Source organism: Pistacia vera, unplaced genomic scaffold, assembly GCF_008641045.1.
Source record: "Pistacia vera cultivar Batoury unplaced genomic scaffold, PisVer_v2 Contig1189, whole genome shotgun sequence".
In the NCBI taxonomy this organism is placed as follows: Eukaryota; Viridiplantae; Streptophyta; class Magnoliopsida; order Sapindales; family Anacardiaceae; genus Pistacia; species Pistacia vera.
Window position 1 is genome coordinate 1 of NW_022195236.1, and position 53,723 is coordinate 53,723.

Genomic DNA, 53,723 nt, shown 5'->3' on the forward strand with positions numbered 1-53,723 from the left:
TTTTTTTTAATAGAAAAATCCCGTTGCCTCACCTTACAAACATGTTGGCAAGTCCATGTGAGTTGCCTCCATAAGAACAAAGAACATGAAAGTGTTGAAAGAAGAGACAAAGAAGCTCTAAAAAATTATAAAATTTTGAGTTTGGAATTATTCTTTTATATGAAAGATGGACGGACCCCATTTTCTTATATTATCTCCCTAGGGATGTCCTAGATTGCCTTATAATGAACTGCCCGATGAAACTGAAATCAACCATATAATAGTTGACTTATTATGTAGTTTATATTCTTATTCTATTTATATATTCAATATTCAATATGTTGTCCCTTTTTTTCTATACTCTATTGTTTTATTTCATGGCCTTATAGCCTATTTACCCATCCTTTATATAGCATAATTTTATTGTACAACCCCTACTATTATATTAAAAACGAAGTGATAACTTTTATGTTTCATGTATACATACAATGTTTTCTACAGTTTCTTGTGTTTCTAAATCTATACGTTTGGGAAAAGCAGAATTATATATAGTATTTGCAATTTCAACATGAAAAAAAGGTTGAAGATTTCTAAACCATCACCGATTTTATGGTGGGTGAGAGAATTAAGCATTGGATAATGCCAATTGACTAGGCTTAAATCAGGGTGAAAATTTATTTCTCATTCTAATCCTCATATATTTTTCTTTCCTTCCAAAATAAAACTTCTGTTATGATATTATCCAATACATTTTTATGTGATTATGAAGTTTTCTTGTTTATTTTTAGAGTAAACAACTTTTTCCCACACAAATAATAGCTTAATGACACTTACCCACCCACAAACTTTTATAATATCATTTTACTACCCAAATTTATATTCCGTTTTCGATTTCGACATCTTGTGACCTCACACCACCACAACTATTCTCTTCCCCGATCATCATTCACCAAAACCACTCAAACCCTACTCTCATCGACCTCGTCAGTCGTTGGCAATCAAGCAATTAGGGTTTGCGCAACCCTTCCTCTTAAATCAAATTATGACTAATCCCAACCACCAAAATCCAACCTTTCACCATCAAAAGACTCATCGTCTCTCCTCTTCAAAAACCATAACAGTCTGGACCGAGTTTGCTTTCTATTTGCCAACGGTATATAAATTTGGATAGTAAAATGGTATTTTAAAAGTTGTGGGTGGAAAAATATCATTAAACCATTATTTGGGTGTGAAAAGGTCATTAACTCTTATTTTTATTATTTAATTTCAAAATAAAAAATCTAAATTTGAAAAGTATTCCAAAAATTCGTGGAATATGTATATTTTTTTAAAAATTCTTAATATTAAAAACCTCATCAAAAGGACAAAACGATGAATTAATTTAATTTTCCATTTTCACATGGCTGAATAGTGAAGCCCTTATGTCACAACAAATATTCATATATGATAATTGGTTTGAACAGAATCCTATACCTCATCATCATCTCTTTACTTATATAATCCACGTACATTAAATTATTTTATATATCATAAAACCAGAAAACCAACCTGAAAACCTCGTTCTGATAGAGACAATGAACATGGGTGAGGAATTATACTCTACAAAGGCACAAACCTCTTTATTTTATTTCTTTTTCCTTCCTTATCTATCCGACAAGCGGCTTCGGCACTCTTCACAATTTATTATTCCCCATCCTTATATTTTATTTCCATGAAATTAATCTTACATAAATCTTGTCTCATGAACATGCATGTACTACTTTTCAATACTGATCATTAGATCAATTAATTNACTAAGGTTCATGTTATTTGAAGCTCATTTGGCCAATACTAGTTGAAACCCTGCACTTGCCGATAAGCCAGAGTTTTAAACAGAATTTACAGGGGTTCTGATTGAGGTTTTCGTTTTAAATAAATAAATTATATTCATACTCCTGCCAACATTAATCAGAATTGCAGGATATAATGATATTACCAGGCTCTAATTTATTAAAGCACTAAAACCATTCTAGTTTCTGAAGTAATTAAAATCAAACATAATACTGTTGCAAAACGATGCTTATCACTTATCAAGCATCTAATATAAAAAGTGGGCAATATTGCTTTACTGGCACAAGAAAAAAGATACATGTCAAATATATTAGTGTTCTCAATGTACATGGTAGGCAATATCCGTTTCGAATCTTTTTTCTTTCCCCCGGTTGGAACTAAACATCTTTCTTGAGTTACTGTTCTAGGTTTGCCAGATACTAACAATCAATTGGTTCATATAACTGGAGAGCTTTAATCCTCACTGTTTCTTCTTCTTGTGATGTTTACCCAGTTTTGAACCCCGCTGCTTAAACAAATGCAGGTAAAGCTTCAACCAGAGGAATGGGTAACACAAAAGCATAACCTGACCCAAGAAATTAATGTCATTAGCTAGAACATACTAAGGGAAAAGTTAATAGCACTAAAAGCAAAGAAAAAAATTCAGAAAGAAAAGTTTAAGTGTTATTATCATCTAGCAAATTGTATCTGTTGTAAAGTTTAGAAAAAAATGGTAAACATTAGCTCCTTATAATCCTGGTTGGACATAACTATATACTCTTAAATGAGTACTGAAACAGGGCCCCCTATTATAAGTTGGCCCTTGAAAGTCTTATACCTGTTACTGGACATCTAAGCCATCATTTTGGATTCTGGATTTTTCCAAATCTGGGGCTTATGTTGAAAGATAATAAAATTTCCACAGCTAAAAACCGTTACAATTTCAAGCATCAATCAATCATTTGCCTATTTTAGGACAAAATAATTTGTTATAATATCATGCTAGATAATCTAACTCAAAGGTTTGAGCTAATGGTGGGTTCCAATCAAAGCATAAGAAGCCATATTATACCATCAAACTTAACCAAAGCAAGATAATCTATTAAGTACAACCTATCCAGTATACAGGTGAGCATCCAATCCCGGATATTTTAACAATCATTAAAGTAGCCATAAAATTACCATTCATAAGTGGAGTCCCAAATTAAATATTACATCGTTCAAATTGTTCCAAGATGAGTAATATTTCATACCCCCAATTGAGTGCTTTTGATGCCAAAGAATTACTATGCGTCAAAAGAAAAATAAACTTCCTCATCCGTGTAAAATTAAGTTTTCCTCCTAAACACAAATTAAACAACAAACATACCCTGAGAAAATTGTAATAGCTGAAGGGAAGCACATCAAAGAAATCTGCATAGAGATTTTTCTTCTTTACATATGGAAGTGCTTCATACATGAGCCACACTGCAATAAGTGTGACAAACAATTAATAAAACAAATAGACATAAAAATGACAATAAATTAAATAAAGGCAAAAGCTTGATTAATGATATTTGTTGAATAACTATTTCAATCGTTAACTTTGATTAAAAGTGAGAGCAATAGAAATTCATGGACTCACTTTCACCAGGAAAAAGTCCTATAGGGTACAGCACAATGAATGCAGTGTACCTAAGAATCAGGAAAAAGTAACAAAACTATGAGTTACATAAGCTTCTACTTGCTACAGTTTGAGTTGTGTGCAGGTGACTGTGTGGAAGACATAAAACCTGAGGTATGTGATCCATGATGGACAAGTTCCAATGCTGTTTAAAGCATAAAACGGATACCTAATTACCTGCAACAAGAAGTTGATCATGTATACTGACACTAAGGCTCATGAAGCTGTATCAGAAATAGAACGGGAAATATATATCATTAATAAGAGATACATATCAACCACTTGCAAATGTTATGGAATGCATAGAAAAGATCAAGCTATGTAACAGATATCAAAAAATGTATCGTGTTCTGTAGAAAGAGAGTAGAGCAAAACGGCTAACAACTCAAACAAACATGAAAAAGTAAGTAGGAGAGTGATGCAATAGAATTTACTTGTGGAAACTATCTTGATGCATGCCAGAAAGTAGTGATAGAGATGATTTCCACCTAATTTCATGTGAACATATTAAACGAGATAATTTTTCCCACAAAATGAGCTTAAGCACCAAGTATATCATCAGAACATGAAGTAATTTTATAATAATGCTTTCAAATATTAGACTCCAGTTATGAAGTGTCACACTTGCTTCATTATAAAGTCCTCATATAAAATTATCCAAAATTCATCACAATTACAAGCCAACATACCTAGCCTTTAGAAGAGAAAGCATACAATTTGTAGATAACTACTCGATTCACTCACCTCACTGACACTCCAAGCAACAAAAGTTATGAAAACTGAAGGCAACTCCTGTACCTACAAAAATTTAAACGAGGAGAAATCATTATTTCAATAGGGAGATAAATTGCAAATTGAACGAGCATAAAAGAGGAAAGCCATAAAAACCTCATCAATAGTTCGAACAATTGATAGAAAGAAAAGAGTCCTTCCACCCCATTGCAGAAAAGGAAACAACACTCCACTTGGAACAATACCTTAAAATTCACAAAGGGTTAATGTTAAAACAAAATACCAAATCACACTGCCATAACAAACACAAAAATTCTCAAATCTTCCAGAAAGTATTTATTCAGTTACCTATAGCTCCGTGTATAACTTCCAAGAATGAACAAGTTTGTAGCAACCCTTCAGAACAAAAACAAAACTATTAACTTTGTTCCCCCATTTTTTTCATTAAAACAAAAAAGAAAGATAAAATGGACTACAAAAGTTAAACAAAGACTGACAGATTAGTTGTCCAGCAGAATCGTAAGCTACATGAATAGACTTGGTTGATAAAATGTTGGACAAGATACTAAACAGAGAAACTGCCCTGCCACACAAATAGAAAAAGAAAATACATAAATTCACAGAAAAACATAGAAAACAACATAATGACGGAGAAGTGAAAGAAGATTCTGACCAGCCAAGGGCCTGAAGAGAATTGTAAGTGAAGAGATAGAGCCTGGAAAGTAGATACATTGTTGTGGCTGGTATTGAGCAACAGTGTGGACAAAATCAGCATTCAGCGTGCTTTATCTTTGAAGTTGGATCTAGACAATTAACAGAGAAAGCGATGTGGGCTGGGATGGTGGTTGGATGGTTGGTCTCCTGTTTTATTAGGAATGGCCCCAGAAGCCCGAAACTTTTATGACTGAAAAATGTTTGATGAATTTTAAATATGGGGTTTTTTTTATGAGTAAGAGCCAAAATGAGAGAATGAAAATATATGTTGATGTTCATCTTAGGTCAGTTTATTTGTTATAAAGATGCTGTGATTTATCATCTATTTATATATAGGGACATAGGGTTATTTATATGAGTTAGTGTGTTTATTTTATGAAATTAATTAATTTTGCCAAAAATTGGGGATTATAATTACTAACTAACTCTCCGAATCCTATGCCTATATAACCACCAAATGGTAATGATAGGCCTCCCATACATAAGGTTTACAAATTGAAGGGGAAAAAGGGACACTAAGGGCAGAGAGTGAAGAAGAGTTAGTTAGGGGAATCTTATCTACGTGTCTGAATAATAGGAAGGGTGTGAGGAGTGTGTGAGCAAGGGTATTTTGTGAGATACTTAGTATAAATTGAAGGGATTAGTCTTGGGGAGGGTTAAGCAAAATTTTAAGGGAATTAATAGTGGAGGCACCTACCTTCTCGAACTGTTACGATTTTATCTAGTTACAATTGTTGCTTTTTACTTTATTCTTTGGTTCCATTCTTTTACTTAATACAATACTTAGTATATTCATTGAATTGTTTGTTCTCTCTTTATCTTTTGTACTTGCAATTTGTGTTGGAATTGGTTTGTTGTAGCAGGTGGGCATATCAATTAGTATCAGAGCCTGCCTGGATTTTTTTTTTTTTTGGGTATGGTTAAGTAAAAAATGGAAAACATAATGGAAGGGGTGGAGAAGGAAATGGGAAGTGTGAGAGAAGATCTGGATAGTCTCAAGACAGATGTGGGAAACCTCAAGGACTATCTCCTTGAGCTATGAGAATGGATGAGAATAAGGGATGAGAAAGAAGATACTCAGAATCGAGAGAAGAAGAAGATAGACATGACAAAAAACTCTAATAGTGAAGAGAGAGGGGTCTTTAATCGAACGAAGGAAAGAGATGACGGGAGAGAAGACAGGAAGTACAAGAAACTGGAGCTACTAGTTTTCAATGGTGAGGATCCTTTTGGATGGACTTTTTGAGCTGAAAGATATTTCCAAATCAACTGATTTGAAGAGGAGGAGAAGGTGGAAGCAACGGTGGTGTGTATGGAAGGGAGGGCTCTCCACTGGTATCAATAGGTAGAATCGAGATTGCCAATCCTATCCTGGGGGACGTTCAAATCGACGAATCGACGCTGATCAATTGGTTTAGGCCGTCATTCAGGGGATCAACCTACAAAGCTCTTGTTGCCATAAAGTAGGAAGGGACTATGACAGAGTACATGGAGCAATTTGAAACGATGGCAGTGCCTCTGCGGGAGCTAGGAGAAGATCTCCTAATGGGAGTGTTCCTAAATTGGTTGAAGGAGGAGGTGAGTGCTGATTTACGGTTGGTCTAGCCCAATTTGCCTTTTAGGTTAATGGATCAAGCCTACAAGGTGGAAGAGAGACTCTGGGTTTTAGAGAAAAAAAAGCCTAGAGGAAATAAGGTCCAATTCTGAAGAATACACCAATACTATGGGGTCGGCTCAATATTGGAAAACCCATGCCTAAATTGGGGAACAACCAATTCACGCCCCGCAGATTTAGGGCAAAGCTTATCAACACTTAACAAAAGTTTCGATCGCAAAAAGTGATCGGTGGAGACAACAACAACCAATTATCATGGAGACAATTTTTGACGACTATCAGATGCCGAGATTCAATACAAACGCAAACAGGGGTTGTGTTATCGCTGTGATGAGAAGTTTAGACCGAATCATAAATGTAAAAACAAATCCCTACAAGTGTTGCTGATCATGGACGACGAAAAATCAGAATAACCAGAGCCAGAGGCTGTAGCCGACGAAGAGCCCAACAGTGAAGGTACCCCTCTAGCTCTTTCGATGAATTCCATTGTGGGTATATCATCTGAAAAGACTCTAAAACTTAAGGGTCAAATTGGGGATGTGACTGTGCTTGTGTTGGTTGACAGTGAGGCATCCCATAATTTCATCTCCTACGAGATAGTTCAGAAGTTGGGGATGACGATGGATAAGAGGAAAGCCTTCGGGGTAATGGTGGGAAATGGGTGTACAATTCGGGATGAGGGTATTTGCAGAGTAGTTCAATTAGAATTGCAAGGGATTGAAATTCAACAAGATTTCTTCCCTTTTGAGCTAGGTGGGGCAAATATGGTGTTAGGAATAACATGGCTAAGTACCCTAGGAGATGTGTGCTTAAATTGGAGGAGGTTGACCATGTAATTCAATTATGAGGGGACAAGGGTAGTTTTGAAAGGGGACCCATCCTTGGTGAAGGCATCAGTATCTCTAAAGGCAATGCTCAGATCCTTATAAGCTACGGGAACTGGTTATGTATTGGAATTTGGCTCCATAGGGCTTAAGGAGGAACCGGGATTGGAGAAGATAGATCCTAGTGTGACTAGAGTGATAAAAGAATACAACTAACTATTTGACCAAACCACCAAATTACCTCCCCATAAAACCCATGACCATGCCATAGAACTTCAACCAGGATCCAGACCCCCAAACATCATATGTTACAAATACCCATACTTCCAAAAGAATCAGATTGAAAAACTGGTATGTGAGATGTTAGTGGCAGGAATAATACAACCCAATACCATCCCCTATGCTAGTCCTATCCTATTAGTTAAAAAGAAGGATGGTAGTTGGCCTTTTTTTGTGGACTACCATGCCCTAAATAACCTTATTATACCTGGTAAATTCCCATCCCCACAATTGAGAAATTATTAGATGAATTGGCAGGAGGTACGATATTTATTAAACTGGACCTTAAATCGGGGCATGACCAGATTCGAGTGAGGGAAGTAAATGTTCCAAAGACAGCCTTTAGAAGTCGTGAGGGACATTATGAGTTCCTGGTCATGCCATTTGGCCTTACCAATGCACCTTCAACCTTTCAAGCATTAATGAACTCCATTTTTAGACCTATCTTGAGGAAATTCATCTTGGTTTTCTTCGACAATATCCTTATCTATAGCCCAGACCTCCACACTCACCTTTGACACTTGAAACATGCCTTCTAGATTCTGAGAGATAATGAGTTGTTTTTAAATAAAAGAAGTGTTCTTTTGCACAAAGAAAACTGGAGTACTTGGGGCATTTGCTGTCGGAAAAAGGGGTAGGGTAGATCCACGTAAAATCAAGTCCATGACATCTTGGCCAACCCGAAGAATGTAAAGAGCCTAAGGGGATTTCTGAGATTAACAAGTTATTACAAGAGGTTTGTGAAAGGATATGGGGTCATTGCCAAACTCTTAACCCAATTACTTAAGAAGGACTATTTTAGTTGGAATGCAGAAGCTTAGGAAGCCTTCGAGAAGCTCAAAACAACGATGTCCACTATCCCTGTCTTTGTTGTACCAGATTTTTCCCTTCCTTTTGAGATTCAATTTGACACTTCTAGTTTGGCTATTGGGGTTGTCTTGGCACAAAAAGGCAGACCTGTGGTGTTCCTCAGCAAGGTATTTTCTTCTCAATCCAAACTAAAATTAGTGTATGAGAGGGAACTAATGGCTATAGTCTTTGCAGTGCACAAGTGGAAACATTCTCTCATTGACAGAAAATTCATCATCAAGACTAACCAACGCAGTCTACAATTTTTAATAGATCAAAGAGTTAAAACCCCAGAACAACATAAGTGAATCTCCAAACTCATGAGTTTCACTTTTGAGATTCAATACTACCTTGGGGCTACTAATCGGGTGGTAGATGCTCTATCTCAAAGGGAAGAAGGGGGTGTGTTTGTTGCCTTATCAGTAGTTTAGTTTTCAGAATACAAAGACCTTGTATCAAAGGCATAATACGATCCCAAACTTCAGGTAATTATCCAGGACCTCTTTTTTTATTCATCTAGCAAACCTTATCACAAACTTTACAAGGGTTGCCTCATTTACAAAAACAGGCTGGTGCTTCTTAAAGGTTCCAAGTTTATTCCAAGATTGTTGGAGAAGTTCAACTACAGTCCCAACGGGGGACATTCAAGTTTTTTTCAGACATTTAAAAGGGTGTCCAATGTCATGTTCTAAGAAGGAATTAGGAAAGATGTCCAAGAGTCTGTTAAGACATGTACCATATGTCAACTCAACAAACACTCATCCTTGAAGCCAGTTAGCCTTCTTCAGCCATTGCCCATTCCAATCTAGGTCTTCAAGGATATCTCCATGGATTTTGTTGGAGGGTTTACCAAGATAAAAAAGGGTGGATACTATACTTGTGGTGGTTGATCGCCTAACCAAATACAACCACTTCATCAGCCTTGGCCACCCCTATAATGTTAAGGAAGTTGCATTCCTCTTTATCAGGGAAATTGTCAAGCTTCATGGGTTCCCAAGCTCCATTGTTTCCGATAGTGACAAGGTGTTCATGAGTCAATTCTGGCTGGAGATATTCAAGGCAATTGGGACTAATCTGAAATTTAGTTTTGCCTATTACCCACAAGCGGATGGCCAAACCGAAATGGTTAACCGCTGCCTCGAAGCTTACCTTCATTGTTTCTATAGCTCCCAACCCTGGCAGTGGCCACATTGGCTATCCTGGGAAAACATTTGGTACAACACGACCTATCATAGCTCCACTCAAATAACCCTATTCAAAGCCCTCTATGGGAGGGATCCTCCCATCCTCTTGAAGTTTACAGATTATCCCTCCATAGTAAAGGATGTTAACCTCCAACTAACTAAGAGAAAGACANTCAAACAGTCCACATTGGCTACAGAAATGGAGCTTCCATTTTCAATACAGATTTGACTAAGCATATAAAAAGGGTTGGTATTTGGTTTGACTGAGCTCGAGGCTAATATAGAATTAAAGTTAGTCAAAAGTTTGAAGGGAGTACATAATGAGTTTCTTTTTGTTGGAAAAACACTTAACAAAAAAGCATTAAGGCTAATCTACAATAATGGTTTGGTGTTAAGTAGGTGTAAGTGCGGCAAAGAATATAAAGAAATAATGAAGCTTGGTATTGTCTCCTGCTTTTTAAGTTTAACTTATATGTGAAAGAGTTTATGGTATCTCTACATAAAAAAGTAGTCTATAAAAAGCAAATGAAATTGTAAAGGAGACTCAAATGACGGAAGATTTTCTTTTTTGCACAAGTCCAAACTATCATTGCTGTTAATAATGAATTTATCCTTCCTAGGAGTGAAAAACGAGTCGAGTTCGAGTAACTCGAATAAGTATTCGAGTCGAGTTTGATCACGATACAACTTGACTCGAAAAGCTCAATTAAGCTCGAAAAGTTTGAAAAGCTTGATTAAACTCAATTCTATGAATTTGAATTCGAACTCGAATTCTAATTTCAGGTGCCAAGTTCTAGTTCGAACTTAATTCCTTAGGCTCGCTCGATCAAGTTTGAATTCAAACTCGAATTTGATACTGTTGCAATCGAGTCGACCCGACTTCAATGAGAATTTGTGAATGCATTTAGTGATGTAGCAATTTATGGAATTAATATTTTATAGATGTGAAACGGTTAACACAGTGTGAATAACATTGTGGTGGCGTATGAAAACATTAATTAATTATAAGAAGAGATTAGTCATGGGATTGGGAGTTGATTCCGCGCATGACTCCATCTCCGCGTGGTAAACGGAAATTAATTTCCATTTCCAGTGAAGGGCCGGTCACTAGGGGTAAATGCCGGTCACTAGAGGGTAAATCTCATTAAAAGATCAATCGATTAGGATTTATCATTACTGTATTTATTAGTGTACCAAAAGAAGAAACTAAATTGACTACTAATTTCGTCATTCATTCTTCTAGAATTTATGCATTAAATAACATTATATATATATCTTTACAATCCATTAATTTTTTTTTTTTTTTATTATTTGAAGTGTCTAGGCCAATTTACATGCACCTCAACTAGTCTCTTGGGATTGAAACTACCGATCGGATAAGAGCTCCAGTGGTTACCCCTATTAACAACCGAGGAAAAACTCAAACTTATAACCTCTTGAATAATACATCCAATAATCCTTATTGAATCACTTGACCACACAGAAGTAGTTCAACCCATTAAATTCGTTGCGCCAACCTTTTCCATTTCAAACTTGAAACAGTTGAAAGGGTAACCCGACTCGGAGAAGACCCCAGGTCTTGGTCCAACCGGTTAAACCGACTAGGCCGGTCCGGGTTTTAAAACCTTACTTGAATATATTACTCAAAAAGTTTTGAGTTCGATCACACTTGGTTACTAAGATGGATGACTGCTGAAGGATTACGCGGTCATTAACTTCAAGGCTTCGGGGGATTAGTTGAGGTGTGCACAAGCTGACCCAAACAACCCCGGTAAAATAAAAATAAAAATTGAGAGTAGTATTATTTAAGCCCCATCAACGCTTTTAATTTAGCCCCAATTTAAATGATATTACCAAAACCCTCTCATCTTCTTCCTATCTAAACTTTAAAGGAATACTAAATAATATTGGAATTTAAATTTTACTGGATACTTCATTAACAAAATAATGAAATATTATCTAAAAAAGGGAATAAAATCATAATCAATTAATACAATTAAACTTTCTTAAATTTTTAAAATTGCAGAACCTTTAAAATACCTCTCTAATTCTTGTTTTTTGAAGCTGTATCTCAGCTCAATTTGATTAAATGAGTCTAGGAGCCCATTATGTACAAACCCAAAATCGCTGCATGAACATGGGTTCCAAAAAGAAGTTGGGCTGACAGTCTAATATGTGGCCTCAATTTCAAACCCAAAAGGTCTAAAGAAAAAGCATCCGAACGTCGTGCGCTCACGTCTCTGCATGTATTTTAGATAACATTAGGATAACGTAAAGAAAAAACAATAAACTTTGACTAAACATTAATGATAATATTCATGTTACAATACAAGATCCTTTAAAACTTGAAACTTGATTACATGCACGAGAAAAAGATTGTAATCAGAGAAGATTTAAAGAAGCCGAAGGAATAACCACTGTGCTTGATTCTAGGGCGACGAAGAACCTGATGAACCGTAGAATACGTCAAAATTCAATGGACTCGCCATAATTTCAGGTCCAAAGCTGTTATCTGTTGTCAGTTGGTTCAAAGAAGAGAAATTTCACAAAGCAAAATGAAAGCTTCAAGTTTCCCCAAATCTGACTCTTTTTAACTGATTATTTATACTTTAATACTACCTGTTATCTGTTGGTTATGATAATTTTGGTATCTGCAGAAACTTATAATTAATTAAATTATATAAACTAAATCTTGCCAAATTAGGATGAATGAGTTGGATTTAGATCCATTAGAGGCCTATATGTAGTAGCCATATTCTTCTTCCAAAATATAAACAACAAATAGAAGTAAACTTTGGTCGACGGCCATTGAATGTTTCATATAAAGTATTGGAAACCAGATAAGATTAAAAAAAGGTGTGAGAAGCGATGGCGGACAATGAAATTTAAAAAAATGGCACTTGATCAAGCATATTCCAGGACAAGATAAAAACGAATGACTATTAATATTATTATAATTACATCAAGGTCGGTTCGATAGTCACTTGTGCTTATATATTTTCAATCAGAAATGCCAAGTCCACCATCTCCCCACATTACCTACTTCATTTTCAATCACCATTAACAGCTCATTTGAGCTTTTCTTCTGATCTAATCCATTTAATGTAGTTGCTTAATTATGTAATTAGAGAGCATAAAGTGAACATGTTATTGTCAGTTTTATCATATAAAATGCAGCTACACCAATTAAAAATTTGCCTTATGTCATCCATATTATTTGTTTTAATTTTGTTTGTGTTGGGTTTTTATTTTGAGTGAGCTTGCGTTGACATCATTTTGGTTTAGTTGATTAAAGCGTTTATTGATTAGTTCTAATTATAATTTAATTATACTTTTTTAGATGAAATTAGAGATAGAAAACAAGTTTGTTTATATAAGTCCACTAAAGTACTTAGTATCAGGAAAGGAATTTCTTAGATTTGGTAAGTTTTAGCTTTACTGTTTAATAATCCATGAAGTACAATTTTATTGAGCATATATATATATATATATATATATATATATTAAGTGAGATTATTGTGAGTTTTAATTATAAATATCAAATGAAAAATAAAAATGGATTAAACAGTGAATTAATAAGGGTAACTGATGCTGTCAGCTGCTTAAGATGTGAGATAAGCAATGTAAAAGGCCGAAAATGTAGAAAATTAGAATCCTAGGACATGACATAATATGATCAATTATTAGGTGATGAAGACATTACAGTCGGAAAATTTTAATATCAATATTGTTTTATTTATGTATACACATCTATACAACTTTAAAAAAAAAAAAAAAAAAAAAAAATTTGACTAATAATATTTACTAAACTCTACTGATGACGAAAATCAGAGTTATAAACTATCTTTGGGTGATCGAGTAATTCGATAGAAACTCTTAGATGTATTATTCAAAATATTTTGAGTTTGAGTCCCTCATCGATTGCTAATAGAGATAGTCACTGAAACTTTTATTCGATCTGTAGTTCTAGGATCTCAAGAGATTAATTAAGGTATGTTTAAACTAACTCGAACACCTTCGGTCATCAAAAGAAAAAAAAAAGTTACAATTGTGTGTTTTGGATATGCAGTATGTATTATTGCTTGCACTTTAAGACATAATTAACTGTTAGTTGTTCCAATATACTTATAATTAGATCTTGTTATAATCTGATCCCCTCTTCTCTCATTATACTTAATACCAACTCTTTCTTATTATGTACACTTAATCAAGCATTTAAATTAGCTTACTCTAACATGACGTGGAGCATCATGCCTTCCAAAGCAGTGACTTTTTATTCACTTCATGGGCCCTCCTCCGAATCAGACGGCTAAATTTGCTACATCATCATCCCATCTGTGAGTCTGATGCCATCAACTATTTACGGTCGCCCACTAAACAAAAACTAATTCCAATCAAGTTTAATTTAATAAACTTGATTACTGCATGATAATGAAGCCAGCATAACTAACCACTGATGGTCCACGTCACCTCTCAATAAACAATCACATGGTCGGTCAGCAATCATTGTAGGACCCATGCACACCTCCATTTGGTCGGTGTTCAACGCTTCTCCATTCTCCATTGGCCGGTCTTAGTCACATCAGCCATACACGTGGCATGATGGGAACGAAAGGGAGGCCCACCTAATATTTTTCATGGACAATTACAGATGGCTGCCAGTGAATGCTGCCCTTATTCTTTCTCGTTTAATAAAATATATACGCTCTGTTACCGGATAGTAACCGGTTCCGACTCCACTATATATAAACTACCCACTATACTGAACTCAGAACACCAACAACAGCAATCACAATTTTTGGCTTTTTAAGCGCTACACCTCAAAGCTTAAACCAAATTTTCCCTTCCCAAAAATGCCCGGACTTGCAGTTGGAACGCCTGCCGAATTCGGCCAACCCGATGCTCTCAGGGCGGGTCTCGCTGAGTTCATCTCAATGCTTATTTTCGTTTTTGCCGGTGAAGGATCCGGCATGGCCTTCAGTAAGCCTCCTCCTTTAATTTCACTTTTGTTTGTTTAAGATGTTAGTTATGTTATATATACAATTTGACGTTGTCAACTAATTAAATGAGAAATATTTTGACAGACAAGCTGACTGACGATGCCTCAACAACACCTGCTGGTCTAGTAGCAGCTGCAGTTGCTCATGCCTTTGCACTGTTCGTGGCAGTTGCAGTTGGTGCTAACATTTCCGGTGGACATGTGAACCCCGCTGTTACATTCGGTGCCTTCGTTGGTGGCCACATTACCCTTGTCAGGAGTGTTGTGTACTGGGTTGCCCAGTGCCTCGGATCCGTCGTTGCTTGCTTGCTTCTCAAGTTCGCAACCGGTGGACTGGTTAGTACTTAATTTAACAATGAATATTTTTTATTGAAAAGTTTATATTATTCACATTTGCTAACGCATGCATGAACTCAAAATGTTTAAAACTTGATATATCCTGCAGACAACGTCTGCTTTCTCTCTTTCATCCGGTGTTAGTGCATGGAACGCACTTGTTTTTGAGATTGTGATGACCTTCGGTTTGGTGTACACCGTGTACGCCACAGCCGTCGACCCAAAGAAGGGAAACATTGGAATCATTGCACCCATTGCAATTGGTTTCATTGTTGGCGCAAACATCTTGGCCGGTGGTGCTTTTGATGGTGCATCAATGAACCCTGCCGTTTCCTTCGGCCCAGCAGTTGTTAGCTGGACATGGGACAACCACTGGGTGTACTGGCTCGGCCCATTCATCGGTTCCGCCATTGCTGCCGTCGTCTACTCCATCTTCTTCATTGCTCCAAGCACACATGAGCCTCTCCCAAGCACAGACTTTTAAGAAATGAGTCTGTTTCATGCCAAAAAATTGAGTTGAAAGTTGGGGTGGATCTATTTGGTTTCGATTTGTTGGTGGTTTGCTGTTTGTTTGTATGTGAGGCTTTGTTAATTTGTCCAATTAATCCTGTGAACTAGTCTTGTTTTTGTTCAATATTTTTCTTCCTTAAATTTGTAATGTTTTAGGTAGACATGACGGTTTTACTTTAAATAATTAGCGTCAGCAGCTGCCACACATTACATTCAATATTGAAGGCCAACACTATTAAATCCATTTCCTCCAGACCCACAGATTAGCTGGTGTTTAAAGGAATAAGGACCACAATTAGTGTGAAATGTTGGTGCGTAATCACTCCATTTAAAAATTAAAAGTGCAAAAAATAATATGATAAATATAAAGATTAGAAAGGAGGTTGTTCAGAATCTAGTGCTACAAATCAGCATCTAATAGACCCAATGTCCAGCCCAAAGGACACTCCAACCAACCTTTAGCTACAAATCAGAGATCCGGAACTTCCTCAAACAATCGGTGTTTAAAACCAATGTTTTAATAACCAACCTGAGTTGAACCTGGCAAAGTTATCGGATCCTGGGTTTCAAACCCGGTGACAAAACTTTTAAAATTCAACAAATACACTCCTAAAAATTATAATAAATCCCTATGAATTTGAAATTTAGCAAACACACCCCAAACATAAATAGGTCGGCGACTGGTTGGTGGCAGCGACACTTTAAATGCAATCTCAATCATCTCTTGAGCCCATTCTCTAGAAAATCTACTCAAGATCTGGCAGAAATGGAAGATCTCTCAGATGTCGGCGTCATCATTCGAAGCCAAATCTCATCAACGTCGGCGTCATCATTCCAGTTCAGATCTCACTGATGTCAGCGTCAAAAACCCTCCCCATCACCCTGAAGATACTCCCCTCTTTCTCCTGACCAAAACGCACCTCACCCCACCCCTGTTAGCCTTGCCAATCGCCGGTTGTTGCCGCCGTTGTTGGTTTTTTGATTTTCGATCAATTTACTCACCAGAAATCAACTTCGTCACCATTATTGCACTCACCGACACTTTTTCTTCAAAAACCCAACATCTCTACCTTCAATTGTTTGTCGATCATCATCTCAAATTTAAGGTTTTGACTGAATAGGGAAAATGTTAACCCGACCCAGTGAAGCTCTCAGGTCCCAATTAAACCTGTTAAACCGGCCAGGCCGGGTCGGGTTTTAAAATAGTATTTAAAACATGGAGTTAGCTGAGAATCCAATTTTGTAAGGGAAAAATTAATTAATGCTAAATTATTTATATTAAATTATTAATTATACACCTTTGATGTCTTTAATTTAGTTATAATGGTCTTTGACGAGTTTTCATATTTTTTTTTTTTTTTTTTTAATGATTGGTGGTGTCTAGACCAGTTTACATGCACTTCAACTAATCTCATAAGACTCCTAAAACTACTCAACCGAATAAAAAGCTCCAAGGACTATCCCTAGTAGCAATCGGGGAGACTTAAACTAAGAACCTCTGAATAATACACCAAGAATCCATTGAACCTTGTTTTCATATTTTTAAAGAACTATATGGTAATTTTGTTATTAAATGTTAAAGAAATCAGTTTTAGATGTTGTAAATTCGGATGAAATTTAGACTCAAACTTCTTCCATTTTTTATTATTTTTTGAAATGGAAAACCTTTGAAAAAGTTTTGGAAAGTTTAAGGAAATATATTACTTATACTTACATTTTGAGAGAAGGTAATTAGTGATGAAATGTGTGATGTTTAGGGGAACTTACATGTGAATGTTATATGTATTAATTTAAAAGTTCAAAGATAATTGAATGAATAATAATTGCTTGAATCTCGATACTGCTTTTGGCTAAAAATTACATCATGTTTAATTAAAATTTATATTGACAAACAGAAAAAGAAAAAGAAGTTAAAAGTGATATTGAGATTTGTTAATTTTAAAATTTTGAAAAGATAATAGGCAATATTGGGTATTATTTGTATAAGAATTTTTGTAAAGTCAAGGAGGACCAAGTCTTCCTCTATGATTGAAAAAATGAGAATGACAAAAACGTCCATCTAAACACAAATTTAATTGCATAATATATATATAGAATATATATACAAAGTTCATAATATACATGTATCTAGTAACTTATATAATTAATTTAAATTTAAAACTGGACTTACAGATAAAGTTTGAAACAGGTCAGGCAGGCAAAAAACCCAGGTAGGGTTTAATTATTTCAGTTTTGTGATGAGGATGTTTGGCTTGCGCATATTTGACTAATCTCAAAAGTCTTAAAGTTTATGACCGAGTAAACCTTTAGTAGTTATCCTATTAACATTAGTTGACTTGAAATCAAAAACCTTTGAGTAATACACCAAAAAGTTTTATCCAACCACTAAGTACTGATGGTTAACCAAGGTTCATGTATTTGAAGCTATTCGCCAATCCTAGTTGAAAACCTGCACTTGCCGATAGCCAGAGTTTAAACAGAATTTACAGGGGTTTGATGAGGTTTCGTTTTAAATAAATAAATTATATTCATACTCCTGCCAACATTAATCAGAATTGCAGGATAAGATATACAGGCTCTAATTATTAAAGCACTAAAACCATTCTAGTTTCTGAAGTAATTAAAATCAAACATAATATGTTGCAAAACGATGTTATAACTTATCAAGGATCTAATATAAATAGTGGGCATAATATGCTTTTACTGGCACAAGAAAAAAGATACATGTCAAATATATTAGTGCTCTCATGTACATGTAGGCAATATCCGTTCGAATCTTTTTTCTTCCCCGGTTGGAACTAAACATCTTTCTGAGTTACTGTTCTAGGTTTGCCAGATATAACAATCAATTGGTTCATTAACTGGAGAGCTTTAACTCAATGTTTCTCTTCTTGTGATGTTTACCCAGTTTTGAACCCGCTGCTTAAACAAATGCAGGTAAAGCTTCAACCGAGGAAATGGGTAACACAAAAGCATAACCTGACCAAGAAATTAATGTCATTAGCTAGAACATACTAAGGAAAAGTTAATAGCACTAAAAGCAAAGAAAAAAATTCAGAAAGAAAATTAAGTGTATTATCATCTAGCAAATTGTATCTGTTGTAAGTTTAGAAAAAAAATGGTAAACATTAGCTCCTTATAATCCTGGTTGGACATACTATTACTCTCAAATGAGTACTGAAACCAAGCTGCTGTTATAAGCTGGCCCTTGAACGCTTATACCTGTTACTGGACATCTAGCCATCATTTGGATTTCGGGATTTTTCTTAATCGGGGCTTATGTTGAAAGAGTAATAAATTTCCACAGCTTAAAAACCGTTACAATTTCAAGCATCAATCAATCATTTGCCTATTTTAGGACAAAATAATTGTATAATATCATGCTAGATAATCTAACTCAAAGGTTTGAGCTAATGGTGGGGTTCCAGTCAAAGCAAAAGAAGCCATATTATACCATCAAACTTAACCAAAGCAAGATAATCTATTAAGTACAACTATCCAGTATACAGGTGAGCATCCCATCCCGGATATTTTAACAATCATTAAATAGCCATAAAATTACCATTCATAAGTGGAGTCCCAAATTAAATATACATAGTTCAAATTGATCAAGATGAGTAATATTTCATACCCCCATTGAGTGCTTTTGATGTCAAAGAAATACTATGCGTCAAAAGAAAAATAAACTTCCTCATCCGTGTAAAATTAAGTTTTCCTCATAAACACAAATTAACAACAACATACCCTGAGAAAATTGTAATAGCTGAAGGGAAGCACATCAAAGAAATATGCATAGAGATTTTTTTCTTTACATATGGAAGTGCTTCTATACAGAGCCACACTGCAATAAGTGTGATAAACAATTATAAAACAAATAGACATAAAAATGACAATAAATTAAATAAAGGCAAAAGTTGATCCTAATGATATTTGAGAATAACTATTTTAATCGTTAACTTTGATTAAAAGTGAGAGCAATAGAAATTCATGGACTCACTTCACCAGAAAAAAGTCCATAGGGTACAGCACAATGAATGCAGTGTACCTAAGAATCAGGAAAAAGTAACAAAACTATGAGTTACATCAGCTTCTACTTGCTACAGTTTGTGTTGTGTGCAGGTGACTGTGTGGAAGACATAAAAAACTGAGGTATGTGACCAATGTGGACAAGTTCCAATGCTGTTTAAAGCATAAAATGGATACCTAATTACCTGCAACAAGAATTTGATCATGTATATGACACTAAGGCTCATGAAGCTGTATCAGAAATAGAACGGGGGAATATATATCATTAATAAGAGATACATATCAACCACTTGAAATGTTATGGAATGCATAGAAAAGATCAAGCTATGTAACAGATATCAAAAAATGTATCGTGTTCTGTAGAAAGAGAGTAGAGCAAAACGGCTAACAACTCAAACAAACATGAAAAAGTAAGTAGGAGAGTGTGATGCAATAGAATTACTTGTGGAAACTATCTTGATGCATGCCAGAAAGTAGTGATAGAGATGATTTCCACCTAATTTCATGTGAACATATTAAACGAGATATTTTTCCACAAAATGTGCTTAAGCCCAAGTATATCTCAGAACATGAAAGTAATTTTATAATAATGCTTTCAAAATATAGACTCCAGTTATGAAGTGCACACTTGCCTCATTATAAAGTCCTCATATAAAATTATCCCAAATTCATCACGATTACAAGCCAACATACCTAGCCTTTAGAAGAGAAAGCATACAATTTGTAGATAACTACTCGATTCACTCACCTCACGACACTCCAAGCAACAAAAGTTATGAAAACTGAAGGCAACTTGTACCTACAAAAATTTTAAACGAGGAGAAATCATTTTTCAATAGGGAGATAAATTGCAAATTGAACGAGCATATAAACGAGGAAAGCCATAAAAAAACTCATCAATAGTTCGAACAATTGATAGAAAGAAAAGAGTCCTTCCACCCATTGCAGAAAAGGAAACAAACACTCCACTTGGAACAATACCTTAAAATTCACACAAGGGTTAATGTTAAAACAAAATACCAAATCACACTGCCATAACAAACACAAAAATTCTCAAATCTTCCAGAAGTATTTATTCATTACTATAGCTCCATGTAAACTTCCAAGAATGAAACAAGTTTGTTAGCAACCCTTCAGAACAAAAACAAAAACTATAACTTTGTTCCCCATTTTTTTCATTAAAACAAAAAGAAGATAGAATGGACTACAAAAGTTAAACAAGACTGACAGATTAGTTGTCCAGCAGAATCGTAAGCTACATGAATAGACTTGGTTGATAAAATGTTGGACAAGATACTAAAAGAGAAACGCCCTGCCACACAAATAGAAAAAGAAAATACATAAATTCACAGAAAAACATAGAAAACAACATAATGACGGAGAAGTGAAAGAAGATTCTGCCAGCCAAGGGCCTGAGAGAATTGTAGTGAAGAGATAGAGCCTGGAAAGTAGATAATTGTTGTGGCTGGTATTGAGACAGTACGGACAAAAACAGCATTCAGGTGCTTTATCTTTGAAGTTGGATCTAGACAATTAACAGAGAAAGCGATGTGGGCTGGGATGTGGTTTGGATGGTTGGCTCCTGTTTTATTAGGAATGGGCCCAGAAGCCCGAAACTTTTAGACTGAAAATGTTTGATGAATTTAAATATGGGGTTTTTTTTATGAGTAAGAGCCCAAATGAGAGAATGAAAAATATATGTTGATGTTCATCTTAGGTCAGTTTATTGTTATAAAGATGCTGTGATTTATCATCTATTTATATATAGGGACATAGGGTTATTTATATGAGTTAGTGTGTTTATTTATGAAATTAATTAATTTTGCAAAAATGGGGATTATAATTACTAATAACTATCCGAATCCTATGCCTATATAACCACCAAATGGTAATGATAGGCTCCCCATACATAAGGTTACAAATTGAAGGGGAAAAAGGGACACTAAGGGCAGAGAGTGAAGAAGAGTTAGTTAGGGGAATCTTATCTACGTGTTGAATAATAGGAAGGGTGTGAGGAGTGTGTGAGCAAGGTATTTTGGAGGATACTTAGTATAAAATTGAAGGGATTAGTCTTGGGGGGGTTAAGCAAATTTTAAGGGAATTATAGTGGAGGCACCTACCTTCTCGAACTGTTCGATTTTATCTAGTTACAATTGGTTGCTTTTTACTTTATTCTTGTCCATTCTTTTACTTATACAATAATTAGTATATTCATGAATTGTTGTTCTCTCTTTATCTTGTACTTGCAATTTGTGTGGAATGGTTTGTTGTAGCAGGTGGGCATATCAATTAGTATACAGAGCCTGCCGGATTTTTTTTTTTTTTTTTTTTTTTTTTTTTTTTTTTTTTTTGGGTATGGTTAAGTAAAAATGGAAAACATAATGGAAGGGGTGGAGAAGGAAATGGGAAGTGTGAGAGGAAGATCTGGATAGTCTCAAGACAGATGTGGGAAACCTCAAGGACTATCTCCTTGAGCTATGAGAATGGATGAGATAAGGGATGAGAAAGAAGATACTCAGAATCGAGAGAAGAAGAAGATAGACATGACAAAAAACTCTAATAGTGAAGAGAGAGGGGTCTTTAATCGAACGAAGGAAAGAGATGACGGGGAGAGAAGACAGGAAGTACAAGAAACTGGAGTACTAGTTTTCAATGGTGAGGATCCTTTGGATGGACTTTTTGAGCTGAAAGATATTTCAACTCAACTGATTTGAAGAGGAGGAGAAGGTGGAAGCAACGGTGGTGTGTATGGAAGGGAGGGCTCTCCACGGTATCAATAGGTAGAATCGAGATTGCCAATCTATCCTGGGGGACGTTCAAATCGACGAATCGACGCTGATCAATTGGTTTAGGCGTCATTCAGGGGATCAACCTACAAAGCTCTTGTTGCCATAAAGTAGGAAGGGACTATGACAGAGTACATGGAGCAATTTGAAACGATGGCAGTGCTCTGCGGGAGCTAGGAGAAGATCTCCTAATGGGAGTGTTCCTAAATTGGTTGAAGGAGGAGGTGAGTGCTGATTTACGGTTGGTCTAGGCCCAATTTGCCTTTTAGGTTAATGGATCAAGCCTACAAGGTGGAAGAGAGACTCTGGGTTTAGAGAAAAAAAGCCTAGAGGAAATAAGGTCCAATTCTGAAGAATACACCAATACTATGGGGTCGGCATCAATATTGGAAAACCCATGCCTAAATTGGGGAACAACAATTCACGCCCCGCAGATTTAGGGCAAAGCTTATCAACACTTAACAAAAGTTTCGATCGCAAAAAGGGATCGGTGGAGACAACAACAACCAATTATCATGGAGACAATTTTTGACGGACTATCAGATGCCGAGATCAATACAAACGCAAACAGGGGTTGTGTTATCGCTGTGATGAAAGTTTAGACCGAATCATAAATGTAAAAACAAATCCTACAAGTGTTGCTGATCATGGACGAAGAAAATCAGAATAACCAGAGCCAGAGGCTGTAGCCGACGAAGAGCCCAACAGTGAAGGTACCCCTAGCTCTTTCGATGAATTCCATTGTGGTATATCATCTGACAAGACTCTAAACTTGAGGGTCAAATTGGGGATGTGACTGGCTTGTGTGGTTGACAGTGAGGCATCCACATAATTTATCTCCTACGAGATAGTTCAGAAGTTGGGGATGACGAAGGATAAGAGGAAAGCCTTCGGGGTAATGGTGGGAAATGGGTGTACAATTCGGGATGAGGGTATTTGCAAGGTAGTTCAATTAGAATTGCAAGGGATTGAAATTCAACAGATTTCTTCCCTTTTGAGCTGGGTGGGGCAAAGTGTGGTTGGGAATAACATGGCTAAGTACCCTAGGAGATGTGTGCTTAAATTGGAGGAGGGAAATGTAATTCAATTATGAGGGGACAAAGGTATTTTGAAAGGGGACCCCTCCTTGGTGAAGGCATCAGTATCTTAAAGGCAATGCTCAGATCCTTAAAGTACGGGAACTGGTTATGTATTGGAATTGGCTCCATAGGGCTTAAGGAGGAACGGGATTGGGAGAGAGATCCTAGGTGACTAGAGTGATAAAGAATACAACAATATTTGACCAAAACACCAAATTACCTCCCATAAAACCATGACCATGCCATAGAACTTCAACCAGGATCCGACCCCCAAACATCATATGTTACAAATACCCATACTTCCAAAAGAATCAGATTGAAAAACTGGTATGTGAGATGTTAGTGGCGGAATAATACAACCCAATACCATCCCTCTGCTAGTCCTATCTATTAGTTAAAAAGAAGGATGGTAGTTGGCCTTTTTTTGTGACTACCATGCCCTAAATAACCTATTATACCTGGTAAATTCCCATCCCCACAATTGAGAAATTATTAGATGAATTGGCAGGAGGACGATATTTATAAACGGACCTTAAATCGGGGCATGACCAGATTCGAGTGAGGGAAGTAAATGTTCCAAAGACAGCCTTTAGAAGTCGTGAGGGACATTATGAGTTCCTGGTCATGCCATTTGGCCTTACCAATGCACCTTCAACCTTTCAAGCATAATGAACTCCATTTTTAGACCTATCTTGAGGAAATTCATCTTGGTTTTCTTCGACAATATCCTTATCTATAGCCCAGACCTCCACACTCACCTGACACTTGAAAATGCCTTCTAGATTCTGAGAGTAATGAGTTGTTTTTAAATAAAAGAAGTGTTCTTTGCACAAGAAAACTGGGTACTTGGGGCATATGCTGTCGGAAAAAGGGGTAGGGTAGATCCAGTAAAATCAAGTCCATGACATCTTGGCCAACCCGAAGAATGAAAGAGATAGGGGATTTCTGAGATAAAAAGTTATTACAAGAGGTTTGTGAAAGGATATGGGGTCATTGCCAACTCTTAACCAATTACTTAAGAAGGACTATTTTAGTTGGATGAGAAGCACTTAGGAAGCCTTCGAGAAGCTCAAAACAACGAGTCCACTATCCCGTCTTTGTTGTACCAGATTTTTCCCTTCCTTTTGAGATTCAATTGACACTTCTAGTTTGGCTATTGGGGTTGTCTTGGCACAAAAAGGCAGACTGTGGTGTTCCTCAGCAAGGTATTTTCTTCTCAATCCAAACTAAAATTAGTGTATGAGAGGGAACTAATGGCTATAGTCTTTGCAGTGCAAAGTGGAAACATTCTCTCATTGACAGAAAATTCATCATCAAGGACTAACCAACGCAGTCACAATTTTAATAGATCAAAGAGTTAAAACCCCAGAACAACAAAGTGAATCTCCAAACTCATGAGTTTACTTTGAGATTCAATACTACTTGGGGTACTAATCGGGTGGTAGATGCTCTATCTCAAAGGGAAGAAGGGGGTGTTGTTTGTTGCCTTATCAGTAGTTTAGTTTTCAGAATACAAAGACCTTGTATCAAAGGCATAATACGATACCCAAACTTCAGGTAATTATCCAGGACCTCTTTTTTTATTCATCTAGCAAACCTTATCACAAACTTACAAGGGTTGCCTCATTACAAAAACAGGCTGGTCTTCTTAAAGGTTCAAGTTTATTCCAAGTTGTTGGAGAAGTTCAACTACAGTCCCACGGGGGACATTCAAGTTTTTTTCAGACATTTAAAAGGGTGTCCAATGTCAGTTTAAGAAGGAATAGGAAAGAGTACAAGAGTCTGTTAAGAAATGTACCATATGTCAACTCAACAAACACTCATCCTTGAAGCCATGTAGCCTTCTTCAGCCATTGCCATTCCAATAGGTCTTCAAGGATATCTCCATGGAGTTTTTGTGGAGGGTTTACAAGATAAAAAAGGGTGGATACTATACTGTGGTGGTTGATCGCCTAACCAAATACAAACCACTTCATCAGCCTTGGCCACCCTATAATGTTAAGGAAGTTGCATTCCTCTTTATCAGGGAAATGTCAAGCTTCATGGGTTCCCAAGCTCCATTGTTTCGATAGTGACAAGTGTTCATGAGTCAAATCTGGCTGGAGATATTCAAGGCAATTGGACTAATCTGAAATTTAGTTGCTATTACCCACAAGCGGATGGGGACCAACGAAATGGTTAACCGTGCCTCGAAGCTTACCTTCATTGTTTCTATAGCTCCCAACCCTGGCAGTGGCCACATTGGCATCCTGGGAAACATTTGGTACAACACGACCTATCATAGCTCCACTCAAATAACCCTATTAAAAGCCCTCTATGGGAGGGATCCTCCCATCTCTTGAAGTTTACAGATTATCCCTCCAAGTAAAGGATGTTAACCTCCAACACTAAGAGAAAGACAACTTGAATGGGCGCTCTAAACATAACTTAGCTGTAGCTTAAGGGCTCATGAAGGAAACTACAGACCTACATCATCGAGATATCAGTTTTTAGCCTAGGGTTATATCTATTTGAAGCTGCAATTGTATAAGTTCAAGACCCTAGCCAAGAAATTGAATGAGAAGATCAGCTCACACTTTTATGGGCCTTTCTCTGTCTTGGAACGCATTGGCCAAGTGGCCTACAAACTTGATCTTCCTCCTAGAGCACAAATACATCTAGTTTGTCATGTGTCTCAGCTCAAACAAAGTCTGCATCACTCTGTTCCAATCAAACCCCTACCTAAATTTCTTTCTGAAAATTTGGAACTACTAGTTCAGCCCGCTAATGTCTTATCCACATGTATCCTCCTTGATAGCTTGAAGGAGGTTCTCATTTAATGGAATGACTTACCTTCCTTTGAAGCTACATGGGAATCATATGATGTTATACACATTCAATTTCCTCAATTTTTTGTTGAGGACAAGGTGGATGGAGGGGGTCCGATTGATAGGCCTCCCATACATAAGGTTTACAAATTCAAAGGGAAAAAAGGGCACTAAGGGCAGAGAGTGAAGAAGAGTTAGTTAGAGGAATCTCATCCACGTGGTTGAATAAGAGGAAGGGTGTGAGGATTGTGTGAGCAAGGGTATTTTATGGAATACTTAGTATAAATTGAATGGATTAGTCTTGGGGAGGGTTAAGCACATTTTTAAGTGAATTAACAGTGGAGGCACCTAGCTCCTCGAACTGCTAGGATTTTATCTAGTTACAATTGTTACTTTTTATTATGTTCTTTGGTTCCATTCTTCTACTTAATACAATACTAAGTATATTCATTGAATTGTTTGTTCTCTCTTTATCTTCTCTACCTACAATTTGTGTTGGAATTGGCCTATTATAGCAGGTAGACGTATCAGGTAATTTTCTAATTTTACCCTTATATAAAAGCTAACCAATAAAGATAGACTAACAAAACCACCACTAGGTGGCCGAGTGGTCAACTATCACTCTTTGAGTGTATTACTCAAAAGTTCTTAAGTTTGATCCACCCGGTTGTTAACTTCAGGACCCTGGAGGAATAGTAGAAGCCCGGTCACCAAAAAAGAAAAGATAGGTTGACAAACCCTTCTCATAAACATAAGGTTTACCAGTTGAGGGGGAAAAGGGGGCACTAAAGGCATTGAGTAAAGAAGAGTTAGTCAGGGGAATCTTATCCACGTGGCTGAATAATATGACAGGTGTGAAGAGTGTGTGAGCAAGGGTATTTTGTGGGATACTTAGTATAAATCGATGGGATTAGTCTTGGGGAGAGTTAAGTGATAAAAGCTTGAATGTTTATATTTTATTAGTGATTTAATTGGTTTATTTATGGAAAAATGTGTTTAAAGTGTGGAATTTGGATTAATTCTTTCATAAATACCATTTATGGGATCACGGGTGCATTTTGAGTGTTTTCAGGCTCAAACAGGTTTTTCAAGGGAAAAGAATGATGTCGATAGGATTCACAATGCGTAGGAACAAACAGCACAAGAATCAGGGTCGAAATGAGGAAGTTGTGGCACGTCGAAAATGTTACGGAAAATCTAGAAATCCTTCATCATGAGTATGCCTCGATGTTTCTGTCATAACTTGAGCTGTAGAAGTCAGAATTTGACGATTCTGGTGGCGTTGGAAAGATTATTCATAGAGCTACAATGTTCATGTTGATGACTTTATCAAATTCTGAAGATTATGGATGTTGGACAAAAAGAACGATCGTCGCAGCGACTATTCTTACCGCCTCGACGATGGGTCACGGGTGTGTGTTAATTCATTACCCTAATATGAATCTGAATGGGCTAAGTTTTCTAATATTTTTCCTAAGCATGGGTCGAAATGAGGAGGTTGTGGCACGTCGAAGATGTTACGAAAAATCTGGAAATCCTTCATCATGCGTATGCCTCGATGTTTCTGTCATAACTTGAGCTGTAGAAGTCGAAATTTGACGATTTTGGTGGCGTTGGAAAACTTGTTCAGAGATCTGCAATGTTTTTGTGATGACTTTATCAAATTATGAAGATTATAGATGCCTTGGACAAAAAGAACGATCGCCGTAGCGACCATTCTTACTGCCGCAGCGATGGGTCACGAGTGTGTTTTAATTCATTACCCTAATCCGAATCTGAATGGGCTAAGTTTTCTAATCTTTTTCCTAAGCACAACCAGAACCGGGAAGATATAAAAGGAGAGTCTTTAAAAAGTTAGGGGGGACTTTTGGAGGGGGAAGAAGACGGCTACCAAGTTGGAGTTTGGGATCCTGGGAGCTCTCGTTTACCGATTAGAGAAGTTTTTATCTTTGTCTTTCTTGAATTGATGTCATTGAATAGAATGATGGATTTTGTTATTTTCATTATGAACTAATTCTCTTTTCTAGGGCTACAGATGTAGCCCAATTTATGAATATGTGTTGACGTTATTATACTGATTCTATATTGAGCATGATTTCTAAGTTTTATTATCGTATGTAATGTTTTCAACTCTCAAGGGCCCGAGAGTTGAATGATATTATGGGTTGGGTTGAGATCGAGAGATGAAACCTGATTTGTCTTAGGTAATAAAACCATAGATTGAGCGAACGCTAGAGATAAGATACCGCGATCTGTGAGGCTCCGCTAAATTCCATAGAACTTAACGATATTTTAGCGCCTAAATCCAACTTAGAGATATCTTGGGTAGTTGCTTAAGGGTTAATTTGCTAATTGCTCAAGAGAGAGTTAGTGGAATATTAGGGGATTTGGCTTTTAGAATATGCTTAATTAGGTTAGCAATAATTGTCAATACATAAGATTAAATTGGTGTGAAATATATGCCCTAAGTTTAGTCATATTGATCTTTACTTCAAAATGTTTACAAATTCTGCATTTATTTAGTTTTTAGTTTGTTTACTTTTTCATTAAAGTCATTCTCACAATTCTGTTTTATCAAATAGCAATAGAATAGACTAGTTTGGTACTTGGTAGGTAGTTCCTTTGGGATTCGACACTCGTTTACTTGAGCTTTATTACTTGCACGATTTCGTATACTTGCGAATAGCCTGTCAAGTTTTTGGCGCCGTTGCCAGGGAACTATTTTGTTCTACCAATATCAATACAAAATATTTAGTTGCTAATTTGATTTGCTTTATTCCTGTTTACTAATTAATTTTTATTTTTGTTTGTTTTGTTTGCGGTTTTCAGCTAGAATCTGGAGTTTACGTTCCGGAGGTCGTGGTCATCTTAATCCACTAGATTTTGAGATCGAGAGAACTGCGAAACAGTTGAGGAAAGAAAAGAGGCAAGCTAACTCTGAAAGATCAATGGCTAACATAGGAATTGTGAATCCCAATATGGGAAATCAAGAGAATAAGACTGAAGATACTTTAGGGGGAAATGCAAATGGTGGAGCAGCAGTGGTTCAAAGAGCATTGAAGGACTATTCTAGTCCTATTATTGATGGGTGTTATTCAAGCATCAGGAGACCACCCGTTCAAGCGAACAATTTTGAGATTAAGCTAGCAATTATCGGAATGATTCAGCAGTCGATCCAATTCGCTGGGTTACCAAATGATGATTTCAACCTGCATATTGCAAATTTTCTGGAGTTGTACGACACATTCAAGCATAATGAGGTATCCGAGGATGCAATCAGACTAAGACTTTTCCCATTCTCTCTACGAGATAAAGCTAAGGCTTGGTTGATTTCATTGCCATCTGGGAGCATCAAGACGTGGAATGAGTTAGCTCAAGCGTTCCTCACTAAGTACTTTCCACCTACCAAGTCGGCCAAACTGAGGAGTGAGATTACCAACTTTTACCAACAAGATTCAGGGTCATTGTATGAAGCATGGGAAAGGTTTAAGGATCTCTTACGGAGGTGCCCACACCATGGTATACCAATCTGGTCACAAGTGCAAACGTTCTACCAAGGGTTGCTATCAACCATTCAAGCCATGATTGATGTTGCAAGTGGGGGAGCCTTGAACAATAAAACGCCAGAGGAAGCATACAATCTGATCAAGGTGATGGCGAACAACAACTATATGAGGACTCTAGAAAGAAATTCAACAAAGAGATCAACGGGAGTGCACAAAGTTGACAATTACACTGCATTGGCTGCTCAACTTACGAACATCCAGAAGCAATTAGGTAATGTGTTGAAAATAAATGTAATTGAATCTTCTTCTTTAACATGTGACCTTTGTGTAGGAAATCATGCGTCAAATGATTGCCAAGAAGGAAACCCGTTTGCTCAGCCTGAACAAGCCAACTACGTCAACAATTTCCAAAGAGGGCAAGGATTCCGTATTCCAATACGTATAATCCAGCATGGAGAAAACACCCAAATTTTTCATGGAGCAACAACAATGAGCAAAAACAAGCACCTGTTTTTGAACATCAAGAGCAAAAATCAAATTTGGAAAATGCATTGACCAAGTTCATTGAGGAGACAAGCAAGAGGTTTGAGAAGACCGACGTCCTGGTTCAAAATCAATCTGCATCTATTAGGAACTTTGAGACTCAAATTGGGCAAATTCACAACATATTAGCGAGAAGAGGTCAAGGGGTTTTATCGAATGATATAGAGAAAAATCCCAAGGAACAGGCACATGCGATCATCTTGAGGAGTGGAAGAAGTTTGGAAAATTCAGAGAGTGAAAAACAGAGGATAGAACAAAACCTGAAGGATGAGCAGAAGGAATATCGTTACGGCAATGAAGATGGTGGCCGTGGCGAGCGTAATGATGCAGAGAATTTCGTCAGAAGGAACGACGATCACCGCGGCGAGGACACTGGTCGCTGCAACGACCGTGATGTTGTTCTGAATTCGTTAGGCTTAGCAGTCGATTGCCGCGACGATGAATCTGGTGGTCGCGGCGAGCGTGCATCTGCGCAGAAGCTCCAGTCAAGCCAGGCAACTCTATCATACCCACAACGGTTGAAGAATTAGAAGCTTGATAAGTAATTCGGTAAGTTTATTGACATGTTTAGAAGTTTACATATTAATATCCCTTTTGTTGATATGCCAGAATAGGTGCCACAGTATGCGAAAATTTTAAAGGAGATCCTCATGCACAAGAGGAAATTAGAGGAACACGAGAAAGTCATGCTGATGGAGGAATGCAGCGCGCTAATTCAAAAGAAACTACCATCTAAACTACGAGATCCAGGGAGTTTTATTATCCCTTGTATTATTGGTAGTTGTTATTTTGATAAAGTGTTCTGCGATTTAGGGGCTAGCATTAACTTAATGTCGTTTTCCATTTACAGGAAGCTTGGATTGGGAGAAGTGAAGCCAACCACCGTGTCTCTCCAATTAGCTGATCGATCGATCACATATCCTAAGGGGATAGTCGAAGACGTCTTGATTAAGGTAGACAAACTGATTTTCCCAGTAGATTTCATAGTGTTAGACATGAGGAAGATAGGGAAATAACTTTAATTTTAGGGCGACCTTTTCTAGCCACGGGTAGAACATTGATAGATGTCCACCAAGGGAAGTTGATCTTAAGGATAGAAGATGGGCAAGTAGAATTTGATGTTTTCAAGTCTATGAAGCATCCATCTGAATTAGATTCATGTTTTAAGATTAATGTTCTTGACACCCTAGTGGAGCAGAATTTTGAAGAGAATTACCTAATTCTGCCTTTAGAGAATTGTTTGATGAATGCTAGAGACTAGGAGGATGAAGCTGATAGTGAAGAGATAAGAGAGTGTCTAAGATACTTAAATGTTTTACCACCCTTGGCCGAAGCTAAATCGATCAGAGAAATTGGAGCCGTGGAGTCTCAGTCAACTTTACCAATCACAAAGGCACCTACACTTGAGCTCAAGCAACTACCATCTCATTTAAGGTATGTATTTTTAGAAGCGGGTAAATATTTTCCAGTCATTATTAATGCTTCTTTGAGTGTTGTAGAGGAAGAAAAGTTGTTGCGCATTTTGAGAAAGTACAAGAAGGCCATTGGATGGACAATTGCGGATATCAAAGGTATCAGTCCTTTAATCTGCACGCATAAGATCTTAATGGAGGAAAGTTACAAGCCTACTGTCCAACCACAGAGAAGATTGAATCCATCAATGCAAGAAGTGGTTAAGAAGGAGGTGTTGAAACTTTTAGATGCAGGAATCATATATCTAATTTTGGATAGTGCATGGGTGAGTCCAGTCTAAGTAGTGCCAAAGAAGGGAGGAATGATAGTGGTCCGTAATGACAACAACGAGTTGATTCCAACACAAACGGTCACGGGATGGAGAGTATGTATCGACTATCGCAAACTGAACTCCGCAACTCGTAAGGACCATTTTCCATTGTCGTTCATCGACCAAATGTTAGAGAGGTTAGTTGGCCATAAGTTCTATTGTTTCTTAGACGAATATTCAGGCTACAATCAAATTGCCATAGCGCCAGAAGATCAAGAGAATACTACTTTCACATGCCCATATGTCACATTCGCCTATCGAAGAATGCCTTTTGGCTTGTGCAACGCTCTTGCAACTTTTGAACATTGCATGATCTCAATTTTTTCCGATATGGTTAAGAAGTCCATTGAAGTTTTTATGGACGATTTTTCTGTTTTTGGAAATTCTTTTGATGATTGTTTAAGTAACTTGTCTAATGTTTTGCAAAGATGTGTTGACACTAACTTGGTGCTAAATTGGGAAAAATACCATTTCATGGTACGAGATGGGATTGTGTTAGGTCATCGGATATCAGTGAATGGAATTGAGGTGGATCGAGCTAAGATTGAAGTCATTGAGAAACTACCACCTCCTAATTCAGTAAAGGTTCTCAGAAGCTTCCTTGGGTATGGGGGCTTTTATAGGAGATTCATACAAGATTTCTCTAAAATCTCTAAACCTCTTTGTGATTTATTAGCTAAGGATGTTCTTTTTAATTTCAGTCAGGAGTGTTTAAATCCATTTAAGTGTTTAAAAACAAAATTAATTTCTGCTCCTATTATTGTTACGCCCGATTGGGAACTACCTTTTGAACTCATGTGTGATGCAAGTGATTATGCTTTAGGGACTGTTTTAGGACAGTGAAAAGGTAAGGTCTTGCATGTGATATATTATGCCAGTAAGACTTTAACGGGACCACAGCTGAATTATGCCACTACTAAGAAAGAATTTTTAGCAGTAGTATTTTCTATTGATAAGTTTCGTTCTTATTTGCTAGGTACCAAGGTCATCGTGCACATAGACCATGCTGCATTGAAGTACCTCCTAGCAAAACGAGACTCCAAGCCAAGATTATTGCGATGGGTATTGTTCCTACAGGAATTCGACTTGGAGATCAAGGACAAAAAAGGAACGAAAAATCAAGTGGCTAACCATTTATCCCAATTGGAGTCCAATGAAGAAGTTCGAGAGGAAGAAAAGTCAATCAATGAATACTTCCCGGATGAGCAATTGTTTGCTATTCAAGAAGGACCACGGTTCGCGGACATTGCTAACTATTTGGCGTGAAAGGTTATGCCCCCTGGACTGAACTCCCAGAGACGAAAGAAAACTTTTGCAGATTTAAAGTACTACTTCTGGGAGGATCCATTTTTGTATAAGCATTGCGCCGATCAGATGATAAGACGATGTGTGCCAGAGAAAGAGATGACAAATATACTTCATCACTGTCATTTAAGGGAAGTTGGTGGTCATTTCGGTTCGACAAAGACAGCCACAAAAGTTCTTCAATCAGGATTTTTCTCGCCTACTCTTTTTAAAGATGCTTTTCGTTTTTTTATGAGTTGTGATGAGTGTCAACGGGTTGGAAATATATCTAGGAGAAATGTCATGCCTTTAAATAATATCATAGAAGTAGAATTGTTTGATGTTTGGGGGATGGATTTTATGGGACCCTTTCCTTCTTCGTTTTCTAACCGTTTTATTTTGGTTGCTGTAGATTATGTGTCGAAGTGGGTGGAACCTACTGCATTGCCAACAAACGATACTCGTGTCGTTATCAAGTTCGTAAAGAAGAATATCTTTTCAAGGTTTGGCACGCCAAGAGCCATTATCAGTGATAATGGTTCTCACTTTTGCAATCATCAATTCGCAGCATTGTTAAGCAAGTATGGGGTTACACATTAAGTTGCAACCCCATATCACCCACAAACCAGTGGCCAAGTCGAAGTATCAAATAGGGAGCTGAAACGAATCCCTGGAAAAGATAGTGAACACCTCTCGAAAGGATTGGACAACTAAACTTGATGATGCACTATGGGCGTATAGCATGGCATTCAAAACACCAATAGGAATGTCGCCCTATAGGATGGTTTACAGAAAAGCTTGTCACTTGCTAGTGGAGTTAGAGCACAGATCGTATTGGGCAGTAAAGTTTCTGAATTTTGATCTACAAGCTGCAGGAGCAAAACGTTTACTGCAACTCAATGAGATGGAAGAGTTTCGTAATAATGCATACGAGAATGCCCAAATCTACAAAGAAAAGACTAAGCAGTGGTATAACAAGCACATTGTGAACAAGGAATTCAAGGAGGGCGGCAAAGTGTTGCTGTTCAACTCAAGACTACGACTTTTTCTGGGTAAATTGTGCTCAAGATGGTCTGGCCCGTTCATCATCCATCGCGTGTTTCTACATGGGGCGATAGAGCTTCACCACCCGACAAATGGAACATTCAAAGTCAATGGGCAAAGATTGAAACCCTATATTGAGAATGGAAATGGCAATGAGAGGGTTTCACTTCTTCTTCAGAATCCTAATTGACGACAAAAAAGGAGTCGAGCTTAAGACTTTAAACAAGCGCTTTTTGGGAGGCAACCCAATATTTCGTTTCCGTTTGGTTGATTTTTATTTTTATTTTTTTTATGAGTAATGATGTTTCTGTTTAGTATTTCTTCTTTTCTTTTGTTATGTGTGTGTATGTTTTTGTGTTAGTGTTAGTTTATTAATTCCGACGTTTTGATTGTCTTTGTCAAGGTATGGGAAACAAACATTCCCGGAAAAGAAATAAACAGTTTAGCATCACGCTTGCTCCGGCGGTGAACTCCATCGCTGCAGCGAGCGTGCATTTCGCGCACGAACAAGGGGCAGATGATTAATCACACTTGCCGCAACAATGAACCCCATCGCTGTAGTGAGCGTGAGTCCAGAGCAGACCGCGACGAAAAATCACGATCGCCGCGGCGACGCATACTATCACCGTAGCAATCGTACCATAAAACGTGAACTCGCATTTAAATGAATCTGCTCCTCTTCCCCTGCACATACTCTTCATTACATTCACCCCACAATTCATAGCACAATCTCTCTTCCCCAAAAATTCTTTTTGTTCCTTTCTTCACACATCATTCACCCAATTTTGCTTTTTGCGCCATTGTTCACTAACGAATCCCATTTCGCAGATTAAGCAAGCAAGAGGATTTCCGCGAAAAAAAAAAAATAAAGGTTAGGGTTTCAAAAGCAAAATTGGGGGTTTTCAAAAATTCATCTAATCAATATCAATTCAAGGCACATTTGGACAGATCAAGGCTCAAGTAAGTATTTCTCACCCAATTTGCAAAGTAATTTTGATTGTTGAATTTGGGAACCCATTGAATTGAATTTTGTGGGAGTGTGAGTTGATTGTTGTTGGTTCTTAACAATTGGGAGAGATTGATGTGATTTTTGGGAGAGCTTGTGGTTACTTTTGTGATTGTGGCGTGATTGAAGAAGAAAAGTTGTTGTTAGTTGGAGTGTGGTGATTGTTCGTGGGTATTGTGAGTAGTTTGACTGAGTGTTTGGGTTAAGGGCAAAATAATGATAATGGCACCCAAAAGGAAACTTGGAAGTGATAGGAGAGAAAAAGGAAAAGGGCAAGCCTCCGATACCCGGTTTGTTAGTCAGGCTGCCCAGGAAAGATATGAAAATTTTGCAAAGAAACTGGGAGGATTTATTGAAGAAAGAGGGCTGGTATTTGCAGAAACTTTTGAGGGAATAACTGATGTGATTCAAGCTCTAGGTTAGGACAAATTTTGTAAAAAACCCCCAGCACCTGTTGTTGCCTCTGTGGTAAAAGGAGTTCTATGCCAACGTTCTTGATAGCATTGACGGGAGGACACTGGTAAGAGGTAAAGAGATAGTATTTAATGCAACTGCTATTAATCAATTTTATGGGCTGCCGCAAGTTGAGCTAGATAATGACGCCTATGCCACATTCAAGCAACAAGTGGATTTTGACGCAGTAATTAGTTCTTTGACAGAAGGGAAAGCTAAATGGTTTATTGCGGCTGGGGAACACATCTGTTTTGACAGTAAGTTCTTGAACTCAACTTTGCACATGTGGCTATATTTTGTATGCGCTCGATTGATACCCTCCAAGCACATAGCACTGTTAGTAAAGCTAGGGCGATTCTGATATATGCAATCCAACAGAAGATGAGAATGAATGTGGGTGAGATTATCTTTCAAGAGATTACCCATTCGGCAAAGCGTACCAAGACCGGTTTTTACTTCCCTCACCTGATTACTGCATTGTGTAAGCAAGCTGAAGTGTCGTTGAATGCTGAAGAGGTTTTTATTCCGCAAGGCTTGTGTCTTACCATGCAATTTCTGCAAAATTTAACCAGTGGGGGCAGAGTAGAGGTATCCAGGACCAAAGCATCTTCATTGATGAAGCTTTCCCAAAAAGATCAATTGTCGAAACTGCACGAAGACATCAAAAAGTTGAAAACGCAATAAAATCGCCAAGAAGCCTGGATGACGTGGATGAGTGGGCAAATGAGGGTGCAACATGAGATGCACAGATTGCAACTTGCTCATGCTGGGATAGCAGCCCCAGGGTGTGAATGGACTGATTTTGTGTACCCAGCGGATGAGGAACAAGGCGATGAGGAGTAGAGTGAAATTTCAGTGTGTTTTAGTTAATGTTGTTAGTGTATTTTGTTGGTTTTTTCTCTGTTTTGATGTACGTGCATTTTGCTACTGTGTGTCTTTGCGTCTTTGTGACTTGTTAGTTTATTTTTGTTGTTGTTAATACTCTCTTATCCATTATTGTATTCTGCATAACTATGATGGCCGACAAGGTCTGTTTTAGTTTTTTTTGTTATTTTGCTAGAACGAATGCGTTTACACATGGACAGCCTTATTACGTTGAGGACTGCGGTAACGTTCTCTTTCTCTTATTCCTACGCTTAATAGTGGGACAATGTTGTTTTATTGGTTGGGGGTAGGAATTTAAGAAACGTAAATTGAGCAGAATTTTTGTATGGATTTAGAGAGCAGTTTTATTTATTCTTTTATTTTAGGTTGTGAGTTTTTATTTTTGTCTCCTGGATGAAGTCATATGTCTATGATAAGAATGTGCTTGCAATAACACAGAACTAATGGAGGACATTAATTTTTACCTTTGCTTACGAATGTGTGTGAATATTAATGACATTGAGTTGAGACCCTAGTGAACTGTGGATTGAAAGTGGTTCAATCACCTACTTAGAGACGTGTTATGTATGAAGTTTACATGAACATTATTGTGATCTCAACAAACTCTAGAACTCATTTGATAAGCACTCAAGACGAAATCCTAGAATTCACATCACTTAGGAAATGATTTAGGCTGTTTTTTGACCGATTGAGCTTCTCAAGCCAACCCTTGTTATTGTCATCGCTAGTTAGCCCTTTGAGCCTTTTAAACACAATTTAGCCTTGTTTTTCGTTCTTTGAACTTAATGTTTACCCTATCCTGATTATGAGCCTAAAATACAATCGTACCATTTTATCCTTAAGAGACTTAATTGTTATTCAAGCTTAATATGAGTATTGGTGAGGAAGTGTAGTTTTGCCACAACCCAAGTTTGTGCGAAGAAATTGGTTGGGGGTTGTGGAGTGCTTGTACAATCAGTGGGGATGTGTGTGTTTTCTACTTTTATATTGACGTTAAAAAAAAAAAAAAAAAAAAACTTTGGCATTGAAAAGCATTGTACTATCAAATAGAAAAAGCTCGATAAAGATTGGGAAGCTATTGAGTGGAAAAGAGAAGTGTGGTGTATGTTAGTAATAAGAATGAATAAAAAATTAAGTCTCTTAATTTTATTTTCGTTAAATTCTCTTTCCATCTTTCATGAACTCATACCCCAGCCTAACATTACAACCTTTACAAAGACCTATTGATCCAAGGTGATGTGAAATTTTACATTAGTGGAGAGTGACGTGAAAAGTGAGCCTATGAAGTTTGATTCCAGGATTCACATATAGTCATAACTCGAATACTGAGATCAAAAATTTTGTTCATGAATGTTGTGCATAACACCATCCGAGTTTGTAGACTAATAGTTTGTGATTGTATGGATGTTCTAGGGTCGATAACGAAAATGAAATTGATGTTTGCATTGTCTGTGAGTTTAGGTGATTTTTAAGTAATCTATTTGTTTTGTGTATATGCAATTTTTGAGACGTCTTTATGAATTGATCCAAGACTTTTTGTTAGTGTGTTCTTTTTATGTTTATGTTTTTGTTACTTTTGGAGTTTAGGATAAGTTTAGTGTGGATGTTTGTGGGTATCATCGCTAGAAACCCTCACGAGACTACAACTCGTCCAACTAGGGCCACCTAGGGGTTTAAAGGCTTGTTGCATACGCTAAATGCAATTGTGTCAATCTACGAAAGTGATTTAGGATAGTTTAGATTTAGGTTTTTAATTAGTTGTTTTCTTTTCAAGCTTAGAGACTTATTTTATTAAGCACGTTTTAAAGGAAATTAACAATAAAGGCACCTAACTCCTCGAACTGCTAGGATTTTATCTGGTTACAATTGTTGCTTTTTACTCTGTTCTCTGGTTCCATTCTTCTACTTAATACAATACTGAGTATATTTATTGAATTGTTTGTTCTCTCTTTATCTTCTCTACTTGCAATTTGTGTTGGAATTGGTCTGTTGTAGTAGGCAAGCGTATCAGGTAATTTTCTAATTTTACCCTTATATAAAAGTTAACCAATAAAGATAGGCTGACAAAACCATCACCGGGTGACCGAGTGGTCAACTATGACTATCGGGTGTATTACTCAAGAGGACTAAGTTCGATCCACCCACTCGTTAACTTCAGCACCTCGAGGGATTAGTTGAGGCCCAGACACCCTCGATCACCAAAACAAAAACAAAAAAATAGGTTGACAAACTCTTCTCACAAACACAATGTGACAACTCACAATTAGTTGGGCAGGATCCATTGTTGGGCAGGCAGTACCTATTGCAAGCTATCACGTCGCGTTTGTGAGAGAAAGTTTGTGAGGGTAGTATTACCCAAAGCTAACATTTCTTCACTTTTCTCTCTTTTTTTCTGAAAAAAATTCTTTGGAGCCTTTTTGGCTTTTGAAAATCCAAACTCTTAATCAACATCAATCATGACTAATTATTGATTTAAGTGACAAGATTTATTGCAATATTACGATTTTTGGCCGATTCTTTGCTGAGGAGAAGCGATCAAACTTCTTAATATAAATTGTTATGATTTAGGATAAATGTTCGGGTTTAAAATTAAGATTTAAAAGTTTTATAACTTTGGTGAATCTCGTTGATATGTATATTGTTGTAAGTGTTGTTGTAATTGATTCCATTTAGAAGTGTTGAGGGTTTGTTTGATTGATTTGGATTAGATTTGTTCCAACAACCCTTAGCATGATTTTCCTAGTTTGCATAATTATTCACGTTAATCGAGAAAAAATCATGCTAACCAAAGAAAAATCACAATAATCAAGAGAAAAATCATGTTAATCGATGGAAAAATCACGCTAAAAGGAAATGTGTTTTTTTTAAGTGTTGGGACATTAGTATAGAATGGTAGTTTGGTATTTAAATAAATGAATTGGTTATAAATGTATAGGGTGGGAAAATTGGTTAATTAATACCGCCTCAAATTTTGGCTAATTTAATTAATTTCCTTTTTATTTTTGTGGTTGAAATACAAAATTTTTGAATGTGAGAGCTAATTTATACATGCAAGAATTAGCACTTACTAAAGACAGTTGAGGTTTATTTTTTTAATGTCAACATAACAAATTGATTATAAAATCATAAATGTTAATTACAAGAGTTTAAATTTTATTTGGTCAATGCTGTATTGCAATAAGAATTAGAAAGAGGTAATTCTTGCATGTATTATTGTAAAATCCTATTATTAATGTAGAGATAGAGTGATGCTCTAAGAATGTGCAAATTATAGACTAATAATAGGAAATATTAACGAGAAATGGACAAAAAAGTGATGAGAAGTAAAAGCATTATTCATTTTGGAGTAAACGACATGTTCCCACCCAACTCCTAATGTTTGGCGAAATGGGAAGTTTACATCCTTAATTTCCTAAATTCTAGATTCCCACCTTACATAAACAGAAAATCGTTTAATTTAACGATTAAAGGGTCAGGTGGTCATTTTCACTACATTAAATCTAAATGACCCACCCTTCTGCTACTGTTGATTGAGGGCCAAATTGGCCAGATTCTAGTGTCGTTGACCCTCCCTATCACCACCAAATTACTCCCCTCGACTCCCTTACCAAAACCCCCTACTATCACACACCATTTTGCCCATCGTTTGCCGGTCAACACCTTTGGTTCGTTTTGGTGTGGCTCAAGCTTTTCTGGTTGATCTCGTCACTGGAAATCATCCCCTTCTCCACCAAACGCATCACCGGTTTCCCATCTCTTAAACCCCCATCCTTCCCAAAACTCGTTGCTCAACAAACGCCGCCAATCAAGCCTCCTCTCCATATGGCTTTTTTCGTTTTGATTGATGATTTGGGTTGATTTGTTGGAAGACGATTGAAGAAGGTTTTTTGAAGTGTTATCGCTTGTGTTGTTGATTTTCTGATTGCCAACACTCCCCAAGGCTCTTGCCTCCCAACTCTTCTAGTGTGCACACTAGCCATTCGACAAAAGGCCACACCCAGTGCATGCCCCCTAAGCGCGCATGCCTACACACCAGTCGTTGTTTGTGTGGGATTTTTGGAGTTAACTGGCTGATTTTCGGAGTGCTTGGGTTTGTCACAGTGTTTTTAAATCCAGCCCGATTCGGCCGGTTGAACCGGTTGAACTAGGACCCCGAGAGCTTCAATGGGTCGAGTTTAACTTTTTCGATTCAATCAAAACCCTAAGATTTGGAAGGATGATCGACGAACAATCGACGACCGGAAGGTTGGGGCTTTTGAAGAGTAAATGCCGCTGAATGTAATAGTGGTGATGGCGTTGATTTCTGGTGAGTAAATCGACCGAAAATCGAACAAATCTGGCAGCAGCAACAATGAGATTTTTCTGGCGATTGGCGAGGCTAACGAGGGTGGGGTGAGGTGGGTTTTGGTCGGGAGGAATAGGGGAGTAATTGCTTGGTGATGGGGAGGGATTTCGACGTCGGCATCGGTGAGATCTGGCCGAAATCAAACCTATTTTAGCCAGATTTTGAGTAGATTTTAATGAAAATGGGCTTAAGAGACAATTGGGGTTGCATCTGGGGTGTTGCCGCAGCCAATCAGTCGCCAGTCGATTTGCATTTAGGGTGTGTTTGAAAGTTTAAACCTATAGGGACTTACATGTAATTTTTAGGGGAGTATTTGCTAAATTTTAAAAGTTTTGGTCAACTGGTTTGACTAGCGGTCAAATCGGTTAAACCGGTCTACCCGGGACCCGAAAACTTTGCCGGGTTTCACCCCAGGTTTGGTTTTAAAACATTGGTTTGTCGTTCAACGGCAATGGCTAGGTGATGGTGGCAGTGGCTGGGTGGTTGGAGATGGGGATGATATGAAGGTTGAAAAATAGAGTGTTATTGAAATAAATTTGAAAGTAAGATGGTTATTTTTCTAATTCTATTGATTTGGGGTTAACAAATAATTTATTAATTTATTTCTCAAGTGGAGTATGATAATAATATCCTTGCACTTGTATCAAAACCTAAAAATGTTAAAAAGTGGAATCTGGAATTTATAAAAAGTGAAAACTTTCTATTTCGGCAAACCTTGGTTGGAAATACATCGTTTACTCTTCATTTTGATAAATTTGACAAGAGTGGCCGAATCTCACATCGGTCAGTCTGTCAGACTGAAGTAGGGAAGACGGAGTAAGCTCTCAGACCTTCCTTTCTTCGGGAATCATTCCTCTCAAAATAATCTTGGGCTACCTTTCTACCGGTGAGAGAAGCAATCCTCCTTTTAGGTCGTCTAAGGCACTAAGATCTCTTTCAAACCACCAGGAAGCCTAGCTACTGTCTTTATGGGTGACTAAAAAGCGCTAGAAACTCTTTTTCACAGCTTCATAGCCTATCTTTTCTCTAGCATGGGGCCGTCCTAAAGCAGTTAACCAGATTTTGGATCTTTCCCAATATCCTCTACGCCTACTTCTCTTCCGAATCCAAGACTTGGTTCAAACTTTCAAGCAGTACTGACCACTATTCCAGTCTGTCAGACTGAAGTAGGGAAGGAATCATCATAAGTTGAAAAAAAAAACTAGACCCAGCTGACACAGCACACGTTGCATTATTGTTGTTATTAATGGAAGATATAATGGAAAATATGGAAGAAGACGATAAATTTATCAAAATCTTTCTGCAGGCATGCATTTTGCGATTTGCCTCCTATTGTTGCCATATTTTCAATTATGCATCTTTCAGAGGTAAGATCTTTTGTTAATGTAGACAATATTAAACTTTTCCATTATATGGAGATCAAGTTCATCACTTATCATGGCCAACAACTTGGGATTTATACCATGAATAAGTAAGGAAATTAATGAGCTAAAATGATATTGTTCTACTGGTTGTCAGACCTCAATCAGCAAAATAGAGGACAATTACAAGTGAGCAGTGAGCACACAGATGAATAAATCCTGATCACGACAATACAAGTCCCAATGTGAGAGGGGGTGTGTATATACATGGGACTATAAGCCTTAATTTAATATAACGCGTTTTGGGACTAAAACCCAAAAACAAAACCATGAGACCTGAATTATAAAGTAGACAATATCATGTTGGATCATCAATAACATAAATATAATAATAGACACATTAACATAGGATTCTTTCCAACTAAGAAAACCCAAAGTAGTATGATAATTGTTTATAGAAAAGATAAAGATAAATTAAATAATTTATTTATTTATTATTTTTTTTGTTTGCGCTCAAGGATTGGATGCTGTCAATGGAGCTGGGTTTAGATTAGTGGGTCGGACCCAGCTGCAATATGATTGAGCAGCTTAGGGAGAATTGCATGTCAACATCATACATAGTTGATGAAATGATAGTGTCCATTCATTTTTTCTTACTTACTTTTCTTTAGTCTTTTTCATTCCTTTCTGGAGCATTTCAACTGTTTGTGTTGCTTTTAGTTTCTTGAGTACATAAATTAATCAACAACCAGTTGAATTAATCAAATAAAAACAATGGACTTGGGTGGGTAAGCACTAAACTAAGTATCCATTTTCAGGAAGCTTAAACCAATTATAACTTGATATAACCACTACCCACAGAAACAGAAGATCTTGAGCAGAGCAGCCTTTAAGCTTAATGTAACTTAATATAACCACAAGTACTTCTTTCTTTCCCTTTAAGAATTGTTTGCAGAAATGAACAGTTGAAAGAGGGGAGAATACTGAAGTATTTCTGAGAGTACTTGTATGAAATCCCTAAGATTGGAGAATAATGAAGGAATCTTTTCTTTTACTTGAGATTCTTATATTCATTACAATCTTTTATTCTTTCCCTACTGGAAGATTCTAGCATTCACTTTCGAAAATTATCTTTGGCAGTGTTATTCATGGAGGAATAAAGCTTAAGACAGAGAATTAATGGTGGTTTAATTATATTCTCTTGTGTACATCTCAGAGCAAAACATATCTAGCTTAAGTATAAAAAGTAATGCTATATGTACAAATAAATTTTACACAGATTTGTGTACAAACTAATGTGGCATAAAATAAATAGAAGAGTGAATACGATAAGTTTAACTTTTTATATTCACTCATCCATTCACTTTATGCCACATCAGTTTATACACAAATCTTTATAAGATTTATTTGTTCATCTAGTATTATTGAAGAATAAATATATATCTACAGTGCAAAAGAAAAGGAGAGAGAGAAAAGAAAAATTCTAATTCTCTGTACAGAAGCAGCCTTATTTGTAGATAAAAACTTAGAAAGTGGTATTTTACATTACATTCATGAAGATACCAAATCTCCAAACATCACAGAAGATTCAATAAGGTGCTCTCTTCTTCTCTGAAAAAGCAAAAGACACACAAAACAAAAGCAGATACACTAGGAGGGTCATGCAAGGAGATGGGATTATTACAGTGGATAACTATCATCAGAAAGCTTGGAGAAAACCCATGGCCATAGCATACAGCTGGTTAGAGCTTCCTTAGGGGAATACTAATATTACATATATGAATAAATATAAATCAATTGAATTTTGATTAGCCAGTTAAATATGCCTTTCCATATTCGTTAGAGGATGAAATGAACTGATCGTTAGGGAGATTATTAATCATCTTACTCTCTTCTTCAAAATCATCAATACTCCATAGCGAGTCGTACCAAGGATAGTCCAACGATAGAGAGGCAATTATTGAAGCACAAGAAAAGTTGCTAGTATTCTCTTCACAAACTGGTCTGATCATTAAAGAGTTATTTTCTTCTGAAAGCTCTATATCTTTCCATATGTCATCCATTGAGTATCCAACAGTTTCATTCTCTTCATGAACTGCGGCCATACCCATCACTTGACCATCACGGCCTCCAGTGTCATAAAAACTGGCTTTTCCAGTTTTGAACTGCATAGAGTCCACAGTAGTAACAGTTGATGCTGGAGAAGAAATATTTGAAAACGATGATGATGGTGGCGAACACACACCTCGCTTCCTCTCTTGAGCCTTCTTCCGCATATGGGTCCTCCAGTAGTTCTTGATTTCATTATCAGTTCGCCCAGGTAACTTGCGAGCAATTCTTGACCATCTGCATGCAGTCATTATCAAATATACAAAGTGAAGAAAAACTAAAAATTCTGAAATCATAACAATTAAACAAAGAAATTCAGATGATGAAGACTATTGTATGTGCGTTTTATTATGTATTCTCAAACCTATTTCCCCATTTGGCATGAAGTTCAAGGACAAGGCGCTCCTCTTGGGGAGTCATTTTGCCCCGTTTGAGACCAGGGTGGAGGTAGTTAACCCACCGTAACCTGCAACTTTTTCCAGTTCTGTTGAGACCTACAACAAAATCATGGGTTAAAAGTTGCTCCTTCCAAAAATCGCCCATCTTCATGAAACCCTACCTATTATGTGTGCCCCGCCACCTTCAAACCTGAAACTTTTGCTATAAAGTCCCATCGTCGATCTCCAAATAAGCCCACAAAGTTCATCAGGAGAATGTCTTCCTGTTCTGTCCATGGGCCCTTTCTGGTTTCCTCTTGCACCATTTTCATTTTCATTTTCATTTTCTCTGTCTCTTTCTCTTTCTCTGTACTTTTTTCTGGAAAAGAAACTCTTTAACTATTACACTTTCTTGTACATGGAAAATCTACCAATACTCAACCCTTATTTATACAACCGAGATTCCATTGCTAAGATGTGAAAATTCTTTTGCGATTATAATAATTTCATCATTCTGCATCTTCACCGTACATGTGTAACTAGTGTGCGCGTGCTTTTGCTGTGACAGCCACCTTGTTATGCATTTCGATGTCACCCATTATAATCAAAATAACCTAACCATGGGATCTCTCTGTTGATTAATTTATCTTTGCTTATCACAATGAATAAACAAAGATTTGATATGTTGACGTAGCTCTCACAAAACTAATCAACAAGACTACAAGAATAGTAATCGCTTCCATTTTCATATGGGTTAATTTTTTAATCATGTTAATGGTGGTTGTTACTATAAGATTGATCCATATCAAAGATAAATTACTAAAATTAATCTGAAAGAAATGATTTGTTCATACAATAAGGGCCACCTATCTATGGGAAAAAAAAAGTATTAACATAAAAGTAAACTCTCTGAAAGATCAACTGGGTAGTTGATTGGATATAGGGGAATAATAAGTTTTGATGGAAGTTGCTAGATCTTCTCCTTTACTTTCCATTGAAATTGATGAAATGATGATAGTGTATAAGTGTCACTTGACTTTAGCAAAGGCCCTGGATGAATACAAAGTGGTGAAAGGAAAAGGATAAAGAACAAGAAGACAAATCGTTAAAAGCAGGGGAATATAGGGGAACGACTTACACATTCCCAAAGTTGCTGTAAAGACAAAGTGATACCCAAAATATTTAGAAATGATAAACACCCACTATTTATCATGTTCTGTTAGGAATTTTCATCTGTTAAAAGATAAAAATGGTGAAAAGACTAGAATACTTACTGATCTCCATTCCCAACGCACGCCAGCAAGAGCCAGTGCCATTTTTATCACCAAACTTCACAAAAAAATGCTAAATCCGGTCAAAAATTCGATCGATGATGTAAGAGGACTGTGCAAATGGGCTTAGAGTGAGAATGAAATTACTATACTGTCTTTTAGCAGACCATTTTATCCTTAAGAGACTTAATTGTTATTCAAGCTTAATATAGTATTGGTGAGGAAGTGTAGTTTTTGCCACAACCAAGTTTTGTGCAAGAATTGGTTGGGGGTTGTGGAGTGCTTGTACAATCAGTGGGGATGTGTGTGTTTTTCTACTTTATATTGACGTTAAAAAAAAAAAAAAAAAAAAAACTTTGGCATTGAAAGCATTGTACTATCAAATAAAAAAGCTCGATAAGATTGGGAAGCTATTGAGTGAAAAGAGAAGGGTGGTGTATGTTAGTAATAAATGAATAAAAAATTAAGTCTCTTAATTTTATTTTCGTTAAATCCTTTCCATCTTTCATGAACTCATACCCCAGCCTAACATTACACCTTTACAAAGACCTTGATCCAAGGTGATGTGAAATTTACATTAGTGGAGAGTGACTGAAAAGTGAGCCTATGAGTTTGATTCCAGGATTCACATATAGTCATAACTCGAATACTGAGATCAAAAATTTTGTTCATGAATGTTGTGCATACCCCATCCGAGTTTGTAGACTAATAGTTGTGATTGTATGGATGTTCTAGGGTCGATAACGAAAATGAAATTGATGTTTGCATTGTCTGTGAGTTTGGTGATTTTTAAGTAATCTATTTGTTTTGTGTATATCAATTTTTGAGACGTCTTTATGAATTGATCCAAGACTTTTTGTTATGTGTTTCTTTTTATGTTTATGTTTTGTTACTTTTGGAGTTTAGGATAAGTTTAGTGTGGATGTTTGGGTATCATCGCTAGAAACCCTCACGAGACTACAACTCGTCCAACTAGGGCCACCTAGGGTTTTAAAGGCTTGTTGCATACGTCTAAATGCAATTGTGTCAATCTACGAAAGTGATTTAGGATAGTTTAGATTTGGTTTTTAATAGTTGTTTTCTTTTCAAGCTTAGAGACTTATTTATTAAGCACGTTTTAAGGAAATTAAATAAAGGCACCTAACTCTCGAACTGCTAGATTTTATCTGGTTACAATTGTTGCTTTTTACTCTGTTCTCTGTTTCACTTCTTCTACTTAAACATACTGAGTTATTTATTGAATTGTTGTTCTCTCTTAATCTTCTCTACTTGCAATTTGTGTGGAATTGGTCTGTTGTAGTAGGCAAGCGTATCAGGTATTTCTAATTTTACCCTTATAAAAGTTAACCATAAAGATAGGCTGACAAAACCATCACCGGTGACCGAGTGGTCAACTATGACTATCGGTGTATTACTCAAGAGGACTATTTCGATCCACCCACTCGTTAACTTCAGCACCTCGAGGGATTATTTGAGGCCCAGACACCCTCGATCACCAAAACAAAAACAAAAAATAGGTTGACAACTCTTCTCACAAACCAATGTGACAACTCCAAATTAGTTGGGAGGATCCATTGTTGGGCAGGCAGTACCTTTGCAAGCTATCACGTCGCGTTTGTGAGAGAAATTTTGTGAGGGTAGTATTACCCAAAGCTAACATTTCTCACTTTTCTCTTTTTTTTCTGAAAAATTCTTTGGAGCCTTTTTGGCTTTGAAATCCAAACTCTTAATCAACATCAATCATGACTAATGATTGATTTAAGTGACGGATTTTTGCAATATTAGGATTTTTGGCCGATTCTTTCTGAGGAGAAGCGATCAAACTTCTTAATAAAATTGTTTGATTTAGGATAAATGTTCGGGTTAAAATTAAGATTTAAATTTTTATAACTTTGGTGAATCTTGTTGATTGTATATTGTTGTAAGTGTTGTTTTAATTGATTCCATTTAGAAGTGTTGAGGGTTTGTTTGATTGATTTATTAGATTTTGTTCCAGCAACCCTAGCATGATTTTCCTAGTTTGCATAATTATTCACGTTATTGAGAAAAAATCATGCTAACCAAAGAAAAATCACATAATCAGAGAAAAATCATGTTAATCGATGGAAAACACCACGCTAAAAGGAAATGTTTTTTTTAAGTGTTGGGACATTAGTTAGAATGTAGTTTTGGTATTTAAATAATAATTGGTTATAAATATATAGGGGTGGGAAAATTGCTAATTAATGCCGCCTCAAATTTTGGCTAATTTAATTAATTTCTTTTTATTTTGTGGTTGAAATACAAATTTTTGAATGTGAGAGCTAATTTATACATGCAAGAATTAGCACTTACAAAGCCAGTTGAGGTTTATTTTTTAATGTCAACATAAACAATTGATTATAAAATCATAAATGTTAATTACAAGAGTTTAAATTTTATTTGGTCAATGCTGTATTGCAATAGAATTAGAAAGAGGTAATTCTTGCATGTATTATTGTAAATCCATTATTAATGTAGAGATAGAGTGATGCTCTAAGAATGTGCAAATTATAGACTAATATTAGGAAATATAACGATAAAGATAAATGGACAAAAAAAGTGATGAGAAGTAAAAGCATGTTTGGCGACATGTTCCCACCCAACTCCCAATGTTTGGCGAAATGGGAAGTTTACATCCTAATTTCCTAAATTCTAGATTCCCACCTTACATACAGAAAATCGTTTAATTTAACGATTAAAGGGTCAAGTGGTCATTTTCACTACATTAATCTAAATGACCCACCTTCTGCTACTATTGACTGAGGGCCAAATTGGCCAGATTCTAGTGTCGTTGACCCCCATCCTATCACCACAAATACTCCCCTCGACTCCCTACCAAAACCCCCTACTATCACCACCATTTTGCCCTTCGTTGCCGGTCAACACCTTTGGTTCGTTTTGGTGTGGCTCAAGCTTTTCTGGTTGATCTCGTCACTGGAAAATCATCCCCTTCCCACCAAACGCATCACCGTTTCCCATCTCTTAACCCCCATCCTTCCCAAAACTCGTTGCTCAACAAACGCCGCCAATCAGCCTCCTCTCCATATGGCTTTTTTCGTTTTGATTGATGATTTGGGTTGATTTGTTGGAAGACGATTGAAGAAGTTTTTTGAAGTGTTATCGCTTGGTTGTTGATTTTCTATGCCAACACTCCCCAAGGCTCTGCCTCCCAACTCTCTAGTGTGCACTAGCCATTCAACAAAAGGCCACACCCAGTGCATGCCCCTAAGCGCATGCCTACCCACCAGTCGTTGTTTGTTGGGATTTTTGGAGTTAACTGGCTGATTTTCGGAGTGCTTGGGTTTGTCACAGTGTTTTTAAATCCAGCCCGATCGGCCGTTGAACCGTTGAACTAGGACCCCGAAGCTTCATGGGTCGAGTTTAACTTTTTCGATTCAATCAAAAACCCTAAGATTTGGAAGGATGAACGAACAATCGACGACCGAAGGTTGGGGCTTTTGAAGAGTAAATGCCGCTGAATGTAATAGTGGTGATGGCGTTATTTCTGAGTAAATCGACCGAATCGAACAATCTGCAGCAGCAACAATGAGATTTTCTGGCGATTGGCGAGGCTAACGGGTGGGGTGAGGTGGGTTTTGGTCGGAGGAATAGGGGAGTAATTGCTTGGTGATGGGGAGGATTTCGACGTCCGGCATCGGTGAGATCTGGCCGAAATCAACCTATTTTAGCCAGATTTTGAGTAGATTTTAATGAAATGGGCTTAAGAGACAATTGGGGTTGCACTGGGTGTTGCCGCAGCCAATCAGTCGCCAGTCGATTTGCTTAGGGTGTGTTTGAAAGTTTAAACCTATAGGGACTTACATGTAATTTTTAGGGGAGTATTTGCTAAATTTTAAAAGTTTGGTCACTGTTTGACTAGCGGTCAATCGGTTAAACGTCTACCCGGGACCCGAAAACTTTGCCGGTTTCACCCAGTTTGGTTTTAAAACATTGGTTGTCTTCAACGCAATGGCTAGGTGATGGTGGCAGTGCTGGGTGGTTGAGATGGGGATGATATGAAGGTTGAAATAAAGTGTTATTGAAATAATTTTGAAAGTAAGATGGGTTTTTTTCTAATTCTATGATTTGGGGTTACAAATAATTTATTATTTTATTTCTCAAGTGGGTATGTAATATATCCTTGCCCTTGTATCAAAACCAAATGTTAAAAAGTGGAATCTGGATTTATAAAAGTAAAACTTTCTTCTATCGGCAAACTTGGTTGGAAATACATCGTTTACTCTTCATTTTGATAATTTTGACAAGAGTGGCCGAATCTCACATCGTCAGTCTGTCAGACTGAAGTAGGAAGACGGAGTAAGCTCTCAGCCTTCCTTTCTTCGGGAATCATTCCCTCAAATAATCTTGGGCTACCTTTCTACCGGTGAGAGAAGCAATCCTCCTTTTAGGTCGTCTAAGGCACTAAATCTCTTTCAAAACCAGGAAGCCTAGCTACTGTCTTATGGGTGACTAAAAAGCGCTAGAAACCTCTTTTCCACAGCTTCAAGCCTCTTTTCTCTAGCATGGGGCCGTCCTAAAGCAGTTAACCAGATTTTGGATCTTTCCCATATCCTCTACGCCTACTTCTCTTCCGAATCCAAGACTTGGTTCAAACTTTCACAGTACTGACCACTATTCCAGTCTGTCAGACTGAAGTAGGGAAGGAATCATCTAAGTTGAAAAAAAAAACTAGACCCAGCTGACACAGCACGTTGCATTATTGTTGTTATTAATGGAAGATATAATGAAATAGGAGAAGACGATAAATTTATCAAATCTTCTGCAGCATGCATTTGCGATTTGCCTCCTATTTTGCCATTTTTTTCAATTATGCTCTTTCAGAGGTAAGATCTTTTGTTAATGTAACAATATTAACTTTTCCATTATATGGAGATCAAGTTCATCACTTATCATGGCCAACAACTTGGGATTTATACCATGAATAAGTAAGGAAATTATGAGCTAAAATGATATTGTTCTACTGGTTGTCAGACCTCAATCACAGCAAATAGAGGACAATTACAAGTGAGCAGTGAGCACACAGATGAATAATCCTGATCACGACATAAAGTCCCAATGTGGAGAGGGGTGTGTTATACATGGACTATAAGCCTTAATTTAATATAACGGCGTTTTGGGACTAAAACCCAAAAACAAAACCATGAGACCTGAAGACAATACATATTGAATCATTTAACATAAATATAATCATAGACACATTAACATAGGATTCTTTCCAACTAAGAAAACCCAAGTAGTATGATAATTGTTTAAGAAAAGATAAGATAAATTAAATAATTTATATTTTTATTATTTTTTTTTGTTTGCGCTCAAGGATGGATGCTGTCAATGGAGCTGGGTTTAGATTAGTGGGTCGGACCCAGCTGCAATATGATTGAGCAGCTTAGGAGAAATTGCATTCAACATCATACATAGTTGATGAAATGATATTGTCCATTCATTTTTTCTTCCTTACTTTTCTTTAGTCTTTTTCTTTCCTTTCTGCACATCAACTGTTTTGTGTTGCTTTTAGTTCTTGACTACATAACTTAATCAACAACCAGTTGAATTAATCAAATAAAAATAATGGACTTGGGTGGGTAACCACTAAAGTAAGTATCCATTTTCAGGAAGCTTAACCAATTATAACTTAATATAACCGTACCCCCAGAACAGAAGATCTTGAGCAGAGCAGCCTTTAAGCTTAATGTAACTAATAAACCACAAGTACTTCTTTCTTTCCCTTTAAGAATTGTTTGCAGAAATGAACAGTTGAAGAGGGGAGAATACTGAAGTATTTCTGAGGTACTTGTATGAAATCCCTAAGATTGAGATAATGAAGGAATCTTTTCTTTTACTTGGATTCTTATATTCATTACAATCTTTTATTCTTTCCCTGCTGGAAGATTCTAGCATTCACTTTCGAAAATTATCTTTGGCAGTGTATTCTGGAGGAATAAAGCTTGACAGAGAATTAATGGTGTTTAATTAATTCTCTTGTGTACATCTCAGAGCAAAACATATCTAGCTTAAGTATAAAAGTATGCTATATGTACAAATAAATTTTACACAGATTTGTGTACAACTAATGTGCATAAAATAAATAGAAGAGTGAATACGATAAGTTAACTTTTTAATTCACTCATCCATTCACTTTATCCCACACAGTTTATACACAAATCTTTATAAGTTTATTTGTTCATCTAGTATATTGAAGAATAATATATAATCTACGTTGCAAAAGAAAGGAGAGAGAGAAAGAAAAATGCTGAAGTTTTCATGAATTTTATTGTGATTTCAACAAACTCTAGAACTCATTTGATAATCACTCAAGGCGAAATCCTAGAATTCACATCACTTAGGAAATGATTTAGGCTGTTTTTGGACCGATTGAGCCTTTCAAGCCAACCCTTGTTTTTGTCATCACTACTTAGCCCGTTGAGCCTTTTTAAACACAATTTTGCCTTGTTTCTTTCGTTCTTTGAACTTAATGTTTACCCTATCCTGATTTTGAGCCTAAAACACAATCCTACCCGAATTTTTACACCCAAATTCAATCCTAAAGCTTCTTCCTTTCTTAAAACTATAACTGACTTTAACAAATGAGAAGGAAAACCCAACGCCTCTTCGAATCGTAGAGTCCGGCCGCGCAAGCAGTTCAATGACTGCTCCGGTGGATCCTCCGATCAGTGAAGGTGTTGCAGCAGCAGAGACGATGGCGGCACAACAAGAGAGAGAACAGGAGCAAAACGGTTTTGAAGAGGAAGAGGAGGCAAGCAGAATTCAGGCCAAGAAGAGGAGTCCGGCGAGAGTTCAGAGGAGGAGGAGGAGGCCGCTAAAGAGGAGGAGGCCGCCGAAGAAAAGGTATCCGAGACCTAAGATCGCTTAAGCGATCCTTTGTATCGCTTAAGCAATTAATGGCTTTTACTCTTGGTTGATTAAGCTATTTCGGATTGCTTAAGAGTAAAAGCGATGAATCGCTTAAGCAATATAAAAGATCGCTTAAGCAATCTTAGATTTGGCAGATGTTGATTCTGCCTCGTACAAGATCTCTTAAGTGATCTGTAATCACTTAAGCGATCCCTTCCGAGGCAGAACCAAATCTTCCCAGATCTATAATCTCTTAAGCAATCCTTTGTATCGCCTAAGCGATTTTAGATCGCTTAAGAGATCTTGTATGAGGCAAAATCATCTGCCCATCGCTTAAGCGATTCTTCCAGAGCGTATTTTGTTTATATTTGATTTGGTTGAATTTTTTTGCTGATATTTTGTTTATATTGATTGTGCAGATTTTCAGGAGCGTAAACTATAGAGAGTACGGATTGGAGGTTATAAGCGATACGGTACCGTACTTCCCTATGAGGGTGACAATGAGATCAAGTTGGGATGTTTTAACGAGAATAACGGGGATTTTAGGGACGGTGAGGAATGGTGAAAGGAGATTCAAAGAGACTTGTTTCAGTCATTTTTGGGATATGGACACAAAATGGAAAAAGACATTCTAGGGGTTGGGAGTGCATTATATGTTGCTGCACTCAATAAAA

The 53,723-nt window shown here is 37.0% G+C and overlaps 4 protein-coding genes, 1 non-coding gene and 1 pseudogene across 6 annotated transcripts; 2 read left to right on the forward strand and 4 right to left on the reverse strand.

Moving 5' to 3' along the window:
* Nucleotides 1-2,038: 2,038 nt before the first annotated feature.
* LOC116111289 (very-long-chain (3R)-3-hydroxyacyl-CoA dehydratase 2-like) lies at nucleotides 2,039-4,997 on the reverse strand. Its single transcript, XM_031397493.1, has 9 exons — nucleotides 4,857-4,997; nucleotides 4,681-4,766; nucleotides 4,532-4,579; nucleotides 4,340-4,428; nucleotides 4,196-4,249; nucleotides 3,561-3,628; nucleotides 3,413-3,462; nucleotides 3,158-3,255; nucleotides 2,039-2,374 (listed from the first exon to the last, which is right to left on the reverse strand). Exons 1-9 carry the CDS (start codon nucleotides 4,913-4,915, stop codon nucleotides 2,270-2,272), a joined length of 657 nt encoding a protein of 218 aa, XP_031253353.1. The 5' UTR covers nucleotides 4,916-4,997; the 3' UTR covers nucleotides 2,039-2,269.
* A 9,409-nt stretch (nucleotides 4,998-14,406) lies between these two features.
* Nucleotides 14,407-15,710, forward strand: LOC116111251 (aquaporin TIP1-3-like). Its single transcript, XM_031397445.1, has 3 exons — nucleotides 14,407-14,628; nucleotides 14,733-14,983; nucleotides 15,093-15,710. Exons 1-3 carry the CDS (start codon nucleotides 14,502-14,504, stop codon nucleotides 15,465-15,467), a joined length of 753 nt encoding a protein of 250 aa, XP_031253305.1. The 5' UTR covers nucleotides 14,407-14,501; the 3' UTR covers nucleotides 15,468-15,710.
* Nucleotides 15,711-18,350: 2,640 nt separating this feature from the next.
* LOC116111239 lies at nucleotides 18,351-25,666 on the reverse strand (annotated as a pseudogene).
* A 3,941-nt stretch (nucleotides 25,667-29,607) lies between these two features.
* Nucleotides 29,608-29,714, reverse strand: LOC116111297. Its single transcript, XR_004125048.1, has one exon. It is a non-coding gene; the product is annotated as a small nucleolar RNA R71 (small nucleolar RNA).
* Nucleotides 29,715-34,073: 4,359 nt separating this feature from the next.
* On the forward strand, nucleotides 34,074-34,541 carry LOC116111280. Its single transcript, XM_031397482.1, has one exon. It carries the CDS (start codon nucleotides 34,074-34,076, stop codon nucleotides 34,539-34,541), a length of 468 nt encoding a protein of 155 aa, XP_031253342.1.
* Nucleotides 34,542-44,171: 9,630 nt separating this feature from the next.
* Nucleotides 44,172-45,401, reverse strand: LOC116111261 (transcription factor MYB59-like). Of its 2 annotated transcripts, none has more exons than XM_031397464.1 (3): nucleotides 45,099-45,252; nucleotides 44,875-45,004; nucleotides 44,172-44,747 (listed from the first exon to the last, which is right to left on the reverse strand). In XM_031397464.1, the coding sequence occupies exons 1-3, from the start codon at nucleotides 45,229-45,231 to the stop codon at nucleotides 44,210-44,212; spliced, it is 801 nt and encodes a 266-aa protein (XP_031253324.1). In that variant the 5' UTR covers nucleotides 45,232-45,252; the 3' UTR covers nucleotides 44,172-44,209. The 2 variants fall into 2 exon arrangements, with proteins under 2 accessions (XP_031253324.1, XP_031253315.1); XM_031397455.1 differs by having other exon boundaries at nucleotides 44,177-44,747; nucleotides 45,070-45,401.
* Nucleotides 45,402-53,723: the final 8,322 nt, after the last annotated feature.

Bases quoted from the DNA above. Each gene is read 5' to 3' on its own strand.
- LOC116111280 (XM_031397482.1), top strand. From the start codon at position 34,074: ATGTCGCCCTATAGGATGGTTTACAGAAAAGCTTGTCACTTGCTAGTG.
- LOC116111289 (XM_031397493.1), bottom strand. From the start codon at position 4,915: ATGTATCTACTTTCCAGGCTCTATCTCTTCACTTACAATTCTCTTCAG. The intron at 4,767-4,856 runs GTCAGAATCTTC...TTTGTGTGGCAG, and splicing joins TCTCTTCAGGCCCTTGGCTG to GGCAGTTTCTCTGTTTAGTA. The intron at 4,429-4,531 runs GTAACTGAATAA...GTGAATTTTAAG, and splicing joins AGTTATACACGGAGCTATAG to GTATTGTTCCAAGTGGAGTG.
- LOC116111251 (XM_031397445.1), top strand. From the start codon at position 14,502: ATGCCCGGACTTGCAGTTGGAACGCCTGCCGAATTCGGCCAACCCGAT. The intron at 14,629-14,732 runs GTAAGCCTCCTC...ATATTTTGACAG, and splicing joins AGGATCCGGCATGGCCTTCA to ACAAGCTGACTGACGATGCC. The intron at 14,984-15,092 runs GTTAGTACTTAA...TATATCCTGCAG, and splicing joins AGTTCGCAACCGGTGGACTG to ACAACGTCTGCTTTCTCTCT.
- LOC116111261 (XM_031397464.1), bottom strand. From the start codon at position 45,231: ATGAAAATGAAAATGAAAATGGTGCAAGAGGAAACCAGAAAGGGCCCA. The intron at 45,005-45,098 runs GTTTGAAGGTGG...ATTTTGTTGTAG, and splicing joins CTTTATAGCAAAAGTTTCAG to GTCTCAACAGAACTGGAAAA. The intron at 44,748-44,874 runs GTTTGAGAATAC...GACTGCATGCAG, and splicing joins CATGCCAAATGGGGAAATAG to ATGGTCAAGAATTGCTCGCA.